This window comes from Ambystoma mexicanum, chromosome 1p, assembly GCF_040938575.1.
Source record: "Ambystoma mexicanum isolate Mex_15411 chromosome 1p, UKY_AmexF1_1, whole genome shotgun sequence".
Lineage (NCBI taxonomy): Eukaryota > Metazoa > Chordata > Amphibia > Caudata > Ambystomatidae > Ambystoma > Ambystoma mexicanum.
The window spans coordinates 898,350,521-898,422,609 of record NC_090921.1 but is presented as its reverse complement, the minus strand read 5'-3'; positions in this window follow the sequence as shown (position 1 = coordinate 898,422,609).

Sequence of the window (72,089 nt, the reverse complement as noted above, 5' to 3'; positions counted from 1 at the left end):
GAGGGAGGTAATTTTGCTGTTTTTGGTTGAAGGCGTATTATTGCTTGAAATGGGTGTACTGTTTGAATTATGATGCTCTCATATAAATTAAGTTGTTGTAGGGGTTTTGGTACTGGGTATAATTCCAAATTATTTGTGATAGCATGTGAAGGAGTTTGGTTGTTGTCAAGTTTTGTAGTGCAGTAACTGCAAAGTATTAAGGGCTCAGTTATTTCGTATTTGTTTTCTGCTACAAGGTAGAGAGCTAATTCAAACCATTTAGAATCTTCATTGTCTTCTATTTTGTATGATAGGTCTACAGTTTTTGTGTTACTTTTATAAAAAGTTGTACGGCAACATACACATACATGGTTTGGTACTTCAGCTGATGTACTTTTAAATTTTAGTATTTCTTTTTTGTATGTGTTTAGCAAAAGGTTGCCATGTGTAGAATTGTTGCTTAATTGGTTTAAAGCTATTTCATTCTGTAAATGGCTTTCACTTCCAAAATATTTTTTCTGGATATAGTGAATTTCTTCAAGTAGGTCTTTTGCTGTACCATGTAGAAGGATGTTATTTAACTTTGCTAGTGCTAAAGCAGGACTTTTAGCATAGTACAGTTTATAGACTAGATTTCTTATAGTTGAATGATGTGTTGACATCCTTTTGATATCATGGAAAGTGGTTTTACAAGTAGGTCCTGTAATGCAGGCCAATGAATGTCCTTTTAGTCCTGTGTACTTGCGCACTGGACAGGTATCCATATTTTGCAGTAATTTAATTTTGATTTTGTCTTTGCTTTTTACATATTTATTGAGGAATTGTCGTAAAGATTTGAAACATTGTTTGGGAATGTTACACATTGACGTGCATGGCCATTTGTACACTAGACGTTCTGATTCAGTTGAATGGAGGGGTAATTCTAAGTTTTCAGGGCATATTTTTGTGAGGAGTACTTCTTGTTCCATTATGGTATTATTCACTTTTTCATAACCTCGACCACTGCTATGTATGGCAATTGTATTTGTTTGCTTTTGTTTGTACGCTTCTTCATTAAAATATGGTTCTGTGCTCGTAGTGTGATTCCATTCACCTGCGCAGATACTTAAGAAGTTCTTTCTGTTGACATTTCGCTTATTGAGAAGTCTTCTTTGTAATTTAGTTATTAGTTTTGTTAGTGGTTTCATTTTGTTTAACAGTAAAATAAATAACTTTGTTTTTAGAAGAATTGCACTGTCCATCAACGCTTCGAAGTTTAATTTCCTACGATAGGTTTTAAGCATTGAACCTGATTTCTCTCCTGTTTTTATAAGATTTTGAAGGTCTTTGTGACGGTACATTTTGGCTAAAATACTTTTCTTGGTATGCTTACTTTGCACTATATTACAATTTGAAGAAGTAGTTTTATCTGTAATGATAGCTGATTTTCTGGTAATTGTTTTTGGTTTGTTTTACATTTTGATAGAGGACTTGAAACTTCTTGTGTTTCACTAAATGACTGTATTAGCTGTTTTGTTCCAACTTTTTTTTACAAATTCTGCTAGAGATGGATGCTTATGTTGGACACATTTATTTTCATTTGCTCTACTTTTGCGTTGCTTTCTACAGACTTGACTTTTGCTAGGCATTCTTTAGGGTCTGTTGAAAAAGATAAGGAAGATATGGGCTGGGGTGTTCTGGAATGTATGTGTGCTGTGTGCATGAGTGTTTGAGTAAGATGATAAAGATGTATGTAATGGTGTGTGATTGTGCATTGGAAACTACAACTAGTAGGGATAGGTGTTCTTGAATTTATGTGTTATTAAACTGGGGTTCAGATGACAAAAAAAAAGTAAGCTAGTGGTGTGGAAAAGTACAAATAGTAAATCTAATGTATACAATTAAAACAGTTGTTTGTTCTATAATATGAAAATTGTAGCGGTTCAGTTGGGTAATTTGTGTGTCCATAAATAGGAATTTGTGGGCCATTCTGGCTGTAAATCGCTGTTTAAGACATGGAGATTGTTGGACAAAATGGTACACAATCTCTATTTTTAGGCACAGAAATAGCTTGTATTAACGTTATAGTATGTTTGAGTAATAATACAAATATTATGGTGATATTCTACTTACTTTTTTCTTAAATTAACAGGTAACTTCTTAGTTCTTCTTTGTTCTTCGAATTTGGCTGCTTCTTTTCAGGAGACTGGTCTTCACTGCAATTGTAAAAGCTTCAAATTAGTAACTTTATTTGTATATAGCGAAGTTTTTAATTTAGAAATTGATTTTTTTAATTGAAATCCTCAGTGCCTTCCTTAAAACCATTAAACTAATTTATTTACATATGATACATTGCATCAGTTCAGTACATATGTTATGTTCTTAATGAACAAATTGTATTGAATGACTAACTGTAGCAAAAAAAATATCTTTACTGTGTCTTGTGAAATTTATAATATACCAGTGAATACCACTATTTCTGTAACTAAGCTGTTCTAGGTAATAGCGCATCTATGTCATGTCAAAATTAAAGTAATTAAGTAAATAAATAAATAAAAACAAAAAAATATGAAATTGTATAAGAATTTTTTTAAAAGATTTAAACATAGATTGTGCTTGCATGCAATTTTGTTTGAATATATGTAGTCTATATATTTCATTTAAAAATGGTAGTTTAACATGATTTGAGTGTGTGTGTATAAAGAAAGTAAATAGTATAAAGGTTTATAAGTGATAGTTGATTTTAGGAAATTGAAAAAAATACAGTAAATTCATTTTACAGATTACACATGCTAAAAGTCTGTTTGAAAATGTGTTCATCTACTGTTCAGAAAATATGCATACCTGAAGTTTGTGTTCATGCATATGGATATGCATGGAGCTGCAAGTAGAAATCTTGGAAACGTGTACAATATTTCTGGTAGATGGTTTTTTGGGTTCAGAAGTCATGCAAATGAGAATGAGTACTAAAAGGGATTGGTCAGGAAAGTTTAGTGGGTGTGTTGTGCCAGAAGAGAGTTTCTCATATACTGTTTTGCTGAGTGAACAACAGATAGCAATGTTTGTGTATTTTAGGAAAAAGATTGTATGGATTTTGGGAGATTCATTGATATATTGGTTGAAGGTGCAGGCAGAAAGCTGTGGAGTAGCTGTAGATCTTGGATTCCCACATGTGGAAGTACACTGGCATGGACTACGTAGAATGAAGTAGTTGGACTTGCTACCTCTCTGTGCTACTTTGGAGACAGAGCAACATCCAGACATAATTGTAATTCATTGTGAAGGGAACAGTTTAGGACATGTGACTGGAATTTCTTTGCAATTTGCTATGAAAGAAGGACTTGGGAAGGTTATGGACATGTTTTCTAATTCTCAAGTGATATTTTCACAGATTGCGCAGAGACAAATGTGGCTTCGTTCTTCTTCATTTGGTCCACAAATGGAAAAAGCAAGGCGCAATGTTAATAAAGCTGTTTGTGCCTTTCTAAAAGATTTTGGCATGTCTTCTTTTCACAATGAAAATATTCTGTTTTGTAGCACAAACAGTTTTCGCAAAGATTGAGTCCATCTTACTTATGGTGGCAATCAGATTTTTCTGAGAAATGTACAAAATGCATTGCGACCTTTTTTTGGAATTACAACATCCATTTTGAAGTAGTTGTTAAGCATTTATAATTTTTGACTTACAAACACCTCCCAAAGGCTCTTTTCAGAGCCACCACTTCCTCCCAGAGAAAATTGCAATGTTTGTGATAGGGTAGCAACCCAATTTTTTAAATGTTCGCGAACTGTCCACAGACTTCTAAACAATACAAAGGGCCCTGCTTCATTTATTTACACTTCTATTTTTTAACTGTGAAAGGCGGCTCTGAAAAGAGCCTTATTTTTTTGGTTTTTTATACACGACACACTAGGAGAGGAGGGGAAAGGAAGGTAAAGGGGGGACACCAACCACAGAGAAAAGAAAGGGCGAGCTGAGAGAGGAAGATGTAGAGTGGGTTTTATTTGGGTAGTGAGCAGACCTTCTCGTGCTCTGAGACGATAGTCTCAAAAGCACTACGAAGTCGCTCCCCCCTGCAGAGTACTGTGTCACAGTACATACATACAACTGTGACCCTCGAAAGGTGAGGGTCATCAGCATTCTGTATGGCCTGTGAGGCAGCTTGAGGAAGACGCTGTCCCACAGAGGTGGTCCTTGTGGTGACAGGATCAGAAACAGAGGATGAAGTAGAGGAAATCAACCTGCTACGTTCTTCGCAAGGTACAACCCTATGAATAGCCCCAGAGTGAAATGACCTCAGGTGTCGCTTCATAATAGTGGTCCCAAAGCTGTACTTACCGTGCTTCCCGCGTGCTTCCCGCGACTGATTATCATTTTGCACTCATTGCAGGTAACACGGTTCGCACGAGCCTTAGGAACATTTCCATGAATGGTAAATAACCGCCACACCCAAGACTCACGCCTAGTGTGGATAGTAGGGTTTTCCTCTACCTCATTCTCATCATCCTCTTCTTCCTCATCTGCATCCTCACTCCTGTTCCCCTCTTCAGGCCCTTGGGCAGGTGGTGGTGGTGGAGGGGGTGGGGGTCATCAATGACATTTGTGAATTTCAAGGGTTTTTCGGTTTTACTTGGAACCATAACGTCCCTTTGACAAAGTTTTTGCACTGAATTTCATAGGTTTTTATCAGCGCAACTTAACCATAACGTCCCTTTAACAAAGTTTTTTCACTGAATTTGAAAGGTTATTAGCAGCTCAACTTAACCATAACGTCCCTTTAACAAAGTTTTTTCACTGAATTTCATTGGTTTTTAGCAGCGCAACTTAACCATAACGTCCCTTTAACAAAGTTTTTTCCAGACAATCTAATCCTCAGCAAATAAAGGGCTTCACAGCAATATCAGGCAGCACCAAATGTTCTTTAATAATAAAAAGTGCATTTGAAAGGGGAACCTGAAAAACACAACCAACGCGTTTCGCGATCCTCTGACCGCTTGTTCATGATAGTAGGGGAAACACAGACAAAGGACTCCTTAAAACATGATTCAAACTCTGTGGTTACAATGTATAGAATGTCCCATTCAACACGTTACTGCAATGTATAGTGAAATCATGTGGCCATATTGGAGTGTACCACGGTTATCGCATGCCAATTTAACAATAAAAACAAGTACATTTAATAATGTGCTTGACATGAAATCACATCTTACAATTGAAAGCATAGCCGCAAATGCCACAAGATTCACCAAGGAAGGAACTTTACAAAGGGTTGGTATATACCACGAGGAAGGCAAGAATGGTAAACAATGGAGGAAAACAGTCAAATTAATGACTGTTGTAAAAAAGGAACTAAGCATGAATAGTGTAAGGTTCCCTCTGCTAAGCAAAATACAAAGGCAGAAGAGGACTGGAACAAGCCTCAGAATGATATATGTCAACAATAATATGTATCTAATAAAGAGGCAGGAGGTCCAGTCAAAAAATGCCATCCATCCAAAAGAAAATAAATGCTACACCAAAAATAAAGCACACTCGCAGATATATTGCCATCCCCTCAGTATGAACCCTCAATGTAAATTTAGAAAGTGTGATGGGTTAAATTATATGAATGCATTCGCCTTGATCATAAATAATCTCAGTATACCAATACATACTGTAAACATCATGTATGTGCTTGAGTAAAAACAGGTCTGTTCAAGCAAGAATAGCTGTATTAGGACAGGGCTAAAGTGCTTAGTGCGTAAACATTATACAAAGTGCAAAGTGAATAGCAGCAATTATTTGAAAAAGTGGGGGGTAAACAGGGTAAAAAGGGAAAGGGAAAGGGGTTCAGCGGGGGATCAAAGTTACATTCTCTACAGTAATAATAATGTGCACAGTGCTCTCCATCCATGGGTGCACTTGTCATACAATCTCAAAGATTTAAAAACAACCATGCTCCCTTAAACAAAAAGAGCATGGCACAAAGAACGTGCAGCCATGGACAGCTGGAGAATCGTAAACAAATAGATCCACAATAAAGTGCAAAGTGCATAGACCCTAAAATGTCCCAATTTTTGGAAGCAAACACCCTTCCTCACAAACCTTTGATTTCACCAAAATAATACATGTATGCTTAATAGGCCAGTTGAATCTTTGATTAAAAATCCACGCATATAAAAAAAATATTATATGGATAAAATGTATTGTACCCAAGGGATATGTTTTTTTGGTTTTAAAAGGCGAAACAAAATGCATCACAGAGTGAACCTGTTAATGGAATCCAAAGCACACTTGGAAACCAGTAATGATACAAGATAGGCCAACACATTTCATGAAAAAACAACCTTAAAAAATATGTTCTAGCTAAGGGGAATATTCTTATTGACAAGAGGTAAGTGAAGACTCTGAAATACCTACGTCAAAACAACTGCTGGGTCATACAGAACATTAGAGGCACCTAAAATCCAGCAGTGATACATAAAAAGATATCATGAAATATAAGCTATTAGGTCCCCAAAAAAGTATACAATTCTTCATCTAGATTATGACCCCTAGGTTTCTTAGTCTCTAGGTCTAGTATAGATTTGGACTCCAGTTGCCTCAGCAATAACTCCCGATTTCCACCTCTTGGTGATTTGGGGCACTGTGCAAATCCCAAAGAAGGAAAAACCCTCCAATTTGCTGTTATGTTGGGACTGAAAATGTAAAGCCATCGGATAATTAGAATCAGTTTTTCTAATGGCTCGAATATGCTGAAGTATCCTTAGTTTCAATTTACCTTTGGTACTGCCCACATACCACATGTTGCAAGGACAACTGAGAACATAAACCACATGATCCGTATCGAAGGTGATTCTAGATGCGATCTTGATGTTACTGCCCAAAATGGGATGTGTATAATGGGTTTTATTAACAGCGTGAGTGCATGCCTTACATTTGGAGCATTTGTAAAAACCGCAAGGTTTGGCGTTTAACCAAGCATTTGTCACTGCATTGTCTATAGGCCTCATAAAGCTAGGAACTAATGTGTCTTTTTAATGAGGTAGACTGTCGAAAAGTGATGTTAATGCGGTCACCCAAAATAGTGTTCAGGTGTTCATCAGATTTAAGAATATTACAGTGACGTTGCATGACTTGACGAATGTTATGCGCTTTAGCTCCAAATGTTAAAATAAGACGTGTTTCATTAGGGTTAGTGGTAATATGTTCAGAACTGTCCTGCAACAATAGCTGGGAGTGATCCATACTTCTCGCTTTCAAGAAAGCTCTCTCCAAAATGTTCTTAGGGTATCCTTGTTGTTTAAATCTATTTGCCATGAGAGCGCATTCGCAATCAAAGGTTTCAATCTTTGTACAATTTCTACGTATGCGAATGAACTCGCCAAAGGGGATACCCCATTTGAGGGCGGTTGGGTGCTTGCTCGAGGCATGTAGTGGAATATTCGAGCTAGTGGGCTTTCTGTATAAACTGGTGATCAATTCACCGTGAGCCATAGTTACAAGAATGTCCAAGTGTGTAATAGCAGTCTTGCTGCGGCTCTCGGTGAACTGAAGATTCAAGTCATTAATGTTAAGTGTGTTAACAAAATCCAACCAGTCAGCACTTGTGCCCTCCCAGATTATGAACAAGTCATCTATATATCTAATCCAAAGGGCAATTTTGGATGTATAGTGACTGTTTCTGGGATGCCAGACCACAAATTTTTCCCACCAAACCATCAACAAATTTGCATAGGCGGGAGCAAAGGTGGAGCCCATGGCAGTCCCCTGAAGTTGCATATAGAACTGTTTATCAAAGAGGAAACAATTGTTAGTTAGACAAAGTTCAATCATTTCAAGAATTATCTAGAGTGTTGGAGATAATTCAAGAAACGTGTGTGCAAAAAGTATTCACAAGCTTTCAGGCCATCACTGTGTCTTATGGACGTGTGGAGTGAAACATGTTAATTATGTCAAGAGTTGTAAGTAAGAAGGTAGATTCCCATGGAATTCCATCTATGCGACTCAGAAAGTCTTTGGTGTCACTTAAATAAGAAGGCAAAGAGGTAATAAATGACACCAAAGTCTCATCAATGAACCTTGAAGTGTGTTCTAACAAGACCCCGCATAGTGTGACAATTGGTCTGCCTGGAGGTCTAATAAGACTCTTATGAATTTTTGGCAGAAAATAAATAGTCGGTGTCACAGGGAACTTTGGATGTAAGTATGAAAAAATATCCTCATCCAATAAATCTTTCTCCTTCCAAGTTTGCAGTAGATGACCTAGTGTATCGCTCATGTTTTCAGATGGATCACCTGACAATTTTTCATGACAGTCCTTATTCAACAATTGTCTATGTGCCTCTTTGATATAGTCCTCATGATTCATAAGGACGATGTTCATACCTTTATCCGATGGTTTGATAATGTAGTCAGTCATCATACTCAGACGCTCCATAGTGCCTTGTTGTAATTCTGTAAGATTCGATTTATAAGGCACTCGTTGTTTTCTGATCTTTTTTAAATCATGTATGACCAAGTCCTGGAAGGCCTCAAGATGACCTCCAGGATTAAATACTGGATTGAAGCATGACTTAGCTTTGAGTAGTGTCTTGCCAGGCCAGGCAGTATCGACATACATGGAGGCAGATTGTTGGTCCCAAACATCAGTGACCAAATCACTTACAGAGTCCAAAAGTTCCAAATCTCTGAGGGCGAACGTATCTTGAATAGAAACCTCTGTGCCCCCTGGAGATTAATTTTAGGTTTAGGTTTTGGAGGACACATAGCAAAAAATGTTTTAATATGACTTTGCGCATGTACTTATCAAAGTCAATCCTGGTTTCAGCATAGTTGTAACGTGATGAGGGACAAAAATTGAGACCCTTTTGTAGTATGTTGGTTTCTTGAGCGGTGAGGGGATGTGTGGACAAGTTAACAATAGACATATCCAATGTGTTCATTTCTTTGAGTTATTTCCTGGCTCCAGAGCGTGTTAATCGCTCCGACTTGTCCACTTTTGATGTGCAGGCTATGCCTTCCCCTCCTTGTTTTTTTCGGCCTCTTTGGCCCGAGGGTTTTCCTCTTACTCAGCCTATGTATTTCTTTCGGCTGTTTAGCCTGCCCTCCATACCCAACAGTCTCATCTCCTCTAAAAAATTAAGCTTTCTGGAGGGCTGTTGTTCACCCTCACTTTCAGTAGTGTCTACATCAGAGGAGGATAGATCGGTAGGACTATCATCAATATATATATATATATATATATATATATATATATATATATATATATATATATATATATATATATATATATATATATATATATATATATATATATATATATATATATATATATATATATATATATATATATATATATACTGAAAAAGCTCATGGCAATTTGGCCCTAATTTGTGAGAAGACCCCAAAGTGGTGACAGTATAGTGGATGTTATCAATATATATGCAATGAAAAAACTTAGTTAAGAGGATGTTGTGGTTAAGTTGCACTGATAAAAACCTATGAAATTCAATGGAAAAACATTGTTACAGGGCTGTTATGGTTACAGATAAAACCCTAAAAACCTGAGCATGTTGCCTGTTATGGTAAGCTAAGCAACCATAACTCGCACTGCCACTGTGCATTGCTAAGACTAACACCCAGGGCATCAAAGATGACATCACCAAACTTTGGTGAAGTTTCATCATTGGTGGGATTTGAATGGAGATAAACTTTTCTCATGCATACAGCCCAAACCGCTGGACAGATTTTCACCAAATTTGAGGCAGGAGCGGCGGCTTGGTCCCGAAAGCGTGAATTTGTTAATTTGGTGTAAATCTGTCCAGTTGTTTTTTTTTAAAACGACCAAAATGTAAGTCCAAAAGATTTGTGATATCTGTGTCCTGTCCGCGGACCCATTTCACTGTTTGGTCCGCGGACAGGACTCTGATTGGCTTAGAGGGCAAGGCGGTGTCCACAGACATCAGACGCGCCCGCTGATTGGATGATGAAAAACGTGAAGTGCGTCAGATTTTTGGAAATGCCCGCCATCTTGGATTCACAGACAGCAGCCGGTGTCCGCAGACATCGCGGTAAAAACATATTAAAAACACAACATTGCACTTGTCAAAATTATCAAATAATCTCTGAGGAGGTGAGGGGTGATGAGAATGGAATGGGATAAGGTTGCAAGAAGCAAAAAAATTGTGTTTTTGCCGCAAAAGTCAGCGAACAGTTTATGAAGTTAGCGGACACCTCTGCATTACAGGGTTGGTGAAAAGGAGTTCCTGGATGTCTTATAACTTTGGCGCCACTTAATTAAACTACATGAGATTTTGCACTTATATTCCTGACCTAATTCCGAATGAGTCTACACAGTTTGGTGGAATTCTGTCAAGAGGGGACGAAATTAGAGGGGGGGTCCCATAATAGTATAAAGGCTTATAAATGAGGTGCCATTTGACAAATCTACACTTAAGTTGGGGAACTGATAATAGATCTATGTATACATGCTTTTACAAAGTTTTGTGGGATTTTGTAAAGAGGGGGCAAAATTAGAGGGGAGTCCCAAATTATTTTAAAGGCTTATAAATGGGGTGCCATCTGACAAATCTACACAAAGGTGTGCAAAAACATTACAGATCTAGATATACATGTTTGAGCAATGTTTGGTGGGATTTTGTCAAGAGGGGACACAATTAGAGGGGGGACCCAAAATATTGTAAAGACTTATAAATGTGGTGCAATTTGATGAATCTACACACAAGTTTCCAAAAAGATTTTAGATCTAGATGTAAATGTTTTCATAAAGTCTAAATTGATTTTGTCAAGTGGGGCTTTGTTTGTGCATACATTTTACACTTTTGGAGAAAAAAAAAACGTGGGTGAATTTCCAGAAAACCTGTGCAAGGAGCATTGGCAAGGATCTGAAAGCATGGTTTTGCAAATGTGCTTGTGTTTTGTTTCTGAACAAGTGTCATAGTGTAGGTACAAAAAATAGTGATATACCTTTTTGGTGACTGAGGTATATCCGGTAGCCATGGGCAGTGGCCAGATTGTCCGGGTCATGGATTAAGGTAATGATCCAGACAATCTGGCTACTGGCCATGACCATGAGGTACAACACATGGTGTTAAAGTGGCCATGTCCACCTGTGACTGGCTTTGTGGTAAAGTTGTTCAAAATTGGGATAGGTTTGAAAGGGAAGAAAAATGTGCTCATAGTAATATGACCATAGGGTTCTCTGTTCGCCTTCTACAGGCTGCTATGGAAAGCGAAGAGGGGCCCTGTATGGAACCCCACCTTCCCTTTCTGTGGTGGCCATCTTGGAAAAGGATTTTCCTTCCCACACCGGGACGCCATAGGCATCACAGTGTAGGAAGAATAATCCTTTTTTAGCACTCCAGGTTCCTGCTTTGGGAACCTAGGGTGCTAATGGCCTTCTTCCCTCATTACAGGGGCTGGAATGGGGGGATAATGGTCCAGAGACCTCGTTATCCACACTCGCTTCGCTTGGGCTGATAACTTGGGCTGCTGGGCCGGTATCCACCATTTCAGTCCCTGGAACGGGGGATGAACGCCACAATATTCCCATTAGCATAACACAGAATTCAAATGGAAATGTTGGAAAATGTTATTGAGTCTATGCCCTTTACTGAGAAATGTAAAGTAGAAGGAGTCTATAAGTTATTTTTAGTCCACCTTATGTTCTAACCTCTCCAACAAAAAAAAGAAATACATACAAAACAACAAAAGAGGCAAATTCGAAGAATACTGGCTCGCAGGCCGGTTTTGTATCAAAATTACATCACTACTACATCACAGTCTGGGCCCCTCTCCAGGAAACCTATCTCCACTCTGTATTGGGTGCTGATTGGTTGTCCCCTTATAGCAGTCACTATAGAAGTTATCTTACTGGCTCTCATATTCACACAATGTCTGACCTGGACCATCCCCAAAATCTGTTACTTCTAAATGCATCAGTATGTGGGCCTGATGATTTTCAGTGCCCCCAGCTGCCCTCCCCTAGGGTTCTGAGTCTTGATTGATTGAGCTGATAGCCCCCAGGCCTCAAGTTGGTTCTCAGCTCGGAGTGTATCTGTTCAAGGTAATGTGTGCAACTATGAGCCTACATAATAACCGTGTGTGAATCACTATCAGCATGAGAGCGCTCCTTTCCCAGCGTACAACTCCAGCTTTGATTATAACAACTTTGTTGCAACCATTGTCTGTCCCGTGAGTCAGCGGTTTCTTCCCAGCTGCCAGTTCTTGGCTCCTTGTCAGCTTTGTCGGACCGCATGTCCAGAGACTGTACTTGTGAGCTCTGGAGCCTTCAATTAGTCGTGGTAGTCTGCATTTAAGTGGAATTATTTGTATCTGTTGTGATGGTGTTACTTCAGTTCAGGGAAAAGAATGTTACTTGTAACATTGAGACCTTGGCAGTGGCCTTGTTCCAAACACATCAGATCTGGCCTATGCAGTATTCAGCTTAGCTTCAGCTTTCTGAGACAATTGAGGCCTACTGTGATTTCCTAAGCCATGATCTTGTTTCTGCAGTATGCACTTTCCATAGTGTCCATAGGTTAGTATCTTAAGGCTCTGTCAGGTCCCTAGAGTGCGTGTGACATTCCATAGGGTTATTTGTATGTAAGCATCTGCAAGAATATTCACAAGCTCTTCTTGCGTCTGTGCGGTTTCTGCGTGGCTACAAAAGATAGTGGCAAAATAATAATAGTGTAGACAGTATGTAAATGTCACTGACCTCTACTTATAGAACTGTATGCATGTGTTATTTGTGTATGTGGGTGTGTGTGTCCCAAATGTGTGGATGGCATGTGTGTTTCATGTCTAACGTTAATACGTCATGTTGTCTCTAATAACTAGATGCATGGCTTCTTGGCGCTTTAGTCGTGACTGTCAATGGAGTTGTCTTTGGTTCCACTCTGTTGGTCTTTGTCCACCTTAGATAATGTCTGCACTGCTTCTGGGTTGTAAGGTTGGCTGAGAGGGTATCTTTCATTGTACTTGTCCATGGTAGGTGCAGTGGGGATTGATGTGAACTCATATCATCGGCGGCCATATTGTCTTTGGTTCTTCTTCTGGGTTGTGTATTTCATGGGTGGGGGACCATAGTAGGATGGCAGCATGAGGTGTCCCCCCCAGCCATTTGGGGTGGGGGGGAGAGGACCACCACAAAAGGTGGGGCAGGCCCCCAATAGATGGGGCAGTAGGGTTTAGGCACCCTGTGGGCAGATTCCCACAGTAATGTGGCCATCTGCACCAAGCGAAGTTGGGTAAACAAAAAAAATAATACAAATCCACAGGCTGCTTTTTAGGGGGGGCTGAGGGCCACCCTAAATTGGCAGCAAATGATGTACTGCAACGGGGGGTGGCCCTCAACCCCCCCACCCCAAATGGAGGGCCCACCTCATGCAACCCTCCCTGGGGACAGATAGGGGGGCCTACCTCATGCATCCCTCACTGGGGTCAGATGCCCCTTCCTAGGAGCAGATATCTGCCCCCAGGGAGGGTTACAAGGGCTGGCCCCTTTCTACTTCAGTTGGGGGGGCATCCCTCCCCCCCTTTCATTCAGTAAAAAATCCATGGTGGCTAGTGGCCCCCGACCCCCACCCCTTCCCCCACCCCCTTTCCCCATCATTTCAATTCTTTTTTTCCATTCCCCTGGGGCAGATGGTCAGCCATCTGCCCCAGGGTTCACATGCATGTGCCCCCATGCTTTGGGGGCTGCGAGGGGGGAGAGGGCTGCTTACTTCAGGCAGCCCCCTCCCCCTTCACAAATGGATCCATGGTGGTCTAGTGGGTTGCTGGTCACAGATCGAGCGCTCTGCGCCGATCTGTGACCAGCAATGCCTCATATATGTGGTGTTCTTGGAAAGGGGAGAACCCCCCTTTCCAAGGACACCACTTTTTGCCAAATCCCTGGTGGTCTAGTGGGCCCAAGGGCCCTAAACCCCCTCCCACCTCCCCCTTCCCTCGAATTCCCCCCCCTTTTCACCCCTGGGGGCAGTGATCATCTGCCCCCAGGGGTCTCTGCCGCTGTGGCCCCATGGGGCCGCTTACCTAGTAAGCAGCCCCTCCTCCCCCTGCGTCACAAACGGATCTGTATTGATCCGGTGGCATTGCAGCCCGTGGATCGCGCGCCCTTTGCCCGATCCGCGGGCAGCAATGCCACACAATGGGTATCATTGTAAAGGGGAGAATCTCCCCTTTCCAAACGATACCCGCTTCGATCTCCGGCTGTATTTCAAGCGGGAGATCGAGGCGGGTATCGTTGGAAAGGGGAGACAAAGAAGGTCTCTTACCTTCTCTCTTCCCCGCAGCAGCCGAAAATGGCTGCTGCGGGGAATTTACTTTCAGTATCACGCCAACGTGTGTTACGCATGCCAACGTGAAACTGAAGGTAATCCAGCCCCCTGGCAGTGAGGGGGGACCTCCCCCTCACATAGCCCGGGGGTTGGATTACAGATTTGAGCGATCCCTGCTTTGCAGGGATCGCTCAAAACAAGGTGCCGAAAAGGACAAGCTGTCTCGTCCTTGGCACTGCGTGTGCACTGTCAAGGACGAGATACCTCGCCCTTGTCACTTAAAGGGTTACATTTGGGCAGAACCATGATTCTCCAATGCATGCAGCAATGACCTCTTTGGTGGATGATGCAACTGCACTAATGCTGTTTCCAGTAGTGCAAGTGGCATGACCACTTTCCCTGTTTTGTTCTGTTGCCATAGGGTGTCTGTGGGAGACATGGAACACCCTCTTTTAACCCCTCCTTTTCCTTTGTGGGTGCCGCTCCCAGCAGTTCCATAATTTGAGTTTCTGGTAGGTAATTGTACCCCTCTCTCAACATTATGTTTCTCGCCCCTCCCGGGGTTTTGTGTCTTTTCTTTAATTCCCACAATTCTCCAAAATAGGCTGCACACTTTGCCTCACAATCAGCTGCTTCATTTCCCTTGGAAAGGGTATCTTCCCCTTTGGCGTGGGCCTGGCACTTCACCAATGTTAATTCCTGCAGGTATGTTATTACTTCAATCAGTTCTCCTAACCACAGCGCATGCTGCACGGGGGTCCCATCAGCTCTCCTGTACCCCCTCCTAAGCCATCCATTATGCCAATCCTGAATGTACCGTTGATGTTATGTAGCCACTGTCGAAGTATATTGTCACATCCTTTCCCTACGCTGTGTTTTAGGGCCAAGATGAGGGCTTGTGCTGAATAATGAGGTGGTAACCGGACGCTTGCGACTACCTTCACTAGTTCTGTCCTCCTTTAATCTCACCACAGCAACTCCAGTCCTCCTGATCCCATCAGTTTGATCAATCGTTGTAGAACAATCAATGTAGATCACATCTCCCCCCTCAAGTGCATTCCCCTCCACCTTGCATGTCTCACTGAATTGCTCTATGATCTGGGTACAGTCGTGAGCCCAATCCCCTGCTTGGTAAACATCTGACATAAATAATGCTGGGTTTACAGTTCTGCATCTTACTATCCTCAGTTCTGCTTTAGATAGTATTATCTCATATCCCGATGCTCTTTGTGTGGTCAATGTGCTCTTTGGCTTGTGCAGTATCACAAACAGGGCGTGCTCCATGTAAAAGGTGGTGGTGCACCCCATTGTTATTGCAGATGCTCTCTCTACTGCAAATGCTGCAGCGGCCAGAGATCGCTTTCATGCATAGTGTCCTCTCATTACAGGGTCGAGTAGTCCACTGTAGTAACCAATTGGCTTATGGCCCATGCATGTGTTCTGTGTCAGAACTGCGTTCATAACCACACCATTGCTATGTGAAAACAGGAAAAAATCCCTTTCATAGTCTGAGGTCCCTAACACTGGAGCTGTGCATATCGCTTCCTTCAGCTCTTCAAATGCTTCAGTCATCTCTTTTATCCAGGTCAGTGGTTTAGCTCCTCTCTGTGCTTCTTTTAGTGCTTTTAAGTGTGGTCTGGCGTATGTGCTATAATCGAAAACCCATGCTCTGCAGTAGTTGCACAACCCTAGGAATTGCTGCATTTCCCTTACTGGTTTAGGTTGTGGTTTTTGGTGTATTGTCTATGCTCTGTTTGGGGAAATATGCCTGCCATCTTTGGACATGAGCTGTCCAATGTACAGTACTTCCTTTTGACAGTACTGTAGTTTGGCCTTGTCCACCTTGTAGCACTGTCAACATGTGTACTGAATCTGTCCTGCATTCCTCTCTGTTTTGCTACAAATCAGGATGTCATCCACGTATTGCAGCACTGTGCTCTCTGTGTCAATGTTGCCTAAGTCCTTCTGGATCATCCTGTTAAAAATGGATGGTGACTCGCAATACCCTTCTGGCAGTCTGTTTCCACTTCAGGTTGTAGTACATAAAGCTGGTCAAATCTTGTAAGTCTGGGTGTAATGGCACTGAGAACAAGGTGTTCTTTAAATCAATCAAGGTAAAGCTGGTTGCCTCCGCTGGAATGCCACACAAAAAAATCGTTGCAGGATTTGCTGCACCAGGATACTCTGCTTCTACAAAATGGTTAAGAGGACCTACATCTTGAATTAAATGCCATGACCCCCTGTTCGCCTTGTGTATGGGGTACACTGCAGTGTTGCATGGAGATTCTGATAGTACCAAAATGCCTCTTTCAATGAGGGTGCTGATTGTTTCATATATGCCCTCATCTGCTTCCTTTGTTAGGGGATATTGCTTAAGTTGTTGCAAAATTGCTCCAGGTTTTAATTTGATCTTCAAACCCCCAATGCTTTTTATGCACCCCACATCATAGGGACTTGTGGTCCATAAGCTGTCATGTACCTTGGCCATGTCTTCTTCCCAGAATGTGAGCGGCGCCTCTAGCGCCATTGCCATTCGTTGTGCAACCTCTCTATAATTGATCTCTAACCAAAACCTTACACTCATTTCGAACATCATTTCTGTCTCCAATCTCTCTTCCCCAAAGAGCTCCTCATCCATAATTGTTGTATTCCTGCACCTTTCTGCCTCTTCTATTATTACTATCCACACCATCCCCGTGTCATCTGTTGCGTGTACTGTAATCCAATCCTCTCTTGCCAAAACTATCTCAATCCTTATGATCACTATTGTTCCTTCTGGCTCATCCATAGGTGTTTCTGGTCTGAATATGTACTCACTTGGCATCCCCATTCCTTCCCTGCAATTCCTGGAATCCATGTCATTGCCATGTCTGTCCCATACTTGAACATTTTTGGGTCCAACGGCACTCCCCTCTGCACTGTGCTCCCACAATATGCCTGGACAATCTTCCTTACATTCAACATGTGTATGCCTGGTGTGGAGCATATTATGCCTTTGTCAGTGAATGAAATGGGCATTTTTAGTCCGCTCATGATGTCCCAGCCCAATAGGTTTACAGGTGCTTGTTTAGACTAGAATAAGGGTAAAGATAAGTTGTGATCTCCTATTGAAAGAGAGATGTTATCAGTGAAAGGAACCACTTCCCGAGCCCCAGAGAATCCTTGAGTGTTCATGGCATCGCCTGACAACGCAAATGTCCCTTCCCGAATACATGGCCCCAGTGTCAACGAGAGAATAAAAAGTGTTTTCACCTATCACCACCCCTATGCAGGGTTCCTCTGCAGGATTGGGTGTGACTGACAGGATAGGACACAACACGTTTGTCTGTGGGCTGTCCTATATAGGATACAGTGATAACCCATTCCCTGTGAAGGGGTTGTTCCCTACCATGGTGACCCCTCCCATCCGTCTAACTGGTACTGTTGCCACTGTGTCCATAGGTTCTGTGGCGTCAAAGTCCTGTGTTTGCATTAGGTGTTGTGTGTTTCCCCGGGTTTGTGCTGCTTTTAAGTAGTGGGGTAGAGGTGCTGCCATTTGTGGTGTTGGTGGCTGTGCCTGTGCTGGTGTCAGTACCTGTGCTCGTGCTTGTGGGATCTTCTCTTGGGTGTTCTATACGTGTCCTTGTTGTTGTGCATCTTGGGCAAAATAATAATCGTCCAGCCCTCCTTACTTCCCCTGATCCCCCACTGTTGTTGTGTTCCTCTAAATATGCATGCTCTTGAAATATGTCCTATTTGCCCGTAGATCCAGCACTGGGGTGTTTCCCTCATTTGGCCTGGAAAATCCACCAAAAACTCTCCCGGTCCCTGCAACAGTTGTTGATTGTATACCCGAAACCCTCCTGGATGGTAGTGTGTTTGTGGTCCAAAGCCATGTCCCAGCTGGAAAGCTCCCCTCCCCCAAAACCCTTGTTGCTCCCCACCCCGCGTAGCTCCCTCCCATGGGTGGTGCATACTCTTGTGGTTGTTGTTACTGTTGCTGAGGTGCTGATGCTTGTGTCTGTGGTGTGGAGCCGGTTATTACTGCCCCTTCCAAGGCGTATTTAGACAATTACTTTTGAAGTAACTTAGCCTCATCTGTCTCCCTCTCTTCTGCCTTTTGTTTAACCTTCTCCTGCCATAGCCTGCAATGATGTACGATTGTTAGCTGTATTCCTGGCCATCCCTTTGCTTCCATCCCCACCAGTTTCTTCAAACCTTTCTGTACAGGTTCTGGTAAACCCCTCCACTAAGATATGATAAAAGACTGCTATTGTTTTGTCCAATGGCTCTCGAGTTTCAAGGCGCCAAAGATCTTGAATCTCTTGAATATATTGAACAGGATCTTCATCATCACGCATTTTGCGTGATATAATAGCCCCTATGTCTGATGTGCCTGGGTACTGTTGTGTCTGTAATGCTTGCCATACTGCTGCTCTGCAATTTGCGAATGATGACTTGTCATGTGCTGTGTTTTGAATGGACACCCCTGGGAACCTCGCCCTCTTCCATATGTCATCAGCTGCATCACCCAATATTGATACTAACAGCCCCTTGATGTCCCCCACTGCTAGCCTGTGCCCTGCCGTCAGCTTTTCCATCTCATAGATCAATTTTCCAGCTTCCCCACTTAATGAGGGTAATCTGCATTTAACATTTTACTTGTCTGTGTGTTTCCATGGTACGCACACTGAGGTCATGTCCCTCCCCTCTCTAATAGGGGCATCTGTGAATATGCTTCTCTTTCTTCTGGTGTTCTTCTGTACTGTCTAATTTGAATGGGCCCCCGTTCATCCTCCGTGTCTGTGTATATTTCTGTGGGTTCTAGCCTGGGTATTTGTTTTGTTTTGTCATCTGCTCTAGACATTCACCCTCTGCTGTGGGCCAGTGCTGTCTCCTCCCTCCTGTGCCTGGGGATATCCCTTAATGTGTTGACATATGGGTTCTGCGTAGTGCACCCATCAATCGCCTTTTGTGTGTGTTACCCAAGATCGGATCCTCCATCCCTCTGATCCTGGGACCTGCACTCCAATGATGTCCCTTCAACTATCCTTGTGAGGTAGAGTTTGCTGTGCTCCGCCCTCTTGCCACCGCTGTGTTTGTCATCGCTGTCAGACCCTACGTCCATGGTTCTACAAAAATCATTTGAAAAATTAAACTCCTGTGATGTTAAGTCGGCATTAGGCTCAGACCCAAGATAAATATCAATTAAGTTATACTTGCTCTCCCCTTTCCATAGGCCTATACGTGCGGCGGCAGTCCCAGTTGGGCTACCCCCACATGTCTCTGTTTTGCTCCTTTTCATTCTCTCCTCTTCCTACTGCCTTTTCCTTTCCCATTCTAGTACAGCCTGTATGCCCGCTACCTTTATAGCTCTCTCATCTTCCTCCTTCCATGCCCATTCCCTTGCCAGCCTGTCCAGCTGCAATTTCCTCTGTTTCTGCTCTTTGTACTTATGTGTTTCTTGCTCTATTATCGTCCTCCTCCATTCTTCCAGCTCTGCCTCCTTCTCTTCTTTCCCCTTTTTCTCCCACTCTTCCCTCTCCTTCTCTCTCACTTCCCTTTCTGTTCTTTCCTTTTGCTCCCTCTCCATCACGTCCAGCTCCTTATCCCTTCTCAGTTTCTGCTCTTCTCGTTTCAATTTCTTTTCCTTTCTCCTTTCCTTGTCCTCTCGTTCTAGCCTTGCTTCCTTGTCCTTCTGTCGTTGCTCCTCCTACTCCACTTGAGCTGCCCAGTCAAGCTTCCCTTGCTCCGTTTCCAGGCCCTCTATGCCCCGTGTGGCCCCTTCTGCTACCTCTGTGGTCTTCCCTTCAAGTTTCAAAAGTATTTGTGCTGCTATCCATTCCTCCATACATATGCCCTCAAATTATGATTTGGCGTGCTGCAGCCCTTCCTCGTTTGCTTCAGGGCTGCTGGTGGGCTACCCTGCACAGCCCTGTCTCTCCTTTTTTGGTATATGGTGGTGGATTATAGGTTGGATTTGATTACCCCCTCCGCTGCCCTTAGTTCCCTTAACAGATATATTCCCTGTTCATCATCTCTGTCAACGAATATTAGACTCGGAGGAGCAGGGTGAGGTGCAGAGGGGTCAGACCCTTCCACCTTCACCTCCTGCTGGTTCATCATCCATACATGCTCTCCTTTACCCTCCTGGAACATCCACCATAGTTTGAATATGGCCATGTGTTTATCCAGCTTCTTCCCCTTGTAGGTACTCTGTAAGTGTGTCAGTAGTAATTGCTGCACGTCCCTGGAGAAACTGCTGTTAGGCAGCCATGGCCTCAGTATCTCCCTTCAGAGTTCTTGGACCACTGTATACTGTATTGGACAATCTTATCTTTATAGGGTGGCAGTGTTTTGCACATGTGTTGAATGGGGGTCACCCCCCTACGATTCCCTGATAAATCAGATAAATTATGGTTTTACCTGACCTCAAGTCAGGGTTTATGATAATCTGCTATCAAGGGACAAAGTTTAGAATGCAATTGTTATGACTTTCAATTACAAAACAAGCAACAAGAAAAAATTGGGGACATGGAACCGTACCACTAGAAAGATCAAGCGGGGTAAATTGCTCTCAATCTAGGAGCTCAATGAGGGGATAGGCCAGGTCAAGGATAGTATAAAATCAATCAATCTATATTATTCACATGTCAAATTACATAAACATAGTGCTGAATCCATGGTAAAACAGCATAAAAACAGTCAATCAATGTTAAATGTCTACAGTTAAAGTGCATAGTTATCTACTGAACATCCTGCAATGCGGGATAGACATAAAGTGCACAGTGCAATTGCAATTTATAGACATAAAGCACAAAGAAGAAATCCAATTTTCAAAAATAATATCGAACAATTCCAACCAGAAATATATATATAGAAAAAGGAAAAAAGAGAAAAAAGAGAAAAAAGGGGGAAAGGGGAGAAGACAAAACACACTAAGTGTGAGAACAGGAAGTAATTTCCCCTGTAATCATCTAATATTGTCACCGATTCCAAATTATATTTAAAATGATCTGACAAGTTAAAAATGCAATAATTGTGAACAGTTTTGCACTACTTGTCACCATTCCGACCTAAACAGTCAACGACCAGTACCTGATGCAGTTACCATCATTCTCGTGTACTGCACTGGTATCAAAGGGTAGGTAGTTTCGACAACCTTGAAAATTGTCTAAGGCGTCTATCTCTTTAACAGAAAAGAGAGAGAAGACTTGACAGTCGTCTTCCTCAGGACAGGGCAGAAATGGTTATAATTTATCAGGAACACAAACAATTTATAACAGACAATAGATGGACATCTTAATGTTGTTCGATGTGTCCTTTCGTAGCCGGGTTCTTCCTCTGTATACATAGATAGTTAATGTGTTCCATCTTAATCTGATTCAGAACTAAACCAGAAAGATAAATGAACAAGAAAGAAGAAAAAAAAGAAAATAGAATTAAAAACACATAATTTAAAATCCTTGACCCAGCCTAGCAACCCAACAGTAACTCCATACAAGCAATTGTAATATAGTTCTAAACAATAGTTCCAAAAACTCTTCACGTAAAGCTCACTCGAAATCATCATGTGGAAACCTAATTAGGTCAGGGGATGTGAAAAAACATGACATCCCTGCACCCTGGCCGCGGATCTACTATTGAATGAATCCAGCAAGGTGGGTTATGGGGAGAGGAAAGCCTGAATTAATAAGGACATTCACTGCAATCCCAGTGGCATATTAGCTAACCTACAGAACAGCTCACTTCAACAGCTCAACATTCAAAAAATAGAAAATTCATACCTTCAGAATTGAAGAAAAGCACTCTTCCTCAGTGAGATCACGAAGGAAGAAGCGAAGAAGTGAAAAAACCCCTCTATTCTGAAGCAGTAATGTCTTGATAAAGTCAAGATTCATATGTTGGTGAACTCAGTATGAGCCCCACCTGTGCAGCGTTTGACGCTGCAAAACACAGCCATAAAGAAAAGACGAGAAAAGAGAAGCCATGGATGAACAAATAGAAAAATCCAATCCAGTCAACTACGGGCAGAAAGCATCTGCCTCAACGCATCATGGGTGGTTATAGATATTGATATTAAAGTAACCCATGTGCCCATAGATAGAACAAAGCAACTGACAATATTAATGTACTATAACCCTCATTGGAAAGGAGGGAAATCACTGAGTAATACACTGTGAAACTAAACAGCATTTACTATCCCAAGTTGGCCATATGTTGGGAAATGGCCAATAAGCAGCGATAAAGACCCATTGTAATCACATGGCTACTCCCATGCAATATCATATACCAGCGATTCTACAGACACTGTTCAACCGGCCTGCCCAATACAGTATAACACAAAATAAGGAAAAGGAAAGGGAAAGCCCTCTCCCAAGACGGCATCCGCGTACTTACCCGAGTTTCTGGAAATGTGCTGCAGCTGGACGCGTATCGTCCGCGTTCTTGTTCTTGCACAGCCAATACATCTTCTGGCCAGCGAGAAAGAGGTCCTGCCGTATACGCTCGATCCTCCTAAAGTTCCAAAGTAGAGCGGAAAACGGGCTGCGATCACATTCGCTTCCTAAAATATCGGGCATCCCGGACACGTTACTATGTCATATAGTCATATGACTAGCAGATGTAGCAATGTTCTTAAAGTGACAGAGCATTCACGCAGGGAATTCAACAATGGCGTGCCAAAACGCCGATCCAAATTCAATGGAAACAAAAAAGGAGACACACCCCCGCACTCAAGCCGCTAAAAGGTAAGATCAGGGTGTATATACTCCACATCTGTGTGGATATCTATAAATAATGCATATGAATTGGACGGTGTCCCTGTGTCGCAAATCAGTAATTACCTATGTGGTAACCTACTCATTAAAGATATATAGAAGGAAGGAAAAGATATATATATGAGGGCCAGCATTAGTGCATGGTAAGGTCCATTTGTATTGGAGATGATTTAGGGTAAAGCACAGGCCAAACCAGATCTAACAGAAGGAGTGCTGTGCGTATAAGGTAATGTAGCATAGTAACACTAAATTCCCCATAAACAATTCCCCATAAACAACTCACCTATTCAATTACTACGAGCCTCTGTTGCTCAGCACCTTACACAGTGTACTTTGCATACTGCCCCTCCTTCACAGCTGCTGTCCTTCTCTAGCACACCACCACAATCTAGTGCATGTGCTTCCCACACGCCGCCACTCGTTCACCTCTCTACCAATCCCGAGCTCACAAAGCTTGCTCCTCACCATCAAAGCTTTCCGTCCTATGCACCGACCTAAGGGTGACGTCACCAAGCTAATTTTCAAATTGGATATATAGACAATTTCACTCTGAAGGTAGGCACCCAAAAACTTGTCCTCACAAAAATGCAAAAGTAAAGATAACACACCCCATCAGGGAATGAGAACAAGAAATAATTTGCAAGGATAACACATTTTATGTAAAATTTGGTATGCAAGCAAAGAAGCGCTCTGGCAAAAATTACATGGGCAGCACATTATAAGGAACTATTTAATCAGACATGATGTCAGTACATATAGTACAGAATCACAGTACGGATTGGTGGGCCTGTATGGCACAGCCTGCTCTATAGGGGCTGCCAGGCTGCATTTGGCCATTGCTTCCAGGTGTATCGAATGGCACGTGGGTCAGCTGGGGTCATCTCTGTGGTGAAGTTCAGGACAAATGTGACACAGTGCTAATTGTCTAAGCTAATCAACAGGAACTGATAATACAAGAATAATAATGAACATAAAATCCTTGCATGAGTGGGGGTACTTAGAAGAAATTGACTAATAAATTGGAATTCCAAACTCTACATTCAGGGCTTAATTGATACCTGGGTCCCACTTCCAGGTGTCTCCTCGTGGGGGTTTGATCTACTATTTAGGTTCCCTGGTGCCTCATGATATTAACATATGTGTGTTGCTTTGGGGAGAATATACTGGTGCACAGGATTAAGTCTACGGTGGGTGTTCTGAAATGGTCATTGCAAGGGTGTCAGATGTGTATCAACATGAAAGAGAGGTCTGGGTACTGGTGGGCCCTGGCCTGGTGAGGTGGGGGTTGAGAGGGCATGGGCAGTTTAGTGGAGATGGATGAGCACTTTTGCTGGGGCCTGCTCTGGTCTCATGCTTTGCAGAGATCACATTCTGTGGAAGTGATACTAAACAATTGCAACAATAAATGGCTGGACTTCCATGAGAACAAGGCCTGCATGGAGCTAGCAGGGGACGGTGATGTTTGGGGCTCTCTGTGCAAGGTGCTGGGGATGGGAGAGCTGAGTTCACAGAAGGATGATTTTTGACCCTAGTAAAAAAATGGGGTCTGTTCTAATACCAAATGGCGTCTGTTGCAGAGCTGTGAGCTGCATTATTTCTATAAGTCTCTATGTTACATCTTACGGAGATGTGCCATGAGGGTGAATGTCTCTCTCTCCTTGGCCTACACCTGCTCTATTTACTGCAGGAAGGGCTAGGGGGGTGGGATAGGACCATCTCCTTCCCAGCATTCCCCCCTTTTGTTACTCCTACAGTAACAAATACCCTCCTCCATTATTTCTACGTTCCTCAGCCTGTTTCACTGCTTCATCCCATGCAGGGGTACCTTTAATGGACATCCATGCTCTACACACACTTTTTAGACTCTCCCCACGTCATGCAAATTCTTCAGGAGTACATGACATGTAAATACATCACCCATCCCTATCCAGGTCAACCCACTCCTCCCTCTAATTCTCAAGATCTTGGGGCTGTTTGATAGTGGTATGATGGTAATTGCCTACTTCTTCCCCAGTGTGGTATATGTCCACCATACGATATTTAGGCTCATCACTCTCACCAGTTTGTACCTGCACTTCTTTGGTATCATGAGGCACCTTGTTATTGCTATTTCTATTACCAATAGTCACCATCATCAGAACACTAGTCGGAACCGCTTTTGTACAGCATCAGAGGACCAACTGGCACACATAGAAGATCAGCAGGAAAAACACAATGATGAGTATCAGCATCTTCATGATTGTTCTGAGCCATGAGGGTACCCAATTGAATGCCATACGGAACCAGTCATTTTCTTGCACTCCTCCTTCTTTTCTCATGTTTACGCCAAATTCATGTGCTGCTGCGATCATGTGTGATAATATCCCAATGTCAGCATCTGTAGAAGGTACGAATGTGCAAATTGAACTACCAATTTTCTTGCAAACACCACCTTCTATTGCAGTGAGGAGGTCTAACACATAATGATTCTGCATCGTCATGAGTTGAAGCGCTCTAAGTTCCACTTTGATCACGTTGAAGTCTTACTCTGTGTCGTTCGTCAGTTGGATCAGCTCCCACCGCACAATCTGCAACCGTGGGGCATTTGCTCTTGTTTGAACGCTGGGTACAAGTGATGCAAGAAATGTGTTTGCTGAATTGAAAAGTTTGTATTCATCAGGGATCTGTGCAAGGAGGTCATAAGATTCTTGAGATAGGTAGTTAGAGGCATGCTTTCGCCGCAACAAATGATCCCATTGCTATTCTTCAGGGAATATGCAGAAAATGGGGGTTGCGCTTCTGTTGGTTGGGGTACCCCTTGCTGTCCCTGAGGCACTGCTACCCTTTTATGTGCTCTTCGGGTGTCACCAGCAGTGCAGAGTGCAGTGTTGAAGTGTACAATAGGCCCTTCATGATGGTGGGAGGTGCAAGTATACCTGTTTGCCGCACAACCAGTAATAGTCCATTAATGCAGCAGTGCCTTTCCGAAGATCAGGGATGATGAGGGTTTGTTGCAGAGTGTGTTAGAACCCATAGACACTTTCCCTTCCCTAGAGAAACAAAGTTCGTAATTCTCTTCTTGCAGGACCTTGATCGGTTTTTTGAGGGCTGTGATGTTATCTGTCCATATTCGTACACATGTCTTGTTCATCCATTCCAGTCGTTCGTCTGACAGGCCATGTTGTCCTTCAGCTTTGCACATGTATGTTGAGTCCTGCCGTTTGTTTTCCACAAAGCTTGTGCCCTCAATTGTCAGGATTGGTTCTTTGAAGCATTTTGCACCTTTCAATCCCTCTTTGCAAAGCTTTTCGTCTGGCGGGATGAGCCTCATTCATACTGTGTGTGCCTGGAAGACGCTCTTTATCATACATAGTGCAAGCTGGATGAGACATTGGGCTTCTACTAAGGGGCTTCTTGAGGCATTAAAACTTTGGGTGTCCCAGCAGCATGCAGTATTAAAGAACACAGATAGCAACTGCTATTGGTCATTCATTTTCCTGATGAATTCATGTCAGAATACTAATTGTTAGACTAGTCCCAACCCATGGCAGGCATCATATCTGTGTTGACGTGCCTGTCTTTTCCTTCTTTTATTATGCAAGAGAAATTGTCGTTTCCCTGTCAATCTTTTACACAGTCTATCAGTGGTGCATAGTGATACTTGTACGTTTGCGGATTGCTCACTGTACATTGGGAAAATACCAGTATCTACATTGACATTAGTATTTGTGGTCTCCTGTCGGTATACCATAGTGGGAGAGGGGGGACTTAATCTCACATTGGACACTGGGTTTGGAACGCATCACATATATCACTAGGCATTGAGATAGATATTATATTAGGTGGTGAGGTAGCTTGTGAAACTATACATGGCAGGGTTTGCCGCTTGCCATTTAATGCAATTGACGGGCATTCATAAAGTTTTAGACGTGACGAGACATAGAGGTAGAAAGGAACGTGAGAGAGAAGAAAGAGAGAGAGGGAGAAAGAAAGAGAGAGAGAGAGAGAGAGAGCAGAGAGAGAGAGAAAGCACTTCTTATTTACAAAACATATTAAAATGTGACACTTCATGTTACTCTTCATATATACAATGTGTTCTTGTTTTTCTTATACCCAGTAACCCTTTCAAGCGTTTCTCTGATTGCTATCCCATGTATCTGGTGCTACACTGTGTGTGCCTTTTTGATGTCTGAAAGGTGGATCCAGTGCCTTAATCTCTTTACTTTTACAGCTAGGGGTGTACATTAGATCAATTCATAGGGCCTCATTACACGGATGGCTGTAAGGGTTTACCGGTACCGGTAAGGGTACCAGTGCCGGTAAACCCTTACCGCCTTACTACGAGGTCCCTTTGTGGGAACCTACCTTAACGGCTGGTTTTACCAGCCGTTAAGGAAGGGACCCGCAAAGGGACCTTGGAGGTAATTATGGTATCGCAATTTACAGTACCATAATTACCGCCTTCCCCATTCCCAGTGAGCCCACACACCTTGGAATAGGGCGGTTTTTCTGCCATTCACCATGGCGGACTCGGTAAAATACCGGCGGCAACCATGGCGCTAATAGTGCCATGGTTACTGCCGTCCGTGTAGTGAGGCCCATAGTGTCCATGGAATTTCAGCAAGTTCCACTTTTGCACAAAATTATGTTGAGCTGGGCTATCGGATGCTCCAGTTTTTATATCTGTCTCACTGTCTCTTGTGAAAGGTGGGGCAATTTGTTTGGCAATGCATCTCACTGCATGTGTGAGCTGTGTCAAGTATTCTTTAAATTCTTCTCCTAGTACAGTTGCTGTTCTGTGTTAATGATATGATAGGTTACTTATAATGTGCTTAGGTTTCTAAGCAGGGACCCAGGGATCAAACCTGTGTTTCTCCGTTTCGTCCTGCTTCCAAGGCCAGCACGTTGCCCCTTGAGCTATCCCCCCGAGGTATCAGGTACTCTTCTCACTGGTGACAATGGCATTTGCATGCGTCAGCCAGTTACTATTTTGTGGGGGTACAGGTGGTGGCCTTTGCTGGGCTGGGTGCAGACCTGGAAGAGGGCAGGCAGTATACCCAGATCTTTTTTGTAGAGCGATGCTGTTTATATAACCTAATTTTAAGGAGAACATTGATTTTCTCATCAATCCTGTTCACTTGTGGGTGTTAAATCGAGCACATTTTGTGTTTTATGCCTAGCAATGATGTTACCTCTTTGAACAGATCATTGACAAAGTGTGTTCCGTTGTCAGATCGTATGATGTCACATATGCTCCAACAGGGGAACACCCACCTCTCTGACTAGTAACTTAGCACCAGACTTTGCATCAGGGTGGGTGCATGGTCCTGCTTCCAACCATCTCGAAAAAGGGACACAACACTGCAATCAAGTATCTGGCTCCATTACCTCTCTTCCCATGTCTGCATAATCAATGTGCAGTTCACAGAAGGAACCTATGGGGCGGGGATATGTTCCCCTTATTGTTCTGAGAGTCATCCCTGAATTAAATACTTGACATGTCATGCACTCGGTTACCATTTTATTAAGGTACTCCTGGAAGTTTGGGATGAACCAATCTTCCTGGAGATCGGCGGCTATGTGCTGCTTTGAAATATGTGCTGGGAAGTGCAATTGTTCAAATGCCACATACAATAGTTTTATGGGCATAACAACTTTCCCTGTCGTGTCCTGTCTCCACAGTATGTCAGTGGATGACTATGTGCATCCTCTTTTGGCCCATAATTCTTGCTCCTCTGGTGGGGCTCTCAACCCACTCCTCCCTCTAATTCTCAAGATCTTGGGGCTGTTTGATAGTGGTATGATGGTAATTGCCTACTTCTTCCCCAGTGTGGTATATGTCCACCATACGATATTTAGGCTCATCACTCTCACCAGTTTGTACCTGCACTTCTTTGGTATCATGAGGCACCTTGTTATTGCTATTTCTATTACCAATAGTCACCATCATCAGAACACTAGTCGGAACCGCTTTTGGACAGCATCAGAGGACCAACTGGCACACATAGAAGATCAGCAGGAAAAACACAATGATGAGTATCAGCATCTTCATGATTGTTCTGAGCCATGAGGGTACCCAATTGAATGCCATGCGGAACCAGTCATTTTCTTGCACTCCTCCTTCTTTTCTCATGTTTACGCCAAATTCATGTACTGCTGCGATCATGTGTGATAATATCCCAATGTCAGCATCTGTAGAAGGTACGAATGTGCAAATTGAACTACCAATTTTCTTGCAAACACCACCTTCTATTGCAGTGAGGAGGTCTAACACATAATGATTCTGCATCGTCATGAGTTGAAGCGCTCTAAGTTCCACTTTGATCACGTTGAAGTCTTACTCTGTGTCGTTCGTCAGTTGGATCAGCTCCCACCGCACAATCTGCAACCGTGGGGCATTTGCTCTTGTTTGAACGCTGGGTACAAGTGATGCAAGAAATGTGTCTGCTGAATTGAAAAGTTTGTATTCATCAGGGATCTGTGCAAGGAGGTCATAAGATTCTTGAGATAGGTAGTTAGAGGCATGCTTTCGCCGCAACAAATGATCCCATTGCTATTCTTCAGGGAATATGCAGAAAATGGGGGTTGCGCTTCTGTTGGTTGGGGTACCCCTTGCTGTCCCTGAGGCACTGCTACCCTTTTATGTGCTCTTCGGGTGTCACCAGCAGTGCAGAGTGCAGTGTTGAAGTGTACAATAGGCCCTTCATGATGGTGGGAGGTGCAAGTATACCTGTTTGCCGCACAACCAGTAATAGTCCATTAATGCAGCAGTGCCTTTCCGAAGATCAGGGATGATGAGGGTTTGTTGCAGAGTGTGTTAGAACCCATAGACACTTTCCCTTCCCTAGAGAAACAAAGTTCGTAATTCTCTTCTTGCAGGACCTTGATCGGTTTTTTGAGGGCTGTGATGTTATCTGTCCATATTCGTACACATGTCTTGTTCATCCATTCCAGTCGTTCGTCTGACAGGCCATGTTGTCCTTCAGCTTTGCACATGTATGTTGAGTCCTGCCGTTTGTTTTCCACAAAGCTTGTGCCCTCAATTGTCAGGATTGGTTCTTTGAAGCATTTTGCACCTTTCAATCCCTCTTTGCAAAGCTTTTCGTCTGGCGGGATGAGCCTCATTCATACTGTGTGTGCCTGGAAGACGCTCTTTATCATACATAGTGCAAGCTGGATGAGACATTGGGCTTCTACTAAGGGGCTTCTTGAGGCATTAAAACTTTGGGTGTCCCAGCAGCATGCAGTATTAAAGAACACAGATAGCAACTGCTATTGGTCATTCATTTTCCTGATGAATTCATGTCAGAATACTAATTGTTAGACTAGTCCCAACCCATGGCAGGCATCATATCTGTGTTGACGTGCCTGTCTTTTCCTTCTTTTATTATGCAAGAGAAATTGTCGTTTCCCTGTCAATCTTTTACACAGTCTATCAGTGGTGCATAGTGATACTTGTACGTTTGCGGATTGCTCACTGTACATTGGGAAAATACCAGTATCTACATTGACATTAGTATTTGTGGTCTCCTGTCGGTATACCATAGTGGGAGAGGGGGGACTTAATCTCACATTGGACACTGGGTTTGGAACACATCACATATATCACTAGGCATTGAGATAGATATTATATTAGGTGGTGAGGTAGCTTGTGAAACTATACATGGCAGGGTTTGCCGCTTGCCATTTAATGCAATTGACGGGCATTCATAAAGTTTTAGACGTGACGAGACATAGAGGTAGAAAGGAACGTGAGAGAGAAGAAAGAGAGAGAGGGAGAAAGAAAGAGAGAGAGAGAGAGAGAGAGCAGAGAGAGAGAGAAAGCACTTCTTATTTACAAAACATATTAAAATGTGACACTTCATGTTACTCTTCATATATACAATGTGTTCTTGTTTTTCTTATACCCAGTAACCCTTTCAAGCGTTTCTCTGATTGCTATCCCATGTATCTGGTGCTACACTGTGTGTGCCTTTTTGATGTCTGAAAGGTGGATCCAGTGCCTTAATCTCTTTACTTTTACAGCTAGGGGTGTACATTAGATCAATTCATAGGGCCTCATTACACGGATGGCTGTAAGGGTTTACCGGTACCGGTAAGGGTACCAGTGCCGGTAAACCCTTACCGCCTTACTACGAGGTCCCTTTGTGGGAACCTACCTTAACGGCTGGTTTTACCAGCCGTTAAGGAAGGGACCCGCAAAGGGACCTTGGAGGTAATTATGGTATCGCAATTTACAGTACCATAATTACCGCCTTCCCCATTCCCAGTGAGCCCACACACCTTGGAATAGGGCGGTTTTTCTGCCATTCACCATGGCGGACTCGGTAAAATACCGGCGGCAACCATGGCGCTAATAGTGCCATGGTTACTGCCGTCCGTGTAGTGAGGCCCATAGTGTCCATGGAATTTCAGGAAGTTCCACTTTTGCACAAAATTATGTTGCGCTGGGCTATCGGATGCTCCAGTTTTTATATCTGTCTCACTGTCTCTTGTGAAAGGTGGGGCAATTTGTTTGGCAATGCATCTCACTGCATGTGTGAGCTGTGTCAAGTATTCTTTAAATTCTTCTCCTAGTACAGTTGCTGTTCTGTGTTAATGATATGATAGGTTACTTATAATGTGCTTAGGTTTCTAAGCAGGGACCCAGGGATCAAACCTGTGTTTCTCCGTTTCGTCCTGCTTCCAAGGCCAGCACGTTGCCCCTTGAGCTATCCCCCCGAGGTATCAGGTACTCTTCTCACTGGTGACAATGGCATTTGCATGCGTCAGCCAGTTACTATTTTGTGGGGGTACAGGTGGTGGCCTTTGCTGGGCTGGGTGCAGACCTGGAAGAGGGCAGGCAGTATACCCAGATCTTTTTTGTAGAGCGATGCTGTTTATATAACCTACTTTTAAGGAGAACATTGATTTTCTCATCAATCCTGTTCACTTGTGGGTGTTAAATCGAGCACATTTTGTGTTTTATGCCTAGCAATGATGTTACCTCTTTGAACAGATCATTGACAAAGTGTGTTCCGTTGTCAGATCGTATGATGTCACATATGCTCCAACAGGGGAACACCCACCTCTCTGACTAGTAACTTAGCACCAGACTTTGCATCAGGGTGGGTGCATGGTCCTGCTTCCAACCATCTCGAAAAAGGGACACAACACTGCAATCAAGTATCTGGCTCCATTACCTCTCTTCCCATGTCTGCATAATCAATGTGCAGTTCACAGAAGGAACCTATGGGGCGGGGATATGTTCCCCTTATTGTTCTGAGAGTCATCCCTGAATTAAATACTTGACATGTCATGCACTCGGTTACCATTTTATTAAGGTACTCCTGGAAGTTTGGGATGAACCAATCTTCCTGGAGATCGGCGGCTATGTGCTGCTTTGAAATATGTGCTGGGAAGTGCAATTGTTCAAATGCCACATACAATAGTTTTATGGGCATAACAACTTTCCCTGTCGTGTCCTGTCTCCACAGTATGTCAGTGGATGACTATGTGCATCCTCTTTTGGCCCATAATTCTTGCTCCTCTGGTGGGGCTCTCAACCCACTCCTCCCTCTAATTCTCAAGATCTTGGGGCTGTTTGATAGTGGTATGATGGTAATTGCCTACTTCTTCCCCAGTGTGGTATATGTCCACCATACGATATTTAGGCTCATCACTCTCACCAGTTTGTACCTGCACTTCTTTGGTATCATGAGGCACCTTGTTATTGCTATTTCTATTACCAATAGTCACCATCATCAGAACACTAGTCGGAACCGCTTTTGGACAGCATCAGAGGACCAACTGGCACACATAGAAGATCAGCAGGAAAAACACAATGATGAGTATCAGCATCTTCATGATTGTTCTGAGCCATGAGGGTACCCAATTGAATGCCATGCGGAACCAGTCATTTTCTTGCACTCCTCCTTCTTTTCTCATGTTTACGCCAAATTCATGTACTGCTGCGATCATGTGTGATAATATCCCAATGTCAGCATCTGTAGAAGGTACGAATGTGCAAATTGAACTACCAATTTTCTTGCAAACACCACCTTCTATTGCAGTGAGGAGGTCTAACACATAATGATTCTGCATCGTCATGAGTTGAAGCGCTCTAAGTTCCACTTTGATCACGTTGAAGTCTTACTCTGTGTCGTTCGTCAGTTGGATCAGCTCCCACCGCACAATCTGCAACCGTGGGGCATTTGCTCTTGTTTGAACGCTGGGTACAAGTGATGCAAGAAATGTGTCTGCTGAATTGAAAAGTTTGTATTCATCAGGGATCTGTGCAAGGAGGTCATAAGATTCTTGAGATAGGTAGTTAGAGGCATGCTTTCGCCGCAACAAATGATCCCATTGCTATTCTTCAGGGAATATGCAGAAAATGGGGGTTGCGCTTCTGTTGGTTGGGGTACCCCTTGCTGTCCCTGAGGCACTGCTACCCTTTTATGTGCTCTTCGGGTGTCACCAGCAGTGCAGAGTGCAGTGTTGAAGTGTACAATAGGCCCTTCATGATGGTGGGAGGTGCAAGTATACCTGTTTGCCGCACAACCAGTAATAGTCCATTAATGCAGCAGTGCCTTTCCGAAGATCAGGGATGATGAGGGTTTGTTGCAGAGTGTGATAGAACCCATAGACACTTTCCCTTCCCTAGAGAAACAAAGTTCGTAATTCTCTTCTTGCAGGACCTTGATCGGTTTTTTGAGGGCTGTGATGTTATCTGTCCATATTCGTACACATGTCTTGTTCATCCATTCCAGTCGTTCGTCTGACAGGCCATGTTGTCCTTCAGCTTTGCACATGTATGTTGAGTCCTGCCGTTTGTTTTCCACAAAGCTTGTGCCCTCAATTGTCAGTATTGGTTCTTTGAAGCATTTTGCACCTTTCAATTCCTCTTTGCAAAGCTTTTCGTCTGGCGGGATGAGCCTCATTCATACTGTGTGTGCCTGGAAGACGCTCTTTATCATACATAGTGCAAGCTGGATGAGACATTGGGCTTCTACTAAGGGGCTTCTTGAGGCATTAAAACTTTGGGTGTCCCAGCAGCATGCAGTATTAAAGAACACAGATAGCAACTGCTATTGGTCATTCATTTTCCTGATGAATTCATGTCAGAATACTAATTGTTAGACTAGTCCCAACCCATGGCAGGCATCATATCTGTGTTGACGTGCCTGTCTTTTCCTTCTTTTATTATGCAAGAGAAATTGTCGTTTCCCTGTCAATCTTTTACACAGTCTATCAGTGGTGCATAGTGATACTTGTACGTTTGCGGATTGCTCACTGTACATTGGGAAAATACCAGTATCTACATTGACATTAGTATTTGTGGTCTCCTGTCGGTATACCATAGTGGGAGAGGGGGGACTTAATCTCACATTGGACACTGGGTTTGGAACACATCACATATATCACTAGGCATTGAGATAGATATTATATTAGGTGGTGAGGTAGCTTGTGAAACTATACATGGCAGGGTTTGCCGCTTGCCATTTAATGCAATTGACGGGCATTCATAAAGTTTTAGACGTGACGAGACATAGAGGTAGAAAGGAACGTGAGAGAGAAGAAAGAGAGAGAGGGAGAAAGAAAGAGAGAGAGAGAGAGAGAGAGAGAGCAGAGAGAGAGAGAAAGCACTTCTTATTTACAAAACATATTAAAATGTGACACTTCATGTTACTCTTCATATATACAATGTGTTCTTGTTTTTCTTATACCCAGTAACCCTTTCAAGCGTTTCTCTGATTGCTATCCCATGTATCTGGTGCTACACTGTGTGTGCCTTTTTGATGTCTGAAAGGTGGATCCAGTGCCTTAATCTCTTTACTTTTACAGCTAGGGGTGTACATTAGATCAATTCATAGGGCCTCATTACACGGATGGCTGTAAGGGTTTACCGGTACCGGTAAGGGTACCAGTGCCGGTAAACCCTTACCGCCTTACTACGAGGTCCCTTTGTGGGAACCGACCTTAACGGCTGGTTTTACCAGCCGTTAAGGAAGGGACCCGCAAAGGGACCTTGGAGGTAATTATGGTATCGCAATTTACAGTACCGTAATTACCGCCGTCCCCATTCCCATTGAGCCCACACACCTTGGAATGGGGCGGTTTTTCTGCCATTCACCATGGCAGACTCGGTAAAATACCGGCGGCAACCATGGCGCTAATAGTGCCATGGTTGCCGCCGTCCGTGTAGTGAGGCCCATAGTGTCCATGGAATTTCAGCAAGTTCCACTTTTGCACAAAATTATGTTGAGCTGGGCTATCGGATGCTCCAGTTTTTATATCTGTCTCACTGTCTCTTGTGAAAGGTGGGGCAATTTGTTTGGCAATGCATCTCACTGCATGTGTGAGCTTTGTCAAGTATTCTTTAAATTCTTCTCCTAGTACAGTTGCTGTTCTGTGTTAATGATATGATAGGTTATTTATAATGTGCTTAGGTTTCTAAGCAGGGACCCAGGGATCAAACCTGTGTTTCTCCGTTTCGTCCTGCTTCCAAGGCCAGCACGTTGCCCCTTGAGCTATCCCCCCGAGGTATCAGGTACTCTTCTCACTGGTGACAATGGCATTTGCATGCGTCAGCCAGTTACTATTTTGTGGGGGTACAGGTGGTGGCCTTTGCTGGGCTGGGTGCAGACCTGGAAGAGGGCAGGCAGTATACCCAGATCTTTTTTGTAGAGCGATGCTGTTTATATAACCTACTTTTAAGGAGAACATTGATTTTCTCATCAATCCTGTTCACTTGTGGGTGTTAAATCGAGCACATTTTGTGTTTTATGCCTAGCAATGATGTTACCTCTTTGAACAGATCATTGACAAAGTGTGTTCCGTTGTCAGATCGTATGATGTCACATATGCTCCAACAGGGGAACACCCACCTCTCTGACTAGTAACTTAGCACCAGACTTTGCATCAGGGTGGGTGCATGGTCCTGCTTCCAACCATCTCGAAAAAGGGACACAACACTGCAATCAAGTATCTGGCTCCATTACCTCTCTTCCCATGTCTGCATAATCAATGTGCAGTTCACAGAAGGAACCTATGGGGCGGGGATATGTTCCCCTTATTGTTCTGAGAGTCATCCCTGAATTAAATACTTGACATATCATGCACTCGGTTACCATTTTATTAAGGTACTCCTGGAAGTTTGGGATGAACCAATCTTCCTGGAGATCGGCTGCTATGTGCTGCTTTGAAATATGTGCTGGGAAGTGCAATTGTTCAAATGCCACATACAATAGTTTTATGGGCATAACAACTTTCCCTGTCGTGTCCTGTCTCCACAGTATGTCAGTGGATGACTATGTGCATCCTCTTTTGGCCCATAATTCTTGCTCCTCTGGTGGGGCTCTCTTTTGCAATTCAATTATATGTACAAGGGGTAGTGCATTGTAACTGTCTGCTTTTTGCTCTTCTTGCTTGCTCACTAATATGCATTCAGTACTCTTGTGTACAGGGAGATACACTGCTTCCTTTGCTGCTGTGTCTGCAGCCACATTTCCCAAAGATATTTTGTCATCATTAAATGTATGGACCTGGCATTTAACTAGGGCTACTACAGAGGGTTCTGTGAGTACTTTAATCAATTTATTCAGTAACTCTGCATGTTGTATCGTGGACCCATCAGCTCTTCTGAACCCCCTCCTTCTCCATCTGGAAAGTCCAGCATGTACCGTAGTGGTCACGTATGCCAAATCTGAAATATATTTTTACTGCACAACCTATTGCTGCATGGAGTGCCTCTATCAATGCTACTAGATCTGAGGCTTGGGTGGAATAATGCATGGGCAAGTGTTTCTTAACTAGTACCTCATATTCCCCATCTTCCAGTCTCACAACTGCTGCTCCCACATGTTTTCCCCCTGTTTCTTGCAAATAGATGCTGATCCATCTACGAAGAACACTTCTTCTTCCTGTAGTGTGTTTTCCCTTGCTTTAGGAAGGTCATCTCCTTCTCCCTCATAGGCAGCACAAGCATGCTCTTGAATGTATTGCACAGTGCATGGCTCTGTAAGGGACGTGGCTGGGTTTACTGATTTACAATGTACCACATGAATATTTGGGTTCAAAAGGATGATCTCATAGGCCAACGCCCTTTGTATGGTGAGAGTGTATTTTGATATTTCAAGTATGGAGAACAGGGAGTGTTTGGCGTACAGGGTGGCAGAGCAGCCCATGACAATTGTTGAGCTCTTTTCAATAGCAGAGGCGGCAGCTGCGAAAGTTTGTCCGCAAGCGAAGTGACCCTGCATTACTGAATTGATTGTGCCACTGTAATATGCCAGAGGCTTGTGTCCCAGGGATATTTTGTGTGTCAACACAGCTGTCATTAGGGTCCCACTTGAGTGCGAGAACAAATACAATTCCTGCTAATAATCAGGTGTGGCTAGAACTGGGGCCGTGCTTATCTAATCTTTTAAGCTGTTGAATGCTGTCTGCATTTCAGCTGTCCACATTATATGTGTCTTGTCTTGCTGTGCTTCTTTTAGACCTTGCAAGAGGGGGCTTTTTATAATCTAATATCCATGCCCTACAGTAATTGCAGATTCTGAGAAACTTCTGCATGCCCTTTACAGTGTGTGGTTTGGCTAAGGTGTGTACTGTTGCCGCCCTGTCGGGTATTATTCTTTTGCCATCTTTTGAAATCAATCAGCCCAAGTACAGCTCCTCAATCAGGTAGTATTGCAATTTCTTCTAGTCTACCTTACACCCCTTTTGGATGAGTAACTGGAGAAGTGCAACAGAATCTCTTCAACAACTTTCTTTGCTTTCACTGCAGACTAAAATGTCACCTACTTACTGAATGATTGTGCATGGGACATGAATATTGCCGAGATCAATATCCTGTTGCATATCCTTGGGCTTTCGCAGTTCGCCTTTGTCAAACAACAGTGTTCATACCTCCTCCCACCAAGTATAAATGCTGTGAGATACCGTGAGCATGGATCGAGGGGCACTGAGAAGAAGGTGTTCTGTAAATCAACCCCAGTGAAATGAGTGGCCTGTTTTGGAATGCTACACAAAGTGGACGCACAATTCAGAACAAGAGACATTCCTTTTGGACAATATTGTTGAGTGGGTGACGCTTTCTTGATAGGGTACACGGCTGTATTGCATGGTAGGTTTGATGGGACAATTATCCCTTGCTCTAGTAGTGCACATAATGTTTCTTGAATCCCATCTTCTGCCTCTATGGACAAAGGGTATTGCTTGACCCTGGGTACAATTGCTCCTGGTTTTAGGGTTATTTTTACAGGGGTCACTTCCCTCAATAATCCTATATCATGGGGGTCTGTGGTCCACAGGTGAGGAGGCATTTGTTTCATATCTGTGTCATAAAAAGAAGGTGGTGCGCTGACGACAGCCATGAGGGGGCATGGGGCATTTCTGTACTGTACTATCACTTCGCAGGGGATGCCTATTTCTAAAATGATTTCCTGTCATTGGTGTTGTCAGTGAACAGCTCTTCATCTGTTAGCCCACGCAATGGTATGTTTGGGTCAATGCACACCTCACATCCAAGTATGTCCATCCCTATTGCCACTATTCTCTTTGCAGACACTTGCACTCCTTCTAGATCTAAGGACAATATTGTGCCAGCAACCATTTCGGTGACAGCTACAAGGTGGAACACAAAATCAGAGGGTACTCTCCATTCTTTCCTAGTGAGTTTGGGTACTGTTCTAGCCATGACTCTGATCCCGTACATGGACATGTCAGGATTTACTGGTACCCCATCACCTTCAATTCATTGGCCATTTTATGTATCACCAGCATTGGTCTCAGGGTGCACATGCCTGGGGTGGAACAAATAATCCCTCGGTCGGTGAATGATGTAGTCATGTTTAACTTGCTGAGTAAATCTTGTTCTAGTAAATTGGCTGGGGAACTTTCATAGTAGAGTAGGGGGTCCGCACGGTTTTTCCCCCTATCTTGACATTCACATCTTCAGTATAAGGAACCGTGACTACAGCCCCAGAGAACCCTTGTATTTTGAGAGCTTGGCCAGATAATGGAACATCAAATTCACATATGCATGATTTTTCCACCCCAGAGACCACCATATAGCTTAACTGTTTGTTCCCTATCTCTGCCCCCAACAGTGGTTCCTCTTCTGGATGCAAGGTAGTGGATAGGACTGGATGCGCAAGTGTTCACTGTAGGCTGTCGTAGTCGGGGTAAGTGTCTGTCCAAGGGCAATAATAAATATTTTTCACTGAGCACAGATGCCCCTTGGTAGGGTGCCGGTGTGCTGTTTGGGGAGGTGGCGAAAGGGTTTTTGTGTCCTTGGGCCATCTGGATGGGTCAGTTTTACTGGGGTTGCAATATGTATGTGGGGGTGGAGAAGTGTGTAGTAACCAGGTGGTGGAAGGGAGGAGGGGATTGCTGTATATACTGTACATACTGTGGGGTCTGCTAGTTAGCCCCTTGTGGTAGCCCGTGTGTGCTCCCTGATTGGGGGTGTCTGCACTGAGGTTGATTGTAGTAAGTTTGGTTGTACTGAGTGTTCCCTCCTGGCTTGCTGCGGCATTCCAGTGAAAGGTGGCCCCACCTCCTGCACGACCAGCATTGCCCTGAGTTCCCTCCTCTGGGCCCTTGTCCCCCGTAACTCCCTACCCTTTTTCCCCAAAACCTACCTTGCTCTCTTGAAGTACTTCCTTGCCACTGGGGTACCATGTATTCTTGCTCTCCTCCCCACAGCTCCTGCCCATTGTCTGTCCATACTGCAGCCATCCTAGCCTGTGTAGCCACTGAGACAACCCCCTGCTCTCCCAGCTGTTCTGATTACAGCACTGTTGTTACTGCCGTGACCTTCACTAGCTTTGTCTGTACAAGTTTCGCTTCTTCAGCTAATCCCCTCTGATTTGTTTATTTTTCCCGTTCTTTGTTTCCTCCTACAGTGGTGTACTATAATGCTCTGAATCTCAGGCCAGCCTTTGGCTTCTATCCCTTTTATCTTCTCAAGGGCCTTCTGTACATCCTTTGGGAGCCCTCGCTTAGTGATGAAATAAAATAGGGAGGTAGACTGGTCCTATGCAGTGCCTGTCTTCCCCTGCCACATCTCTTGGCCCCGGAGAATGAACTGTGCAGTATCTTCCTCATCCCCCATAGTACACTGCATTATGGAATGTAAATAGGGGTGTCAGGGAAGGTTCTCTGCAGGGCATCCCACACCTGTGCTCAGACATTGTTAAATGACACCCCATCACGAGTGTCGTTACTTATAGTTACACCCGGGAAACCTGCTTTCACCCACACTGTGTCTGCTTGAGCTCCTACTGCAGACACCAATAGACTCTTAATATCCCCTATAGCAAGGGGCACACCTGCAGTGTTCTTTTCGAAAGCATAGACCCATTTCCCGTGCCCGCCGTGAGTGGGGGGAGGGACTTGAGGAGGTTGTTTTTATCCATCTGTGCCAGGGTACATGGTGGGGTCGTCCTGCTCCCTTATGGATGAAAAGCATTTGCAATTTTTATTTCACCTTCCCCCCTAGCCCCTGTCCCTTTATTTTTCTCCAGAGCCATCCTCCTCATTCTGTTTCAGAGTCTCTCCTCCCATGTCTCTCCCACTCTAAGGGTGGCCCACTGCGTCTGCCGTTTCCCTCCCCCTCCACCTTGTTCTGCTTCATCAAAATCACTCGAATACTGTTCGTCCCTCACTGAGGCTACAGTGTTGTATCCCAAACTATCAGTTTCTACTTCCTGTTATACTCGTACTGCCTGTATGGGCACACTGTTAATCCTAAAAATGAAGTCTCCTGATTTCCATTCATCTTCTGGTGTGGGAGGGGTCCCTCTTGGAGGTTGGGGCCCTTTCCCAGACCCTCGTGTTGCTTCACACACAGCTCTAGCCATTTCTATACGGGTGGAGGTTAACGCCACCTCAACATCTTGGGTACCTACTGCAGTGTGGGTGGGGTGGTAGTCTAGGGGTGGTAAAGTGGGGTAGGGATGTGCTGGGTGTATTAGGTGTACTTCCCGGGATACGTATGTTGGATTTGTATACCCCACCACTGGCCTTGTGAGTAATGTATACATTTTCTTGTTCCTCCTCCCCCTTCTCCTTTTCTCCTTTGTCTCCCTTCATTACTGCAGGGGCTTCTGACCCTTTCTCCCTTTTATTTGTGGCAGAAGTTTCTTTGAACATTCTCCACAAATCTAACACCTCCTTTCTGTTATGAAGCTGTTTCCCTTTATATTTTGCTGTTAAGTATGTGGTCAGGTGTGCTAACGTTCCCTTATCAAAAGACCCATCCTCTGGCCAAGCATGCAATAGCCCCCCCCCTTCATTTCAGTTACCCATTGATTATGATGTTTCTTCATTTGCTCACTATATGGGGGAGATGCTTGCAAATATGGGTAAGTGGGCAATCCATCCCAATGGCCATGTACCTTTTGCCTTTTGTGTATGGATCCCCCTACACTTCTAGGGCCCTTCCTTCCCCTGCTCATATAACTGGGCCCCCTTCTCAAATCAATAAATGACACTTTATAACATCTGTTTCATCTGTCAATATACAATACAAAATACACAATTGCATACAAAGAACATGGAACAGTTTAAAAACCAACAAAAATAGATCAGAGACAAAGAACAAAAAACATATACCCCACCCTCTCCTTTTGTAGAACTCTATTCACATTCTCACTCACTCATCATTCACTTCAAGCTTGCCCCTCCTGGACCTTCTTCTGCATATATAAAAGACACTGAAAACAACAATCTAAAATAACAAGTTAAAACAACAACCACCACTTATTCCCAAGCCCTCTAATTAAATGAGGCTCCTACATTTATTTCCATATTTATTCTCCGCAATGGTCAGGACAGTGCACCGCGGCGATGCCTTCCACCCCCTTTCAGAGCTAGGCTCCTATATCTCCTCTGTATATTCTCCTTATTCCTCTACTAAAAAATAAATTGCCAAAAAAGAAAAAAAAGCGCTTTACTTCGAATAATGACACAATTCATTTGCACTCAACCCTTGCGTGTTATCTTCAATCACATCACTCTATATTCCCCAAATCCCATCATTTGTTTGTCCTTGCAATTTATACTCACGTGTCAGTATTCTTCCAATAGCCTGCATTCGTGGTCTTTCCACAACGTCTGGGCCTCTCCCTGGAGCCGCACCCGGTTCAGGTGAGCAGCAGGGTATTCGCAAAGCCGGAACCCACAAGAACCTCTTTCTTCTGTGTACATGTTTTTTGGGGACTGGTCAGCTGTAGGTGGTCACGGCCTTGCCAGAGAAGCCTTGGATCTCGCCGCCCGTACGGGGGACTCGATGAAATCACAATAAGGGGTCACCAAGTGAAGGTAGGCACCCAAACAAGTGTCCTCACAAAAATGCAAAAGTAAAGATAACATGCCCCGTCAGGGAATGAGACCAAGAGATAAGTTGCTAGAATAACAAACTTTATGTAAAATAAAGTATGCAAGCAAAGAACTCTGCTGCCCAAGAGTGCTCTGCCAAAATGTATCTGTATCATCTGCATAACACTGGAGGTTTGAGGAAAAGGAGGAAATGTGGCGTGCAAGCTGAGCAAGGTAGATGTTATAGAGTCAAAGGGAGAGGATAGAACCCTGTGGGACAATACAGGTAGAGAAGGAAGTAGGAGAGGAAAAGGTGCCCAGACTGACTTCAGAAAAGCAGTCAGTAAGGAAGGATGTCAGCCGAGCCAGTACAGTGCCCGTTCTGAGATACCAAGGGTCTTGTGGAGCCTTTGTATGAGAATGGAATGGTAGACCATGTCAAAAGCCAAGCAGAGGACAACAAGAATGAAGACAGCTGAGGAGTTGGAATCCAGAGATGCAAGCGTTCTTCACAGGTGTTCAAAAGAGCAGTTTCCATAACTCTGTATGCTCGGAATCTCGATTGATAGTCGTGGAGACCACCAACAAGTTTGGGGTGTGAGTTGAGTTGAGGCAATGCCAGCTTCTCCAGCAGCTTCACAGGAAGGGGGTGATGGAAATAGGGCAGTAGTTGGCACGGTCTGCTGAAGGTTTTTTCAGGCAAGGGCAGACAAGGGAGTGGTTAAGGAAGGAGGCGAAAGATCCAGTGGCAAAAGAATGATTGCAGAAATCAGTGAGAGTGGGGTCAAGAGAGCCAATGTTATCTTTGATGGTTCTGGACAAGCAAGGGGAAACCTTTTTGGAAGAGACCTTCATGGAGCGGACAACTCTGGTAACTTCTTCAGGTGTGGCAAGTGAGAAGGAGAAGAGGGGGGAAAGAGGAGGGAGAGCGGCCATGGGAGGCAAGGGGGTATCGAATGGGTTGGGAGGTTGAGTAACAAGGGTGTTCAGGATGAGTTTTGATGGCAAAGTGAATAGCCAGTGTGTTGCAGAGAGCCTTTGAAGGAGAAGAGGGGGATGAGACTGCAGAGGGGTTGGCTAGTTCCCTGCAGATCTTGAAAGGTTCAGCCATGTTTTTGGAAGCACCGGAAGCTCATGCCTGCATATGGGTTCTTTTCTTGGCATGGATGGAGAGTCTGTATTGCCTTTGGAGCAGGCGGCAGGCCAATTTCTCAGAGGATGAGCCTGAGATTTGCCATTTCTGTTCCGCCGCCCTACACTTTTGTTTCAGGGCTGCAAGTTCGGAGTTGTGCCAGGTGTTATGCTTAGAGGCAGCTTTCAGGCGGATCCTCATGACAGGGGCAAGAATGTTGAGAGTATTGGTGATGGATGGTAATAATGAATGGTATAAATAAATAAATAAATAAATAAATAGATAAATACATACAGTGTACTTTTGGTGAGAGATTGTTTTTGAATAAGCGCTTTGTGTACGTGAGTCTTGATAAACAGTTGCACTGAACTGATAATATGAGGTGTACAATTGTGGTTTATGCTTGGTGCATTCTATTATCTTGTGTTATAAATTTGAAAAACAATACATGTTGAAGTAATCATTTGTACAAAAAGCTATATTTGCATGCAGTAATCATAAAAATGTTGTTTTATGTGTATCTGTTTGTTGTTTGAAAGGTAGAATATAATCTGTTGTCCCCTGTGCTTCTGGGCTTTGTGAATGATATGATATGATAGTTTATTTGTATAGCACATATACACAAGTGTTTCATAGTGCTTCAAGGCAGGGGAGGGAGCACAGGAAAATACCGTAACATTCTTACAAGGACTTGAAACATTAAGAATGGGTAATTAACTATCATACTGGGCCTGGCGGCATTTCTGATAGTGCATGAGCAGTGAAAATAAAAGAGGGAAGAGAGGGGAGGTGAGGAACCAACAATATCTACCATACCAGGCCTGACAACATTTCTGAGTGCAAGTGCATTGACTATGGTGAGGGGAAGGGGGAGAGAAGAGAAGGTAAAGGCAGGGAGTGGTACAGAAGACCGAGAATCAGTGAGTATGGTGAGTAGATGCAATGCCGATGCAATTCAGCGACCAGGAGCAAACAAATAAATGGAATGACATGCCATGATTCAAATTCAATATTGATCACATTATGATTCAAGAGTCCAGCATGACCATGCCATGAATCAAAGTCCTTAATTAGAACATCATGAATTCAAGAGTCCAGCATGGGCATGCCATGATGGACTCTTGACATGCCATGATTCAATAGTCCAACATGAGCACACCAAGATTCAAGATCACAAAGAACCATCATGAATCAAAGTCAAGTTGGTGTCATAACGATGTTGGTACGTCAATAACGTGATCATCATTTAATGACTTTGGAGCAAGACAGGTTTGTTGAAGCAGAGGAGGCATTGCAACTATAGTAGTCAGAGGAAGGTGAAAGTTAGGAGTGTTAGCAGTACTGCTAGGGTGGTCAAAGAGGCAAGGGGAGGGCAGGTGGGAGGGAGGTGGAAAGGGTCGACAGTGAAGCAGGAAGAAGGAGAGGCTGGGGGGCTGAGAGGGGTGCAGCATGGCACGACAATCATGCCGGACAGGCCAGACAGGGACCAACAGCCTTAGAGTGGGCCTTGGAGCTGGGGGCCGGCTTCGCCTTGCAGGTTCCCTCAATTGGTTATAGATGAAAGAAACAGCCAATAAGGTACACGGATGCAGTGATCTTACCCGCATAAAAGACGGGGGCCATCTTCCAGTGCACATGGTCGCACTTAGGTGTTATGGGCACCTGCAGACAAAGATCCTCAACCATCAGCAGGAGGAGGGAAAAGGAAAAGGCAGGAGGTGCAGTCCAGCTAACTGCATAGGGTGGAAAGAAGAGCCAGACAGGGATCAACTGCCTTAGAGTGGGCCTAGGAGCTGGGTGCCAGCTTTGCCTCGCCGGCTCCCTCAATTGGCTATAGATGAAAGAAACAGCCAATCGGGCTCTGGGGCAGCCACCAGGCACACAGATACAGCGATTTGAGCCGCAGAAAAGATGGCTGCCATCTTCCAGTGCACATGGTTGCTCTTAGGTGCTACGGACTCCTACAGAAAAAGATCCTGGACTATCAACAGGAGGGAGGGAAATAACAGCCAGGCAGGGATCAACGGCCTTAGAGTGGGCCTTGGAGCTGGGGGACAGCTTCCCCTCACCAGCTCCCTCAATTAGCTATAGATGAAAGAACCAGCCATTCAGGCTGCGGGCGGCCTCCAGGCACACAAATGCATCGACCCTACCCACAGGAAAGATGGCGGCCATCTTCCGGTGCACATGGTTGCTTGGTGTTAAGGGCCCCTGCAGACAAAGATCCTCGACCATCAGCAGGAGGGAGGGAAAGTGAGGTAGAAGGAAGGAGGCACAGTCCAGCTAACTGCATAGGATGGAAAGAACAGCTAGGCAGGGATCAATGGCCTGAGAATGGGCCTTAGAGCTGGGGGCCGGCTGTGCCTTGCCGGCTTCCTCAATTGGCTATAGATTAAAGTAACAGCCAATCGGTCTGCGGGATGGCCTCCAGGCACAAGGAATCGACAATCCTACCTGCAGAAAAGACGGCAGCCATCTTCCAGTGCACATGGTTGTACTTAGGTGTTACTGGCCCCTGCATACAAAGATCCTCGACCATCAGCAGGAGGGAGGGAAAAGGATGCAGAAGGCAGGAGGTGCAGGCCAGCTGACTGCATAGGGTGGAAAGAAAAACGCCCTTCTGTTGATGGACTACCCCACTGTCCACAGCCTCTACAGCTGTTATATTGGGGGTTAGTATAATATAAGGAACTTTTAGGAAATTATTAAGGGTGAACTGGTAAAAGGCTATGAAATTCACTGAAAAAACATTTTAAAAGTGACATTAAGGTTAAGTTTCACTAAGAGAAACCTTATAAGCAAAACCGAAAACCCCCAGAAATTCACCAGTTATGGTAAGCTAAACAACAATAACTTGCACCACCGTTGTCTACTGCTAAGACTAACACCCAAGACATCAAAGATGGCATCACAAATGTCATTGACCAAATGGAATAATGTAATCTGTTCGACACCACTTTACTGGTAAGTCACTGAGGTATCATTTGAAAAGAGATAAGGAATGCAAATTCATTAATGATTATAATCCTGTGATTGCTTAGCTTTGGAATGCAAATACTGATGTACAATACATTGCAGATGATAGTATAGCTGTTGATCATTAAGTTACAGCATACACGACAAAAACTGAAACGAGCAATTCAGGTGAAGCATGGACAGACTTATCAGCGGACAAAAGTCTTAGTCAGAAACATCCACGCTTTAGTCTGAAGATGCTCTCTCATAGAGTGTGTATAAGTTACAAAGCTGCAGATCAGCTAACTAGTTTTCTACTGTATGGACATAGCATTAATGTACTATGGTTAAATCTTGGCCCAGCTACTATAAGAAATCGGGTACTGAAACCTTTGAGTGTAATTCAGCAGTTAGCTGAAAGAGTACTGTGATTTTTAAAACCAACTTGATTGATTCCTATTTTCATATTGAAATATTGAAGCAAACAAGGACAGAGGATGGTTTCAAGTACATCGATGTACTGGTTGTCTAGTGAGACATTAAAAGCCTTGTCTCATCAACCAAAAGACACTGGGCTTCATTACAACGTAGGCGGTAGAGGGATAAAGGTGCCAGTAGAGCTGCCAGCGCCGTTATCCCTCTACCGCCTCATTACGAGGTCTGCTTGCGGGTCCTACTGAGGACGTCTGGTAATACCAGGAGTCCTTAGTGGGACCCAATAGCAGACCAGGATGCTAATAACGGGCCCATCATTAACGGGCACATTGTTAGCATCCTCCCCATTCCCATTGAGCCCTATAGGGGCTCAAATGGGAATGGGGATGTTCAGGGTCCGGGTCCCGGGAGAGGGAATTACCGGGCCCTCCAAGGTCAGAATGGCCCGGTAATTCCTCATTCCTGGAACCCGGACCCGGTACCCGGTATGGGGGTAGCCATACCACTAAAAGCAGCATGGCTATCTGCATACTCGTAATGACACCCACTGTCTTGCCAAACTGTAGAGAAAAAGTAATTATTTTATGTCTTCCCATGGCATGCAGAGAGTGGTTTGCTTGGAATTTTTTACACTTTTAAACAATCATTTTTTTCTAAAAAAGAGTTAATTAGATATGCAAAATGTGACCAGTACTTACCGTTATTGGGGGAAAAATGAGGTCAAGAAGAACGTTTCGCAGCTGAATTGGCAAAAGAGACTCCCGAGGAACAGTCCAGATTTTGCAGTTGGAAGTCAAAATGTCTTAGGTTAGCCAATTATTCAAATGGATGTTGAGCTCGCCATGGAAGAAGTAGAAAGTGCAATACAACAAACTAAATGTACAGATGCAAATTATGATACATTAATAAGAAAGAAAGATGTTTATTGTAAAATAAAAGATAGGTTCTTACAAGGTTTACAACATGACACAAATAAATGTTCTTGTGTCTAATACAAACATCGTTTGATGTACTTTAGTGGACAAGCAGCAACAGGAAAACCTTTTTTAATTCATGCTTTGAAAGCAACGATACAACATGTAACAGATTGCTCTCTTTCATTCATTGGAACTGCTCCAACATGTTTGACAGCATTCAATATATGAGGTGTTACTTTACATTGCGTGTTGAGGCTACCAGTGGAGCATAACAAAAAACTAGAGTATCGAAAACTTGTATCAAGTGCAGCACAAGACTGAAAAGTTCTAAAAAAAAAAATTAGCTTGATTGTAGATGAAGTAAGCATGGTGTCTAACTTGATGCTAGCTTTCATTCACTTGTGAATGCAAAAGATATTAAAAACGGACTTTGACAATATGTTTGGACGTAAACATGTCGTTGTTTTCTGAGATTTCTTACAATTAACTCCTGTGAAAGGTCAACCCATTTTGAAGATGCTGCAATCTAAGGATTCTCACACAATTGTAGGTAGCATTGGTAATGTCAGTCTTTGGAATTGTTATGAATTCCAGTAACTTACCATTAATATGAGGAAATCTGTAGACTTGGAGTATGCAGAAAAGCTTAATATGATGTGTATACGTATCCTTGAAAGTGAGAGTGATTTCTGACATGTTTCATGTCGGGTGCACTGTGCCTGATGTCATGTTGACTCTTCAAGAAAAGAACATTTCTTGTGTTGCTTTGATGTGTACACTTGGAGAGTGTAAAATGTTCAGCTCTATAATGCTGCTCTCTGAGAAGCAAGACACAGTAGAGATAACATTGTGTTATGTGTTAGACGATCATCTTTTTCTATTAGAGTTTGAAAAAAGAGCAAAGGCTTGATAAATTCAATTAGTTATATTTCTAAAACAGCAGGTCTAGAATCAGTTTTAAAACTAAGCATCAATGCATGAGTAATGTTAAAGAAGAACTTGAATGTAGACATTGGTCTAGTCAATGTACCAGTGGGGAGGATGGTTGCCTTCCACACTTTTCTTCCCAGTACAAATACTGAACATATTTAAGTACAATTTGACCATTTAGAGGGACCTCATTTGATTTCTCTGACCTCTGCACACGTCATGCTTTTTAAGATACCTTTGTGAAAGGAGTACAATTTCCATTTTGCTCTGCATATGCAATTAGTAATCATAAATCACAAGGGTTTACTTTAGAAGCAGCACTGATTGAAATTAGTTGTACTGTGTTCAAATAAGGAAAGCCATATGTAGCCCTGTCACGTGTAAACAATATTGAAGGTTTATCTTACATAAACTTTGATGAAACAAAAGTGACAGCTGCCTTTTCCTGCAGTGAAGAATATAACAGAGTATGTATATTGTGTGTTCCATGCCTTAACCTTACACCGCTCCCTGCTAGGCACTTAGCAAGGAAAAATAAGGAACCAGTGAAGCTACATTAAAATGAAGTGGTTCTTCTTAAGAGTAAAGAGAATCTAGCTGTGTTGGAAAATCATACACATATGACAAACTCCTGCTGTAGATTTAGTAATCAAACAGGAGGTGAATGCTACTCAAATGCAGTTTTGTGCATGTTGTTTCAAAAGACTCCACTGATGAAAGAAATAGTTTCAACAGTAGACAAACAGCTATGTGTGGTGGAACATTTAATTCTTAATGTATCTGTAGAAGAAAGACAACACAATACAAATTTGGGAATGTCAATATGAAATGTAGTAGTTGTTACACTTTGAAGACAAAATGTCTCTCAAAATACACAGGAAGATAGTCAAGAATTTGTAATTACTATTTTAAAAAAATAGCGCAGGAAAAAGTTAGTGTACATACATATGTAGGTTTGTTTTAAGAGTGGAAGCATGAGTCTCCACAATGTGACAAAGAACATATTACTTGGGATGTTTCAGAAAGGCTGTTATATACCTTCCTGTTCCTGATCAGAAACATTTGAATTTTTCTGATCTTGTAACAAGAGCTTTTCATGATATGCAATGCAGTAACAGTGGTTGCAATTTAGGGGGTAATTCATAGAATTTAGCGCACAAGTGGTGCACGCGGCTGGCGCACAGTGTGCGCGTGCGAATCTCTGCACCAGCCGCGTGCGCTAAAAATCCATTTCCGCGCACAGCGTATTCATGGATTTTAGCTACCAAAACCAGCCGTGGCGCAGAGTGGTGCAGCGACCCTGCAGCAGCGCCAGTTACGCCCCCAAGAATCCCCCTTGCGCAGGGAAACCCATCAAAATCCCCAATCCAGCGCAAAGGGCTGCGATGGCGCACTGTACCAGCACAGCAAGCAGGGAACGTGTATTACTAGGGTTCGCGGGAAGTTTCACCCCCCCGAAATACACGAACACGCTATTTTTCACACAGCGGGTGTCGTGTTTGTCACGTACCCCTTTTTTTTACGGCCATACTGGCCTGCCTGTTGATCGCGTACATTTTTATTGGGCTCCTGGCTGCCGCACCATACTACGTGTATCATTTTTGCACGCACGTGGGCTACTGGAGGGCACTTGTCTCTTTTTCTTCTTTTTATGGGGTGCCTGTGTGTTGCGTGCACATCATTTATCCTAGGGGGCCACAGTATGGGACATTCATCATTGCTGTATATACGTGCTTTTTATTTGCGCACACTTTTGTAATGCGCAGGGACGCTACTGCCTGCCCTTGTGTGGCGGACGTGTTTAGGCCTGTGCGTGTCTTTGCCCGTGCGCGGGTTTGCCCTATTCGATTCCATGAATACGTGTGGTTTGCGTGCGTGTGGGCGTTCTGTGTACTTCCCAGCAGTACTTCACCAGTTACGCCTTCTTTTTCATGCGTTGTTCCCCATTCCGCGTGTTACACCCCGTGTTCCGCCCCCTTTTTGGTGTGTGCGCAGACGTTGTGCGTTTTCACCGTGCACATCGCGCACAGCGTTTGAGATGTTGCAATGACGTGTGCGCCCATGTGCGCCATTCTCGGGTTTGGCGCACATCCCAAGGAAAACACGCGCAGGGACTTCCATGAATCGCACGCTGTTTTTTCATGCTTGCGCCTGCTTGCGCCAAGATTTTCAGCGCAAGTTTGTTCCATGAATCGGCCCCTTACAGTTTACACTGCAAAATCTACTTTTTAATAATTACCTCTAAATTAAATTTCAAGGATATAGTGTAGATAATAGGATGATTAACACATTGGTTATGACGTTTGTAAATAGACACGTTTCTTCTATTAGTAAGAACACTCTTCTAAACATGTGCACTTATTTTTCATGAAGAAGCATCCATGCATTGTGGATATTTCACAGCATGCAAGTGTATAGAAGTAGATTGTCTTGTATGCATTGACTCTGTAGCCAAACACCAAGCTAGTTTCCAGGGGGCTTAAAGAATGCAAACTTAATGTTGCAATAAGAAACCTTTTAGAATATGTTTTATTTACCCTATTATCCCATGCCAAACATCCATTTTGCATGTTTATATTCACAAAGAATATAACAAATATTCTACAACGTTGGTTCTAGCAACATTAAGTAAGCATTCTTTTAACCGTCTGACAATCTAGCTTGGTGTGTGACTATAGAGTAATTTCAGACAAGACAAGCTACTTCTGTACGCACCCATGTTGTGAAATTTCCACAGTGAATGAATGCTCCCTCATGAAAAGTAAGAGCATGTGTTTTAAAGGTTTTGTAGCAAATAGAAACAGGGCTATTTACATAATTCTTAACTGATGTGTTACATTTCCTACCATCTACGCTATATCTCTGAATCATTATTACAAGGTTCTTATTCAAAATTAGATTTTGTGGTGTTGACTGTAAATTACAACCATAGTTGCAGCATTGCATATCATGAAACACTTTTACAATATCAGAACAAATAACACTTTTCTGATTAGGAACAGGAAGGTATATAAACCTTTCAGTGACATCGAAAGTAATTTGCTTTTTGTAACATTGTGGACACTCATGCTTCCACTCGTAAGAAATTCCTCCATATCTATCTACATTTAGACCCTGAATCACACAACGTTTTTCAATGGGGGTTTGCCATTATAGAACACTTCTATGAATTAGTCCCTAAATCTTTCCTGCGCTTGCACCTTGAAAATAGTCATTAAAAGTTCTTGACTATCTTCCTGTGTATTTTGAGAAAAAATGTTCACTTTCACTTGCAACAGCTACTTTGCTTCGGATTGACATTGCCAAATGTGTGCTGTGTGGTCTTTCATCTACAGAGACTTTAAGAATTGAAGGTTCCAAACACAGCTGTTAGTCTACTTTTGAAGCTATTTCTTGCATTAGTGGTTTCATTTGAAACAACATGCACAAATCTGCAGTTGAATAGCATTCAACTCCTGTTTGATTAATACATCTACAGTGGAAGTATGTCATATTTGATTGACTTTCTAACACTGCTATATTGTTTTGTTTTTCACAAAAACTTTACATTATGTGTACATTGATGCACAGTTTTGAACCCGTAGGCCCTCTAAGACGAGGTGGTGCTCTTATAGGATGGATGGGGATGCAGAAGTTACTCAAACATCAATAAAAATATTGACTCAGGAAGTTGGCAAAAGGAACTCTGTTTTATTGACAATTCTCTAAAACAGAGAGTACAACGGACATCGACGGACGTCTTATGGCAATGTCTCCATGATTTTCATAAAAAACAAGATTTTATAGTAAAACTTTGTCATCACTGAAGTCATACTAAGTGGCAAACTGTACAACTTAAACTGGATTATGGTTGGATAATGGGAAACATCTACATATGCTTTCTATGGTGTATGGTGTTTTGATTGGGTCTCTATTGTCAGGTGGGCAACTAAGCTGTGATCTAGTGCAAGTTATCTTCATCATCATAAAATACACAATGATCTATTGGTTCACAAACTATAGGGCTCTTTGATATGTGACCCTCTATAATTCGTTGTCACACTTGTACCCTTCTGGAATATTCCACTTGCTAGCAGCACACAAGCTGGTAGCCCAGGTGCTGGTGGGTTGGGCTTGACCAATCCTCCCCACACAATTAGCCCAAATCTATCATCATTCTTACTTTCTGTCATTCAATTAGCCTTTGAACATGGCCTTGCAAGAGTCACAACTCCTGGGGAAAAAGTGTTGTCTGCCCAAGTCTATTTCCATTTAGATCACGTGTATTTAATGGTTTTAAAATGAATAAAACGTGGCACTCATTGGGCCTCATTACAAGTGTGCCAATCCGGAAACAACGGTGCAGGAAAGCGTACCCGTACCATTGTTACCGGACCGGCACACTAGGAGTCTGCGGGCGGTTGCCATCCCGCCCACCAGGGTCAGACAAAAGCACAGCAGTGCTGGTGTTTCCCTGGTACCCATTCCCATTGAATCCTATAGGACTCAAATGGGAATGGGGATTAACATTTACCAGCACCTTACTTCCCAGAATGCCAGGGTCATAATCCCCCAGTGTTTCTGGCAAGCCAGGCGCGGGTAAATATTGCAAGTTTTACCGGTACGGTTACTGGCAGACTTGTAATGAGGACCATTGTCTTTTTGCTATACCTTGGCACGGGCTTGGCCCGTCTCTTGAATTTATTGTATCTATTGAAGCTCGACAACCAGTTCTCGGCTGCATTGGCCTTTTGACACTGCGCCAACCAAGCCCCCTTGGATTCTTTATTGCTCATTAGCTACTTTTATTAACTGCGCAACACTTTCAGCTTTTCTGCACATGGGGTCTCAGTTTGCTAAAACACGATGTGGAACATGCAGATTTCTTATGCATGCATATACCTTGGCACAGCACCACAATCTATTCACTACTTATAGCCAGCCTATATGATTACTTAGTCTACTTGCGTTACAGCATCTGTTCAGTTGTAAAATGGTTTGCATTGTCTTCCTTGCTCTTTTACATTTTACACGTGATCGTTTACTCGATTCTTACTTCATCACTGGATTCTATATGCTCTCTTTAATTTCTCTTCTGTTATCTCTTCTCGGTGTGTCACTTTACGTAATGTGACATCGCCAGTCTGCTCTTTCGTCCATCTTCTCTCGATCTTCAGGGATCTTCCCCAAGAGACTGTCAGCTCTTAGTGGATACATAAAGAACAGTTTCAGTGGGTACTTTGCTTCAAAGGCTGCTCATGTTATTGGCATCATTTCAGGAGTCTTGTTTGTTACCATTTCCGGTTTCCAATATATAAGCAATTTAGGGGCAAGACTTCTGGTAGAGGCTTTTGTCTCCTCCTCTACAGTTTTAAAACTGATTCTAGACCAGCAGTTTTAGAAATGTAACTGTCTAATTCAATTAATTAAGCCTTTGCTCTTTTATCTAACTCTTATGGCACAAGATGGCCATCTAAATCATCACACAATGTTATCTCTACAATGGCGGTCATTACGAGGTAGGGGGTAACCATGCCGCTATTAGCGGCATGGCTACATCCTTACCGGGTACAGGTCTGGTTTCCTTGAATGAGGAATTACCGGGTCATTCCGACCTTGGAGGGTCCGGTAATTCCCCATTCAAGGAACCCAGACCCTGAACATCCCCATACACATTCGAGCCCCCATAGGTCTCAATGGGAATGGGGAGGGTGCTAACAAGAATGGGGAGGGTGCTAACAATGGGCCTGTTAATAATGGGCCCATTGTTAGCACCCTGGTCTGCTCGCGGGACCCGCTAAGGGTGCCTGTTATAGCCAGGCGTCCTTAGCAGGTTCCCGCAAACAGACTGGTAATGGGAAAGAAAGGGGTTGAAAGCTCCGGCACCTTTACAAGCGCCATTAACTGCTTACCACCTCACGCGTAATAACCCCCAATATCTTGCTTCTCAAAAAGCAGAATTGTAGAGTTTAACTTTTCACAGTCGCGAAGTGTATACATCAAAGCAACACAAGAATTTTTATTTTCTTGAAGAATCAAAATGAAATCAGGCACTGTGCAACCTGCATGAAACATGATAGAAATCAGCCTGCCCTTTTAAGACCCTTTCAATATTCTCCTCAAGGATACATATACACATTTTATTAAGCATTTTGCATACTCTCAGGGCCTCATCACAAGTTGGGCGGTAACACCGGCGCTAATAGCGCTGGCGTTATTAGCCTTACCGCCAAACCCACTGGCGCTATTAGCGCCGGATCACGGGTTTGGCGGAACAGGTATTGCCCATTCCCAATTGAGCCCATTCGGGAATTTCCCATTCCTATTGGGCTCAATGGGGAAATTTAGCACTTTTACCACCGGTGGATTTCCCGCTGGCGGTAAATGCGCCAAAAATCAGCACATTTTTGGTGGATTTCCCCCCAGTTCAGAGCTGGGGGGAAATCAGCCAAAGCCATGATTTGGCGGACCCTTAAATGTGGCGGTAACAGCACTACCGCCACATTTAAGGGCTACCGCCAAACTCGTGATGAGGCCCTAAGTCTGCAGATTGCCTCATATTAATGGTAAGTTCACAGAATTCTAAATAATTTCAAAGGTTACAATTAGCAATTCTACCTATAGTTTTTTGTCTGTACTTTGCAGAATCATGAAAACTAGTTGACCTTTCATAGGAGTTAATTGGAACATATCTCTAAAATCAAGGACATGATTACCTCCAAACAAATCTTCATAGTCAATGTTCAAGACCTAGTGCATTTGCAAGTGAATGAAAGTTAGCATCATGTTAGATACCATGCTTACTTCATCTACAATCAATGTATTTAATTTTCTTAGAACTTTTCATTCTTCTTGTGCTGCACTTGATGCAAGTTTTCATTTCTCAAGTTTATCCACTGGTAGCATGAACAATCAAAATAAAGTAACACCTCTTATGATGAATGCTGCTAAACCTGTTGGAGCAGTTGTAATACAAGATAAGGAGCAAAAGGTTACTTTTGTATCATTGATCTCAATGCATGAATTAAAAAAGGTTTCTCTGTTCCCACTTGTCCACTAACACACATCAATAGTGGTGTGTATTGGATACAAGAACTGTGTAAGAACCTATCTTTGATATTGCAATAAACTCCATTCTGCTGTACATTCAGTTTACTTATTAATATAACATATTTTGCATCTGCAACTTTAGTTTGTTATATTGAACTTTCTAATTCTTCAATGGCAAGCTCAATATCAGTTTGAATAATTGGCCCGCTTTAGTCATTTTGACTTCCTACTGCAGAATCTAAATTGCCCTCAGGACTCTCTTTTGCTAAATCAGCTGCCAAAAATTCTTCCTGGTGTAGTTCCTTTTCCAGTAACTCTAAATACTGTTCAAAATGTAGATATTTAATCGTCTTTTTTGCAAAATGATGTTCAAAAGTTTAAAATTTTGAGAGCAAATCACTATCTTTACGCCATGCAAAGAACAACTGGAAGAGACATAAATAAAAAATTCCTTTTTCTCTTTAGTTTGGCAAGACAGTTTCATGTGGTTGATGAGACTTGACATTCCATGCCTCACTACATAACCTACATTGCTTTAATATTTTGATATGAGTAACGTTTTACTACTTCATACAAACAAAACTCCCCCAACTCCTCAAACCTATTTGGATGATAGGTATCAATGAAGTAGGTTTTGATAATCTCTGCACCATCAGGTACTCCTTCAGCTAACTGCTGAATTCACTCAAAGTCATCAGTACTCCATTTCCTGTAGTAGCTTGGCCAAGACTTAACCATAGTACATTAATGCTAGGTCCATACAGAGGCAAACTATTTAGCCAATCTTCAGCTTCATAGCTTCCACACTCTCTATGAGAAAGCATCTTGAGACTAAAATTTAGACGTTTCTGACTAAGACATTTGCCCACTGATAAGTCTGCCCATACACCAGCTAATTGGTTCTGTTCAGCTTTTGCCATGTATGCTGTAACATAACGAGCAACAGCTGTTGTATCATCTGCAATGTACTGTACATCAGTATTTGCATTCACTATCTGACCAATGACAGGATTGCAATCATTAATAAATTGGCATTCCTTATCTCTTTTTAATGAAACATATTCCTCGGCAGTTTACCAGTAACATGGTGACAAATAGATGTCATTAGACTATTGGTGTTACCAACTGGTGTCACAGGCCCTGGAAAGCCACATCTGCACTTAGTGTATTACTTGTCTTTACTTTTATATTTTCTCTGACTGTTCTTACCACATGAGTGCCTTTGAAACCTTTCCACCTTGTTCCATAGATCAGCATTCACATGCTGAGCAGGGATGGAAAAAGTAACATATTTTTCTATAAACTCCATCACACAGCCATCACTTTCTTTGCCAAACTGAGGAGCATCTTTAATCCACAACATGGTATGTAAATTTGGAGCCTCATGTGCCCAGTACACTTTCCTTCAAAATAAATGTTCAACAGTACCTAGTTGACCATTTTCGTTTACAATATAAAGTGTAACATAGCTAAAAATGAGTGATGGAAGAATTTTGATATACTAAGAGGGTCAATGGAGCACAATTCTCCTGGTGTTATGAGTTCTGTTTTCCTTCTGTGGATTCATTTCACAAATCCACTCTACAAGATCATCCCAACCAGAGGCATTGCTAGGGGAGGGCTAAGAGGGATATAGCCCTGAGTCTTTTGGTGGTAGCCCCTGATAGAAGCTCAAGGGCTACAACCAAAAGGCTAGCTGACCCCAAGTCCCAACAGTGCAGCCCCAGATCTTTTCCAGACCTAGCAACACCCCTGATCCCGACCATACTAAGTGTGACTTAAATTGACAATCCAAGTTGGATTGCCCACATTTCCGATCGTGCATCTAACTACTCAGTGTCTTCTTTATCAATATTCCTCAATTCCTCTGATTGTGGCAGGGATATTGGTAATTTCTCATTATACAAGTATTTTTTTTATTTTACCTGTCGCACCATCTTACATTTAAAAATATTATAAATCTAGTTCCTGTCTGAAGTGTATGAGAAAGAGCATGACATAATTTCAAAATTTCACTTTCATACAGTAAGTGAATAATATATTCAATATTGTGGAGGAATCGAGAATCTTCAGAGTACATTTGTGTACAATGCTTTTCTGAAGACTAAATTGGAACCTTCAGATCATTCCATATGCCCCCTTACGAGCTTCTACAGTTTTTTCCCTAGACACTGATTGATGCACATTTTATTGTTTCCATCTGGTAAAATTCTAAACTGTTGCCCATCACTTCACATGAGAGTAGAAGATGAATAGTGTACTGTTCATACAAACTATTCTCTTCTGCAACAGTTAGATGTTGTAACTGACATTCACTGCTCTTGCTTGTTGACTCACAACAAGAATAGACAAATATTGTACAGTGAAATTACCTTGGAACAAATCATTGCTCTTCAGTAGAAACTCTAAAGCATCTTTCACCTTTCTGATATCTAGAAGCCATTGCAAAACGTTCTTATCTTTTGTGGCAGCATCATTTACTAAAACAAACAATGAATCGGCAATGTCATACTTCACTCGTAGAGTGTTGACATATTATTGCAAATTGAGAGGCAAATACACAACATTGCCTTTCACACCTTCCACTAATGATTTTTTAGGCAGTTTTGACATCTGTGTTTGCAGTCTCACAATAAATTCAATAACTTCAACTATACAATGTAACCCGTACTATTGATGAGAGTGTGCATAGCTATGAAGTCCAAAATGTTGTGATTTCTGAAAAAGAAGAAATACTAAAGACAGTCACTAGAGAAGTAGAACGTTTAAGACAGTCTGCAATAAAACCTAGAAAACAAACCGTGGTATAATGTGCAATACTGATACGTTTTCTTGTAAAGTCTTAAAGAGATTTTTGCACGTTTTGCACAAAAACAATAATGTTCTAAGACAAATCAAGATGTTGCAGAGAAGAGAGAACTGTGAAGTTTGTGAGAAAATATGACTTCTGGGTCACTCTCTTGCTTGACTTGATAAAAGCAGATGTAAGAGTCAGTTTCCTCATATACAGATGCTGGCTGCACATTATACTAAAATGAGATATCTTCTGGTTAAACTGTATCGGTGCAATAAACCACATAATCCATTTCACTTTTATATCAAACACTGATGGCTGGAACAGTAGAACATGTACTTTCTACACTTCAAATGATAAATACAATGCATTTAAAAGATTATGTATATGCAGACGAAACACTTACAGAACATGGAAATGATGATCATATTGTTTCAAAGGATCTCATTTGTCAACAGTTAAAAAAGTATTGCAATGTTTGAGTTGTCTTCTAGTGAAAGACCCAATATTGTTTGCATGTCTTTTCAACACACTTTCTATAAATCCCAAGTACAACTAGTGTACATCAAGGAGAAAGTTAAACACAGTGTAGTAGATGTAGTAAATATTTGGCAAGACCTTTACCTATATTTGTAGAATAATTATTTGAAACAAGTCAAGCATTATATGTTTGTAGACACTATGGATATCATTCTAAATCTGGTGTTCCAGAAATAAGAGGTTGGGTAGCAATGTACCGGCACCTTTTCCGGACTGCCAGACTACAAGAATACCTGCAGGGGCCAGATCTGACCTGCTGGGAGTAGCGACCCTGCAGGCATGTTTCTCACTGAAGCACCATTATCAACTGTGGTGGTGCTTCTGTGTGCCCCTTCCCGTGGAGTCCAATGGGACTCCACAGGAATGGGGACTTACACTTCCCGCCGCCTGACATCTCGGGACACCGTGAATTGTAATGTCCTGGTGGCACAGTATACAAGGCGGCGGGAACGAGGCCAAAGGAGCATTATCGAAACAGTAGGGTCTTCAACTTTTTCTAAACATAGCAGTAGATTTAATTTCCCAATGGTCTGGAGGGAATGCATTCCAGTCCCTGGGGGGCAGCCAGGGAGAAATCACATTTCTTGATTTGTATTATTTGATCTAAGAGTCTTTATACTAGACTTATTCACCAATACTTCATTCAGGTATAATGGACTAGGCCCTATCAAACATGTATGTGTGATAAGAAGGAGGCAGAATTCAATTCTTGCCTCTATCGGCAGCTAGTGCAAGTTACGTCTGTCATCCGACACATGATCTCTCCTGTTGAGACTGGTGATAATTCTCACTGTACTGCTTTGAATGGTTTTCAGATGTGCACAATCTGACTTATATATATATTATTTCAGACCGTATAATAGCTCTTGTTACAGTCTCACAATTTGCTCTGGAGATGTATGGGAGAAGCTGTGCTAATAGTTTAATGTAATATGCAGTGGAAGAAACCAAACTGCTCCCATGGGCCCGTATGTTCAGGTTCTGTTCGAAATACACCCCCAGAGTTTTAACTTTTTCTGTAGTCTCAATGTTACATCAGCCACTTGAAAATAGGTATAGTCTCACACCCAACCTCTGTAGTTTTGCTTCAGTGCCTATCAAATTCAGTTCAGTCTTTTCTTTATTAAATGCCTGACCATTTCTTACAATCCAAGCTTGGATGAATCTATATATTGTATTTATGTATTTATGTGTATTCATCATTTTGATGATTACCAGACAATGGGATGACACATTGTGTGTCATCAGCATACTTAGTAAAACCAACATTCTATTCTTCCAAAAGAATTCAAAAAGGCACAGTAAGCATTTTGTAGAGGGAGGGCGATAAATAGGCCCCCTGTGACACACCATAAGCCTGGAGAGCCAGTTAAGCTTCTGCATCCTTACCAGAGACTTTGCACCATAGATTGCTCAAGAAAGAGCTAATCCAGAGGGTGGCACTATCGGAAAAACCTGCTACTTCCTTTAAGATGGTGACTAACAATCTGTGGTCCACCAGATTAAAAGCCACAGAGAGATCCAGTAGCATGAGCATTGTGGCTTTCCCTTTCTCTATAATCTGTAACAGTCTAGATTTCAGGTCAAGCAAACCCATTTCTGTACCATAACCCAGCCTGAAACCTGACTGCCACTTGTTTAAAATCCCATTTGCTTACAAATGTGCAGAGATTTGTATATAGGCTACACAGTCCAGAATTTTCAACAAAAACGGCATTGGGTGATAATTGGTTGGCGTTTTTGGGAACAGGCCTAGCCTTTTTAATAAATGAGTACTCCAAACATTCATCAGGCCTGTTGGAACATAGCTTTCTTTAAATGAGGCATTCACAAGCTTACAAATAATGCCAATCAGCACAGGAGTGCATGCTTTTATTACCATTGGAGGGCAGACTTCCTCTTTACAGCTTGTTGGTTTAAGATTATTATCAATCAAAGCAAGTTCTGATTCTGATATAGGTTTGAAATTGAATTGATTAGCGGTCGTCTTGGGTGTACATGCTACTACATCTTGACTATTTACTGCCAGTCTACTAATCTTCTTGCTCATCTCAATATTTTATTTTATCTGATTAAGCTTTCCAAGAATTGCTTCCTGAATGGATGAAAACCAAGCAGTGTCTTTAATAGTATTATCTGATTTGTTTGGGCATGGATGTTCTAACTCTTTGAAGATCTTAAAAAGTTCTCTAGACTCAAATTGAGCTTTATTGATCCTTGCATCAAAGGGTGTTTATTTTGCTACTATGATAGCATCTTTAAACGTTTTAGCTGCCATCTTATAAGCCACCTTATCATGGGCATCAGGGGAGAATATCTATGTGTAGAAGCACTTAATTGTAATGGCCTTACATTTCTGTAAGTCTGGAGTGAACCAGGTATTAACATTTGTCTCCACAGCCTGCTTAGTTCTAAGAGGAGCAATAGTCTTAATTGCCTTTTGCACTGTTTGCTCATAGGCACACACATTATCATCACCCAGTACAAGATCATTTACCTTCTCCGCGAAAAGATTTGCTTCCTGAATGGATGAAAACCAAGCAGTGTCTTTAATAGTATTATCTGATTTGTTTGGGCATGGATGTTCTAACTCTTTGAAGATCTTAAAAAGTTCTCTAGACTCAAATTGAGCTTTATTGATCCTTGCATCAAAGGGTGTTTATTTTGCTACTATGATAGCATCTTTAAACGTTTTAGCTGCCATCTTATAAGCCACCTTATCATGGGCATCAGGGGAGAATATCTATGTGTAGAAGCACTTAATTGTAATGGCCTTACATTTCTGTAAGTCTGGAGTGAACCAGGTATTAACATTTGTCTCCACAGCCTGCTTAGTTCTAAGAGGAGCAATAGTCTTAATTGCCTTTTGCACTGTTTGCTCATAGGCACACACATTATCATCACCCAGTACAAGATCATTTACCTTCTCCGCGAAAAGACTTTTCTCCATGCTTCTAGAGATTATTGTGGATTTTTCTTACACTCTCATCTTTAGAGTCTTTTCACAGACTTTTGTGAAATATATAAAGATGTTATCTGACCATGGAGAGGGATATACTAGCATATCAGTTGTTTCAATAGTATGTGTAGCAACCCAATATAGGGTGTTCCCTTTAAAGTATATGGATGTTTTGATAAGTTGCTCAAAACCCAGGTTCCCCAGTGAGTCTTCAAAGGATCTTGCATGAGGGTTGTTCTTATTCCCCAACCAGAGATTAAAATCACCCAAGACCATTGCCTTGGTATTAGGTAGGTTTAAGGGTAGGAAGCAGTAAATTACATAGTTGTTTGGAAAGCTGTGGCATAGACAAAAGGGATCAATAGACCAAAACCAGGCCATAGGTTGTATCTGCATCAGTCCTAATTTGTAGCTGTATCAGTTCCCTGCCACCCTCAATACCAGGTATCTCAGCCTCCCAAGCATCAAAAGTAATTTTGAAAATAAAATCAACCATCCCACCCTTTTCCCTCTAGTGTATCCTGCTGTAGCATAGCATAACCCGGGGGGCAGGGGGGGAATAGGAGGATCCAAAGTTGGTCCTGCTACACTATGACACAATGTCTCAGTAAGTGTGAAGATATCTATATCGTGGTTAGCAAAATAAGTGGCTACATCTAAAGCATTTGTTGAAAGAGATCTGGTATTAAGTAAAAGTATTTTTAGATGGGCATAATACTTAGTCTTCATGCCTCCATTTATATTAACATTATGCAGTTGAAAGACATCACCATTGCCAGTACCCTGCATCATTATATTTGTCTGTGCAGTAGTCATAGCATTAGTAGCCTCCTTGTTTTGTTTGTTCTCCTTCTCCAACACATATGGATGTAGAGTTGCCATTTTTACCACAATATGTGGGCCCATACAGAAGCCAGCAGGTACTCAATATTACATGAAACACAACTGCCAGTGGATCACCAAGCACAATTCAAATCAAGACGATAGCTGGTTGTGCTGCATCAGTATCACCTGCCTCAGCATGGGCCTAATCATGTAGATTAAGTTCAGCTCAAGCAGGTGCATACAAGGGAGAACCTCGCTGAGAGAGGCATTGTGATTGAGAGATGCATTGTGATGTTCTAACCTGCATGATTGCTTTCTTGTTGAGCCGTATCATAGATCAATTATCAGGCAGCGACTGACACTAACAAAATGCCAAAAATGCCCAATCAAGTGCTTGCCTGTGAGCATGACAGTGCACTGCTCATGTAGCCTGTCCATCATGTGCCAAGTAGAGTTCCACATGTGGTTATTGAAGTCTTCAGGATGTGCAGCTGCATGCTGTTGTGCACCTGCAATTGTTGCAGTGCATGTTTTGGCATGGTAAGCCTTGTTGAAATAATGTGAACTGATCCTTTGAGCCTCACCAATCATTGCTTTCACAGTCACACAATTGATGATCAATCAATCAATTATGCTTTATTTGACAGTGTGTCTTACAGCAGCAGATGACAAATACAACAAATATACAAATGAAGAGGAAAATAATATAGTTAAAACAGCAGCCTTGATACATCATAAGATTGATTTATTTTTTTTTAATTTTTTTTTAATTAATTTTATTGGTTTGAAAATCAAACCTTTAAAATATTTTCACAACGATTCCGCATTCACATTTTTACAATTATCACGGTTTTCCTTAAAAATGCCCCTGTAGCCTTCTTCCATTTCTCTGTCTTTTTCTCTGTCTTAAATGACAAATCGAATGATCTTACTAATCACAAATCTAAACATCACACGGATTCATTTACATTTTTTGGCATAAATTTCTTTAGCAACTCTTCGATGACTGACAAAAATTAGGTCAGGGGCATGATTAATTTCCGGTCCTTTCCGTTCCACATTTTCTGCCACCAATCTTCGGCACTCAATGCTTGCTGATTTGAAGCCCATTCTCCCAGATGAATAGATCTTTCGTTTTTTAGAGCCGAACAGAATAAGACGAGGTGTTTCAGGGATTCCATATCTTTACCACTGATACGACAGATTACATTTAAGTCAGTTTCTCCTGCTTTCAGTTTGATTCGATCCTTTGTTAGGAAGGCGTTCAGCCTAAATAGCATGTAAAGTCTTCGTGCATTTGGATTTGGGAATAGACTTATGTAGGGAAGCAATGAATTATAACTTCTGGCTTCAGCCGGCGCATCTTTCATCGCACTTGCGGAAAGGCGCTCGTTACTTGTTGTTATCCAATCTGCGCGCCAGATCTTTACTTTGGCACCAGCTGGGTTATCGCAGAGAGATTGTGTATTGATGTTAAACCCAGACAACAAGTCTTCACCTCGTTTTGTCCATTGCGACCATATGTCGGTAACACCATCGCTTGCTTTATGGAAGATCTTAAATTGGGGAATTCCAACTTCGGGTTTGGATTTTCGTAACAACACCAGTTGGTTCCAACAGATCCGTGCGTGTAGTGACACGAGAGCAAGTTCGTATCTTATACACGATGTAGAAATGCCTATTGGCAGACTCAGTGCTTTTGACCAAAACATATGTTCTAAAGAGGCCCAATGAGATGGAGTGCAGCCAAAAGCATTTTCTGCACCGTAAGACAAGATGGGGACCACTTTTTGTTCGTAAAAATTCCTCACTGGACGTATGGAAAAGCGGCCATATTTTTTGTGGATTACTAGTGCTTGACATGCCAGCTGCCCGCATTTCCTCTTGGAGTCAATTACCCACGGGTCATCACAAATGCTGGAGTTAAGGATCATTCCCAGATATTTTACGGAGGTCGATGACTCTAGCTTGACCTGATTTAAACTCCACCGATATTTTAGTCTCTTTTGATTCTGACTAGATCGTAGATTTTCAAACACCAGAATTTCTGTTTTTGACCGGTTGATTTTTAAACGGTTCTTGTCTACGTATTGTTGAACCACGTCTAATTTACGTTGAAGCCCGATCAGTGTACGATCCAGAAGAACAAGGTCATCGGCATACAATAACCAGTTTACTGGAGCTGAGTTAAGTTTGGGTGAAAAAGCTCTAACAGATTGGATTGCCTCACCTATATCAAAAATAAATAAGCTAAAGATTGCTGCTGCTAATGGGCAACCTTGTTTGACTCCTTTATAGGTGTTGATGTTGGACGATAAAGCACCTTTTTGATCGAGGCGAATGGCGATCGAAGTGTCAGTATGAAGTTCTTTGATCGCTGCGAGAAGATCTTCTGGACACTCCCAGGCTTCCAATTTCTGCCACAGCACATTGCGATCAATCATATCGAATGCCATCGAGAAATCAACAAAGGCCACATAGACTCTAGTGTTTGTCCTCAGAGCTTCCATCTTTAGCAGATTCAAGATCAGCAAATTCAATGAGCACCCTACTTGTTTCACAAACCCCGCTTGTCTCTCATCGACTTTTTGCGCCGATTGAGCCCATTTAATCAATTTCTTTTGCAATAACGATGCGTATATTTTGCCTAATACATCGAGCAGTGCCACAGGGCGATAGTTGGTTGGTAGCGCTCTGTTCCCCTTCTTGAATATTGGTACTATGATACTAGTTTTCCAGGAAGTCGGCACTCGTTTCTCTAGATTTATTCGTATAAACAAGTCGAAGCACAAATCCGTCCATTGGGCAGGAAACTGTTTAATCATAAGATTCGTCAGTCAATCTGGTCCCGGTGCTCTTGAGTTTTTTGCATTCATTATGACTTCCCGGATTTCAGCTTTTGAAAAAGTCAGGTTCCACTTTAATGGGGTGGATAGTGATAGCCTTTCTAGAGTGCAAGGTTTCTCATATAACGTGGTAAAATGCTTAATCCAGTCTTCTTCCGTTACTTGACATGTAACTAACGCCTTCTGTGGCGCTTCCAATTCGTTTATTACTCGCCAGAAATCCCCGCTGTTCTTGGATAATAACGTACGTAACATTGCCTCAGCGTCATTTTGATATAGAGTGGCTCGATGGGATTTAATCCAGTTTTTGTAACGCTGTCTAGTTGCCTTGTTTTTTAGCGATTTTTCTTCTGCTGGACCTTTATTGTTCTTCCTGATTTCTGCTCGCATTGATCTCTTTCGTAGTAACACTGCTAAATCAAAGGAGTGATTTCTTTGGAAACTGTGATTTTTCATTCCATTGGTCTTAGATTTGAATTGCATCAAAATCGGAGCGTATTCGATGTCTGTTAGGTGCGATTTAAATTGAGTATAAATCTTGGCGACATCCTGTTCTTCTAGTCTTAAGCGTAGTCTGTTCGGTTCGACTAAGGTGTTAAATCCCCATTTTTGTCTTTGTGTTGCAAGTTCGTTGTCGAATTTTGCTACCAGCATGTCATGGTCGCTGTTCATCATTGTACAGACATTCAACGATTTTATTCGATCCTGAAGTTTATCAGAGACAAAAATGTAATCGATGATTGAACGTTGAGTTCCATTTTGCCACGTGGCTTTAGGTGGCGTATCTCCCTGTATGTGTCCGTTTAACATCTCCAACCCTCTTATATTCAGTTCTTCCAACCAAGATTGTGCGAGGCGTCTTTTAGCTTCGCTCTGCGAGGTAAAAAAGTCGATGTTTAAATCACCGCAGAGCATAGTGCCTGAACCACTTGAAGATTCCCGTAAGTTGTTGATTATTACGGAAACTTGATCGATAAAAGAATGAGTCCCCGCCGCTTGATGATTCCAATAAATATTAATTATATTTAATGTGTCATCTGACGAAGGTTTGTCAGTGGATTTCTTTAACTCGCATACTTGGATGTAGGGCGTGTGGTTTGTTGATTTAATTAGACGGTAACCGGACGATCGTTTGATCAGGGTTAATAACCCTGCTACCGGGCGTCCTTTTTCACCCTTCGAGGCTGGATTCAGTGCAACTTCAAAATCAGGTAACAATGGAGGTTTGCGCAACCAAGTTTCTTGTAGACATATCACCTGTAGGTCGTCAGACCATGGGGTGTTAAACAGATGAAAAAAGCCGCGAGTGTTCCAAGATGCAAACGAACATTCTTGAACCTGATTCAGGATCGAACGTTAGCTGTTCGATTTAACATGCAGAGCTGAAGTCAACCAAGACCATTCCTGCGGGGCCTCATTTTCTACCTGATTATTTGTATTCAGAACTGGAGTTCTGTTTGCTATTGTTATTTTGATTTTCTCCATCGAGGTCATTCTCTTTGGCTCACTCTCCTCGAGGAGCTCGTCGTTCAGGTTTATGACTTCCTTGTGACAAACATTTCGGAGTTCATCATTTTGCCTCTGAGGCTGCAGTTTTTCGTTTTGCTTCTGCGGCAGCCGTTGAGAGTAATTAGGTACCTTTGCATTTCGTAATATTGGACTGGGCCGTTGTGTATCTGTCCGAGGGGCCCGTGCATCTCGGGGGCCTTTCAGTGTCTGTTCATTTGCACTGCTTTCGACGTCCTCCACTTTATATGAATCAAAACCCATCGATAGCAGGTCTTCTTCAGCCTCCAAAATTTCATTCGCTATTATGTGGGAATTTAAATGAAGGATCGCTAAGTCTGTACGGATCTCATCTGGAAATTCTACCGTCTGTATGTCCTTTGAATGAAGCGACCGAAGACGGGGAATATGATGTAATAATTTTAATACGTTAGTTCTATTCAAAATTAAGTTATCTCCTCTAGATAGACTTTCCAACGTTAGTTTGACTAGAATCGATGATTCTTTCTCACCCATTTGTTCTTGCCTTTGTTCAGCCATAGAATCGGTTTTTTTTGGCAATAGAAGGTGATCGAAGGACATTTCCAGTCGAGGATATCGGAATTCAGTGGCGAAAGTAGGGAGGGAGACACCGCTTCTTTCCATTTGGTTGGCTCCATTCAAGCCAATGCGGTTGATTTTGCTGGGCACGAACGTATTCTGCGGTTTATTCATACGCTGACCTTCCCGTCTCTCTTGAAGTGTTTTAAAGACTGGACTCCTGGGTGCACTGGCCCTTACCCCTTCTCCAGTTATGTTAGGAATAATCTCGCATCGCCTCAGATTGGAGAGGTCAAGTGGACACAATAGCAGGTTATTGCTCCCAGGGACAGCGCAACTTTTGTCCGATATTTGAGTATCATTCTGTTGAAGAGGAACGTCACATTTTGGAGCAAACGTTAAACCAGTGATACTTCCTTTCTGTGGAACTTCAATGCCTGGCGGCTCACTTGGACCGGCGTCACTTGGTGGATCAGTCTCCTCATATGTGGAAAGATCCAATAACTCGATCTGAATTGAGTGGTCCTCTTGGCGTGATAAGCTTTCAATAGTACCAGGTTCCTTTACCGTTTCGATTGAGCGTACGGGTACCTTCTCATTAATCGTATCGGCTAATTTCAAACTCGAGGTAATAGCCTTATCCACCAGTTGGAACATGTTTAGGTTACGTAAGAATTTGCGAGCACCCTTTTGTTGCCCTTTTTTCCGTGCCGGCAAATTCTTCTGTTTTTTCTCCAAACAAGCTTGTGGTTTTTTTGCGGTCACATGGGATTTCAAGTGCGTTTCTGCATCCTGACTCCCAAAAATTGGAAAGAGCACGCCCGGCATCACGACGGACGGAGGTTCAATACATTGGTCACTAACTTGTGACACCTCAGACGCGGGCTGCATGGAACTGGAAGCTTGTTGGGCGTCCAGTAACGCTGGATTCATACTGTTTTTAAATTGTAGAAAGGCAGTGTTAAAGGACATATCCAGGGTATTAGCATCATCCGGCTTATCTCTTGTCGATGTAGTGCAGTTGGCTAGGGGCCCAGCCAACGGTTCCACTAGGAAACAACCTACATCACGCGAAGGGGGCAAGGCTGTTTTCTCTTTTTCTCCAGAACCTTCTGCTTGGCTTTCGGAGTCTTGCCTTTTAGAAGTCGGCTTTTTGAACAACTTGTCGCAATTGAATTTATCCTTTTCACGGGAGCCTTCCATTGGCTTTGTTGATTGTGTTATATCACTTCCCGGCATTTGCACTTCACAGGTTTGTTCACTTTCCGGTTTTCGAAAGAGAGACAAGGCTTCCCTTGCAACTTCTGCAAAGAGTTTTTTATCGATATTGTCATTTAGTTTGACTTCATTTAAGGACTTTAGTCCCGCTAATATGGTGTGGTTTTGTTCTTCGTATTTAGATTTTTGGGCGGACTGTAATGACTCCAAGTGCATCACTTTTGATTTCAGCATGGCTATTAGGGTCGAAATATCTTCTATATTTTCATTTAGTGATTCATATAACTTTGTAAAAGGTGTTAAGGAAATCGCCATTGCCGAAGTTAGGGCAATTAAAAGCTCATTTGCTGGCACATGCACGCATGGGGCTGGCTGATTCTCCCTGCCTTTTCCTTGTATGTTACGTTTTACGTGTCCATGTCGATTCCTTTCCCGTCTAATTTTCGGAAACGGGCGTTCAATAAATGAGGAGTCTTTTGTGGTCGAATCATTCACAGGACTTTCATTGTTTGACTCGTTTGTAATTTGATGCTGGGAATTCTGGCTGGGATTAGGATTTAATTCACCATGCATCGGGAGTCTTTTTTGTGAGTCTGCTATTATATTTTGCATAGGCGAGACTGACTCATCTGGGGTTACAGGGTCAAGGACTTTGTAATTCATACTCTTGCCATACTCCCAACTACGACTATTTAAAGTCATAATGTTCGGACGACACCTTTCCTGGGGAGTCTCCGACATTGCAACGAGCTTAGGGGTGGATGTGACAGAATGGTTATTTGAGTACGATTTGTTCATTAATATCAGGTTCTTTAACACTGATGATACCACCTCCAGCGAGTTTCTCCTGTCTGAGGTGGTAGCCACCGAGTCGCCGACCCATTGTTTGTCACCTGATAGTACGTCAACAGTCAAAGCTTGAACATCAGTCAATCCAACATCAGTCGGATTGATTGCGGGTGGGCGTGTTAGCGAGAGTGCTGGTGTGTTCAATTGTAATTGATTATACTTTGTGGGCATTATGCCTTCATGATTAGTCACCAACACGTCGTTACCACGATGTGCCTCCGCGACAGAAAGACCTTCGCCTTCATTGAAGCAGTTCGAACACTTACCAGGCTCCGCAACGACCCGACTGCCGGGGCTCGCCTCCGCTAAAATAGCAAGCCACTGTGCAGAATCCACAGCCTCCGCTAGGGAGTCACTGCCTCCGACATCCTCCGCTTCCTCCTCCGGAGCCACCGAACGGCACCGCCCCCTATCCACGGCGACCTCGCCGGAAGCAACCGCCGGCGCCCGCGAGCACACATCCAGGGAGGGGGCGCCTCGCATCAGCTCCACCATTGGACTCCGCGACTCCCGGGGGGATTCGCTCGCCTCATCGTAGCCTACAAGGGAGGGATCCGATCTCACCGGTAAGTCCACCGTGACGTGGTTGCATTTTTCAAGCAAATCACACGTCGGTAGTAGGTCGTGGCTCGACATACGGCGAGTCTTAGATCTTTTCCGAGCCAGTTTGGGTGTATGCTGTGTAACCTGCAAGTTATCCAACATAGCGTCAGGGTTTAAGTAGGAGTTGGATCCAGGGGACTTCGAATAAGACTTTACTTCGGCTGGGCCAATGAACACATTGTCATTATCGTGTGAATGTGGAATGGATTCTCTCACGCGATCAAAATTGTCTGTGGGCGAGTTACATGAAAAATATTGGCTCACCTGCTTCTGATGGCATTTTTTCGCCGGGAGCTCTGGAGGTTCGAGCGGGGCCACGCGCTTGAGTTGAGCTCGAGTCCTTAGTGTAGTTGAGGCAACCAGAATTGATGGATCCATCGCCTAACTCGCCAAACAGCCAAACAGCGTCTCCTCAGCCCTTATACCTCAGGGCTTAACGCCACAAGGGCGGGGGAGGCGGCCTTTTATGCCTTGAGACCCAGTCAGGTGACTGATGACTGGGTAAAAGTCTAAAAGGCACAGGCACACGCACCTCTCAGGACACTGTTTAGCTGCTCCTGGGATCTCTCTCTCCTCTGCCGGTTTCTCTGCTGGATACTACTGACACTCGCCACAGCCAAACAGCGTCTCCTCAGCCCTTATACCTTAGGGCTTAACGCCATAAGAGCGGTGGAGGCGGCCTTTTATGCCTTGAGACCCAGTCAGGTGACTGATGACTGGGTAAAAGTCTAAAAGGCACAGGCACACGCACCTCTCAGGACACTGTTTAGCTGCTCCTGGGATCTCTCTCTCCTCTGCCGGTTTCTCTGCTGGATACTACTGACACTCGCCACAGCCAAACAGCGTCTCCTCAGCCCTTATACCTCAGGGCTTAACGCCACAAGGGCGGGGGAGGCGGCCTTTTATGCCTTGAGACCCAGTCAGGTGACTGATGACTGGGTAAAAGTCTAAAAGGCACAGGCACACGCACCTCTCAGGACACTGTTTAGCTGCTCCTGGGATCTCTCTCTCCTCTGCCGGTTTCTCTGCTGGATACTACTGACACTCGCCACAGCCAAACAGCGTCTCCTCAGCCCTTATACCTCAGATTGATTTAAAATGTCTTAAAACATAGCAGTTAACAACTCTTCCTTAAGGGTCCTCCATGTAGCCACACTGTAATTTCAATAGAACAAAATAACTTGATCACTAGTTAAAATTCCATTTGTGAATTTGAGTTAATTACATTTCTCACAAACTATGGTCTGTGCAAGCATTTGCTCAAGATATAATTACTTCACTGTTAGCAGTCAATCAGCACAGGAACATTGAACCGGAAATAGACTGGACATTGAATTCACACAGTAATGGCTTTAAATATATCATTGTGAGATTAATATATTCTGGACAAATGAAAGTAAAGTGTTTTTTCTGTTTCCCTTGCAGTTATACAACTCAGGCATATGTACGAGCATGAGACACTCCAATCTTTCAGAAGTGATTCCAGCGGTAGTATACCAAAACAAAGATTCCCCTATAATGTCGCATATGGAATCTATATCTCATCAATATAACTTTCATGGTCCAGTCCCTGTTTATTCACCCAATAAGCACAGGCCAAGGTTGATCAATCACCAAATTCCAAGTGTTTTGATTTGATAAAGACAGCATATGCTCTTTTTACTCTGTTTTTGCCCAATCATCAATGTCCGTAGTATTAAACAACAAATTAGTAAGCCCTATCA